This window comes from Lacerta agilis, chromosome 13, assembly GCF_009819535.1.
Source record: "Lacerta agilis isolate rLacAgi1 chromosome 13, rLacAgi1.pri, whole genome shotgun sequence".
Taxonomy (NCBI): domain Eukaryota; kingdom Metazoa; phylum Chordata; class Lepidosauria; order Squamata; family Lacertidae; genus Lacerta; species Lacerta agilis.
In genome coordinates this window covers 22,682,308-22,748,480 of record NC_046324.1, presented here as the reverse complement: position 1 = coordinate 22,748,480, position 66,173 = coordinate 22,682,308, and the positions used below count along the sequence as shown (strand labels likewise).

The 66,173-nt window shown below is 46.2% G+C and overlaps 1 protein-coding gene across 2 annotated transcripts; it reads right to left on the bottom strand.

The window, feature by feature from the left end:
• Window positions 1-7,899: 7,899 nt before the first annotated feature.
• On the bottom strand, window positions 7,900-39,373 carry LOC117056597 (repulsive guidance molecule A-like). Of its 2 annotated transcripts, XM_033167096.1 has the most exons (4): window positions 39,208-39,373; window positions 30,170-30,285; window positions 9,836-10,347; window positions 7,900-8,642 (listed from the first exon to the last, which is right to left on the bottom strand). In XM_033167096.1, exons 1-4 carry the CDS (start codon window positions 39,219-39,221, stop codon window positions 7,932-7,934), a joined length of 1,353 nt encoding a protein of 450 aa, XP_033022987.1. In that variant the 5' UTR covers window positions 39,222-39,373; the 3' UTR covers window positions 7,900-7,931. The 2 variants fall into 2 exon arrangements, with proteins under 2 accessions (XP_033022987.1, XP_033022988.1); XM_033167097.1 differs by lacking the exon at window positions 30,170-30,285.
• Window positions 39,374-66,173: the final 26,800 nt, after the last annotated feature.

Sequence of the window (66,173 nt, the reverse complement as noted above, 5' to 3'; positions counted from 1 at the left end):
TTATTGATGGATTTGGGAATGGGGGAGGAATATTATTTCTGGGGTCCATTCCCAACATCTGCACGGCAGTATTGTCCCCCACCCATCTTCTCCCAATATCTACAGGCTGGAAGGACTAAGCTGTGGATTCTGAGGGGGAGGGAGAAACAGAACATTAACCCACCGGGTAAAAGAAAAACAACAACAACCACCAGTTATTGATAATTAATTTATATTTGTGACGACAAGAATCGCCACTGTCCTAGTGATTTCTGATGTAAATATATTTGTTTATAGAGTATGTATTAAAAAAATTCCTACATTGTAGGCTGTACTTTGGATTCTTGTATATTAAAATGTGACATGGACATTTTCAGAAATCGGACTGACTACTTGTTTTCTGTTTGCTACCCTTGAAAAAGAAGAGAGGGATTCTGCCGCTGCGCGATGAGTTCCTTGTGTCAGTTAGTTGGACGGTTTTGAGGTTTGGCTTATCTGGACTGATTCCAGGCTACAGCGGACATGCCCAAACACACTCTCACATGCAGTCCTGCATGCGTGCGCACACGTTCTCGCACACATACATTCTCTCACCCATGAAGCACTCGGCGAGGGAGAGAATGCTCTGTTTCCTCGAGTTCCTTGGAGGAAAGGCAGGATGTAAATCTTGGTCTTCCTTGCTACTTCCTGTACAGAAAATGCAGGACAACATTTTTCTGGATGAACCCACCGTGTAGGTGCACGTTTTCCAAAATGAGGCTCGCCACTTCATTGAAAACCTCATTTTGTGTGCACATGTAACAGCGGGATGATGAGCAAGGGGTATCCTGTCTGCCAGAATCTTAAAAAAAAATGGTCCTTAAATCATTTGTCAGATGCTCAAGCTCCAAGTTGCAGAATACTGTATTCTTGAATCTGACCTTTTCATCAGATCCTGCACCGACTCACCATCTGTGTTGCAAGCACTACGTCTGTATAAAGCTTGCCTGACAAATGACCTTGCATGGGTGTTGTCTCCTGGCTAGTATCTGAGCAAACTGATTCAGTTCCCAGATGCTGAAGAGGCCTGTACATAAATACGTTGCAATTCAATAGATCAGGAAGGAGAACCTCGTTGGAATGGGCAACTTTAAGCTCTAAGTGTGGCCTCCAAGTCCATCTCTATATGGCCCTCAGAACTCTCTGAAGCACATGCACAGGTGTGCGCACACAAAATCACCCTGCTATGCACTTTCCTGGGTTTTTGGTTTGTTTGTTTTTGGCCTGGCTGCCCTGTGTGCTTGAATTCTAACACTGCTTTTTGCCTGCCAGGATTGAGGCTAGAGAATTGCGGCCCTCAGACTGAAAAACAGCTCGGATGACTTCATTGGGTCAGCCAAAAATGTGATAAATCAATCCGTTGACATAGAATACGACAGTTACAACATGATGGCATGTTGTATGTCTACTTATGGCAGTGTTTTAGAATCTTAACTTGTTTGGCATGTCCCAATTCAGAGTTTTAGTTTCCATATTTTTGGGCATTGCCTACCAGGCTTCCATTAAACTGGAAGGTAGTGGACTCTCACTGGAGGTTTTCAAGCAGAGGTTGGATAGCCTTCTGTCAGGGATCCTTGAGTTGTGATTCCTGCATTGCAGGGGGTTGGACTCCATGACCCTTGAGGTCCCTTCCAACTCTACAATTCTGTGATTCTATGGCATTAGCTTTCATGCATCAATCATTTCTTCAGATAACATGGAATGTCACCCTGCATTGACAAGTATATGTAGGTTTAGAGAGGGGCAGACATGAACAGCTTGGAGGGGAGGGGAAGGGAATGCTTTAGGAGTTGGTTCTTTCTGGCTAGAACTGTCTTTCCACATCACTTTTTGTAACAGAGACTTAAAGGTTTAGTGACAGGATGTTGGACTAGATGGGTCTTTGGCCTGATCCAACAGGACTCATTCTTAAGTGACAGTGGAGCAGCGCTCAGCAGGGGACTAGGATGCCTTGAGTACATCTTGGCAGCCCTGGTCTTTAATCCTCTGCCTTACTTAGCCTCTCCAGGCCAGTGCATTTTACAGAACACACACCTCTGACTTCTGTCCCTTGGGCAGTTGTACATAGGACACTCTGCACAACAGATGGGGGAACTCCACCCCCAACTAACTGGCTTTCTGCCTTCAGAAAGAGTTTTGTTTGGTTGTTGGTTGGGCTTGTTTTCTTGGAAACCTGGCTTTGTCGAGACCAAAAGGGATTTACTGGCCTTGCCCTGTTGCTCAACTCACACAGGTGCTTAACTTGCCTGGCTGCTTCCCATCTTCCGTGAAGCTTCCTCCGCTGGGGCTCTGCCTTACACCCTGGGATTCCTCAGAGTTGAGTAAGAGCAGAAACAAAAGCATTTTCACGCAGCAGGTCATTCATGGCGAGAGGACAGGAGAGCCTAACAAAGGATTTTCCACACCTGTAAGCACTGGAACCAGGAGTGAAATTTCACAGCTGAGACGTGTTCCCCATAGAGACAGATTTTATAATGGAAACACTGACTCAGCCATTTATTCCAAGAGTCTTGGCAAGGGTGAGCAGTCTGGTTTCGCAAGGAGGCCCAGAACTGTAAGAGAAGGGGGGCTATTCAAGGAGGGAGAGTTCATCTGAAATTTGTTGGGTCTGTGGGAGGTATTAAACCCCTGCGTGTTCTTTTGTCATCCCAGTAGTTATTATTAGTCTGGATCGCACCCTTTTAGTTCTGTAAATGCTCTCTCTAGAAGTTTGGTCATCTTATTCTTGTGATAAATCTCCAGAGGTATACAATGGACATATTTCTCTAGAAACCCAGCATATACATAAGGCCCGTTAAGAAGTTTTCTGGAAGTTTGTGAACATTTATTGGAGGTGGTGGGCACACTAGTTGCCAGGAATTGCAAGTGGGCAGAGTGCTGTTGTGTTCATGTCTTCCTTCAGGGATTCCCAGAAGCATCTGGGGCTGGTCACTGTGAGAAGATGATGGACTGAAGGGGCTGCTGGCTTGAGCCAACAGGGGCGTTTGTATTCTTACAGTTCTTAGATCACACTTCAGCTGAAAAATACTTGGCAAAAGTTCTGGAAATTTTACGGCCGGAACTCTAAAAATTCACTTACCCAAAAGGAATGGCTATGGGGTGTTTTTGTTTTGTACAAAGGGGGATGGAATCAATGCTCCTTATATTTTAGCTGGAAGTTTCAGTAAGCCAATTCACACAGAACACAGGTACAAGATGCCTCTACACATAAACGTTTGTGGGGAAGTGTATGTTTGTTGATCTGCAGACCAGCTAGCAAGTACACAGGTACACAAACTGTACACATGTGAGCATCCCTAGGGTTAGGACAGATTGGGAAGATGTTTCTGTTCTTTGAGAGACCTCACACATCTACACTGCCTGGAGCTGATGGAAGCAGTAGCCCAAAACATCCAGAGACCACTGGGTGGGGGAAGGCAGGCTAAGCAGTTAACAAAAAGACAGGGAAGGCACATGGTTTGCGACATTTCTCACTCCTACAAAAGATTGCATCACAAGAAAGTAATTCACTGTCCATATGGTTGGGAAGAAAATGTTTTACTTGCACTTTTCATCAATAAATAATTTACAGTATTTACAGACAAAATTCTACACACAAACACACAAAAGAAGCTGGGAAGGAAAAGGGTCGGTGAGGCTGGAATTGTGTTCCCCCCTCTTGTGTTTTTTGTTTTAAATCCATTGGGTTTTTATCAGCTTCACTTCACTTGCAAGCCAGAATGAGCCCTATAATGTAAACCAAAATAAAGTGCTTTAAAAATATTTTTTAACATTAAAGTAGAGATATTCCTATAGTTGGAAAACCTTGTTGAACTTTTTGGACTGTGAGGTCAACTGGAGAGGAGGAGGAGCAGCTATGAAGGGCCATTACTACCTAATTTGAAGACCTTACAAAGGCCACATACATTTAAAGCCCTATGGTACAAATTTGGTCAGTCATTGCTTAACCCTAAGAATCTGGGGAACTGTGGTCTGTTAAGAGGGGTGAGAGGTGTGAGGAGACACCCTAATTCCCTACCAGAGCTACCATTCTCAGATTGTTAAACCAATCACCCCTCTTCCCAAGGAACTCTGGAAATTGTAGCTCTGTGAGGGAATGTGTGTTGAGGTCTCCTAACAACTCTGAGAACCCTTAACAAAATATGGCTTCCAAGATTCTTTGCGGGAAGCCACAACTGTTTTAACATGGCCATCACAGTGCTTTAAATGTATGGTGTGAACGCGGTCCACGTTTTTCCAAGGAAGACAATTTTGAACTAAATATGGTGAAATGAAGCTCATGAGCCTCATCTCCAATATTGCTCCTACTCAGAGTATGCCTGTTGAAATTAATGGACATGGCTAACTTTGGTCTATGAATTTCATTGAATCTACTCTGAGTAGCACCCACAATTCTGAAACACAAGCAGCCCTAGCTGTTGCGAGTTGCCGGTGGATTAGAACGAACCACCAAGGTGGTGAGCTCAACTTGCACACCAAGGACAGAGAAGCTGTGGCCGTCCAGAGATTGTTGGGAGGACTCCAAGTCCAGCAACACCTGGAGGGTCAAAATTCTGTAGCCCTTCTGGCTATAGTGAGCGCTTCTAGAGTACATGAAGGCCCAGTCCCAGTTTGCAGCCTCAGCATCTCCCAATCTCCTCGTTCCTCCAACGTGACTCGTGAGTTTGCACACTTCACAGCTCAAGTTGAGAGCTCCCTATTTCAAGAACAATGATGAGAGGAGGAGGAAAGGGCGATCGGTGAACAAACCATAGAATGAAACAGTCAACATGTATTTTTCTTTAAACCGTTCAGGAAGGAAAAGAAAACTACACCGCTGCAGAGTCACCAATGTGAGGGCACTCTATATATTAGAAGACACAATCCTATACATCAAATGGCTACTAAATTGTATTTCTCTGCTGCTTTTTCAGTGTGGGTGGCAGAGATGCTGGTGGGTGGAAGTTTGGCTACCGGGCAAATTTCAATCGATAGCCGAGTATTAAGGGGGTAGCACCTTCCATGTGAGCTGGTTCCTCAAAGATGCTGCTCTTTGATAGCTTAGTCCTCTGGGTTCTCCTTGGGGCAGAGGAGATGATGGAATATACAGCAGCAAACAAATGAAAGAACTTGGGGTTATGAGCTCCATCTCTTTCCCACAGAGAAAGCGCTTCTGTATAGGAAACAGCACAACACCCACACGAAGGTTGCCACATGTGACATTTTGCATATATGCAAGTCACTGCGTGTACAAATAATGAAATATACAGGTGTGCAGTCACTGTGGAGCAATGTCGATGGCTGTGTTTTATGGGTGTGCATCTTCTGGGCTTTGGGATGGTCCAAGGAGCACCTCAAGCTTGTCCTCCGTGGTTGACCTGCTGGCTGGACACATCTGGGAACTTCCACTACAAAACTGGCACGGCTGGTGCACAGATTGCGTTTGACAAGTACAACGTGGCCCTAAGTGAGGATGGGAAAAGTGGAAGAGGCTTGAAATGTCACACCGTGAGTTGCCAAAGTGAGTGAGGGGCCAGGGGATCCAAGCTGAAGATGCCAATTGCCTGGAATCTCTATCCAGGGTCAGTAAGAGTTTTCCTAGACACTCCCTGGCTTGGAAGCTTCTATGGTGGAAGACAAGGTGATGAGACACAAAGGAGAACAGGCACGCCAAACTGTTTAAGACTTTTCCAAAATACTGAGGCTTACTTCCCCTGCGACCCCCCCCCCAATATTTTTTTTTAAAATAGAGGTATGGTTTGCTCCCAAACCTGAAAATGTCATTATTTTGAATAGTGCTGTGCAGAAAAAAAAGCATTCCTGCATTTTATTTGACTTTTTTCTACCAATTAATGAGAAAGGGGGGGGGGGAATCAAAAATTATCACAGGGAAGAAATACTTCTGATTAAATTCTCTTGAGTTGGGTGCAGGGGTTTTTGTTGAGCTTCCCTTATTTTGGAGGTGGTTAAGGGTGCTTGTAAATGACCTTTATTTCATTCCACAAATCATCTCACCGATGGTCTGTGCTCTGCAGCCTTCCTGGATGCCTGCATGTCAATCAAAGCCCAGGGGAAGATATCACGAGACAACTCCTCCCTTGGGCTTTTTTTTCAGATCAGGAAGCCCAGGCAGCTGGGGAGGCTGCAGAAAGGCTGGAGAATATTACTGGAAATAAAACATAAAGACTACTCTTGGCCACTTTGCAACCAGAAGTCCCAAACCTTGCACACATGCACTACTGAAACACCCTGAGAATGAGGTATAAAAACTGAAGCATCTTTAGCAGGGGAAGAAAACAAAGAAAGCAAACTGGAGGACTGATATCAGCGCAGCACTAGTTTAAAGTGAGCAACGGTAAGACTTTACCCATTTCCTAAGGAATCTACTTCCTGAAATTTCTGCAAACCCAGAGCAGGAATGCAGAGATTCAGCAGGTAGCCTCCTCAGAGGGCTTCTCTTCAGCAGGAAGAATGGATCATCTGATCACCACACCTGTGGCTCATGCAGCAAGAGGATTTCAGGGGGCAAATGCAATCTGCAAGCAAGGGCTTGGGAATCAAACTGGAGTGTTGGAAAAAACAAGCAAGCCTTTTTGGAACTCTGAAGCTTCTCCCCAGGGCTCCCGGTGGCTTGGTGTGATTTGTTCTCTACAGCACAAAAAAACCCCAAGGAGGATTTTGGGTCACCTAAGCAAAGGACTTTGAGAGGAAGCAAGTTCTTGATGCCCATTTCTTGGACACCATGGTAGCCTTGGTTGTACCAAAAAAAGAAGTGGCACTTTAGGCCACTGAAATACTGGCCTTGTTTTACCCCTCTGAAAGCACCAGAGGAGGATAGGAGGAAAGAGGAATTTGCAAATAGACAGCAATCCTTGAAGAAAAACAAAGATCCAAGCTGTAGCGAAGGCCTTCTACAAAGGTAATGCTGGATCCACATCAAAAAGCACAGCATCGTCCCACAATGCCTTCCCTATTGGAATTCTGTTCTTTCCGTTAAAAGGGACTACCATCCCCTTAGGGTTCTCCCATTGCTGAATACCGAGAAGATGGGAAGAAGCACATTCTTAGAGACTGGGTCTCCTGTACACCGTCCCTCTGAGGCCAAAGGAGGCAAAGGCCTAATGCTCATCCTTTTCTCCACCCACCTGTGCAAAGGCAGCTGCCAGCAGCTGCACACAAACAAGATCACAGAAACTGGGTGTGCACCCACAGCTGTTTGCACGTGCAAAGGCAAGTCTCACATGTGTGAGGGTGTGAGCACACGAGAGCCAGTTTGCCAAGAGCGTTCGGCACACCCCAGGAAAAGCAGGTGCATTGAACTAGAAGCCAGCTGTGGACGAGAGAACACGACTCTTCTGCTGCCCATGCCTGACTAAGCTCTGCTTGCACACAACCCTTTGAACGGATCTTTCTTTCTTTCTTTCTTTCTTTCTTTCTTTCTTTCTTTCTTTCTTTCTTTCTTTCTTTCTTTCTTTCTTTCTTTCTCTTTCACCTCTGTTCAGTCATGATCCTGCAGTTCATTTCTGGAACTGGCAACTTGCCACTGCCTGTCTAAAAAGAAGAAGCCTACTTTGACTTTTACACAAACGCCAATGTCACAATCACCACAACCATTTGTAGTACAACAAACATGGAGGGATCGGGGTGGGGGGAGAGTGAGAAGCCTCCAATTATCCTTTCCAATCAGAGGAGGAAGGGAACAAGAGCAGGGGCCAACCACAAGTTCAGAACTCTTTAACATAAAAGGAGGCCTTCACTTGGAAAGAAGGTTCAAACCTATTCGATCAATTGCTTTTTCTGGGGATTCCTCCCCCCCCCCATCGGAGAAAAAGCAGTCACTAAAACTGTTCGCTCTCAGCTGGCTCAGCCTTAGTTACCCAGTACAACTGTTCTCTTGTTTCCCCCGACTCAGGAGGTCTGCCACACATGACAGCCTATAGGAAAACAGCTGTCCACTGGCTCAAGCATGCCAACACCCCCAGAAAAAGGAGAAGTGTGGGAGGCTCCAAGGGGGCCGTATTGCCTGTCTCCAAGTCTCGTGTCCGTTCGTAGAGGTGCAATTTGTCTTTGTTGGAGTGCAGCATTTTGACGTCTTCAAAGGCATAGTAAGCAGCAAGGGTAAAGTTGACGTCGCCCGTCGTCAAGAGGTCGAAGACACAGGACTGGAAGTATAAGTCCTCCACCGGAAGCTTCTCCCGGCACTTTGCTGTGGCTGTCTCATAGGTGAAATGCTCTGGCGGAGACGGAGAGCTGGCACCTTTCTGGCGAGCCCGGTTCTCTGTGGTCTGCGCGGTCGAACGGAAGGCCTGGAAGTCTATCTGCTGGTTGAGCGGGCAACCCCAGAGACAGAGGTAGAGGCCCTGGTTGTCTCCGTCTTCAACCGCTTTCACCACCTCTTCGGGCATCCTCACAGCAAAGGTGAGGTAGCGGCCGACTTGCCTCACCACAATGGTGGTGCCAATGTACTTGGCCTGGATCTCGATGTGTTGGCCGGACACCTTCTCGGTGATCTTCAGGCTGTTGGCGCCATGCTTGTCGCCACCGTTCTTGGAGCCATCGGCAAAGGCTGCTGGGAGTTCGTCCGTTTCGGCCTGGTAGACTTTCTGCTCTACGCATTCTTGGAAGCTCTTGAAAATTATGGTGAGCTAAACAGGGAAGAAAGGTAGGGGGGTGGGAGAGAGATGGTATGAAAAGGGAGAGTTACTGAGATTGGTAAAAGTTCATTGACCCAACCATAGCCACTCATACACCTGTGATGCCTCGCCTTCTCCCTTCAGTGGACGGGTGGCTAACTTGCCTCCCAGTCCCAGCCAGCATGGCCAATGGCTGGGGATGACAGGACTTGTAGTCCCAGAACTCCCTGGGGAAAGGAGATTGATTGTTAATCCACTCTAGGAATTGTAGCTCAGTGGGGGAGGGGAGAGAACAGCTCTCAGCACCCTTAACAAGCCACAGCTCCCAGAATCCCTTGCAGGGATGAAGTGATACCCTAGTGCTTTAAATACATGTGTGACCAGCGTTAGAAAGTCAGATACATAAGCTAATTGCCAAATGGCACCTTAAATCTAGGTTGAAGTGGCACAATGGAATGCCTAGGCACCATTCCCCCCCCCCCCGTGGAATTTTTAAAAAATTACTATTATTATTCATTTCATTTCTAAACTGCTTTATGTTTTAAAGAAAAAAAAATTCCAAGTGGTTTACAATATATTAAAACATTGAATACAACAATCCAGAATAAATCAAATTCAAGGGAAATATTTGGGATCCTTCTCTAAGTGACATTTTGCTTTCCCCGTATTTTTTTTACCTACTTAATTTATATAGCTGCCGCATAGCAGAAGTACTCTAGGAAGCCAGTGTGGTGTAGTGGTTAGAGTGTCTGACTAGGGCCCTGGGAGATCAGGGTTCAAATCCCCACTCAGTAAGGAAGCTCACTGGGTGACCTTGGGTCAGTCACAGCCTCTTAACCTACCTCATAAGGCTGTTGTAGGGATTAACTGGGGAGGGGGTAAACCATCTACTCCATGTAGAAAAAGGTGGGATATCAATGCAAGAAATAAGCTCTTCTGCTTAAAAGAGCTGGAGAGGCCAACCAGACGGAGATGACAGCTGGCAACCTGGCATCCAGAGACCTCCATGAGGTTGCAATTGGACCCATGCCAGTTGCAAAATGCACCTGACACCTGGGGAAATTTCAAACACATGGTGAACGTGGACCTAGAGATGTGGCCACTTTATTCAGCTACGTGAGACACAGAAGTGGGGATTCTCAGCAAAGCCGCCGCGAGGCGTCGTCATATTGAAATAACAGGCACTGAACAGGCCGTGCCTTTACCTTGCTAGTAGCTGTTGCTGTGGAACCGGGTAAGACAGGTGTGTTGGTGACCTGCACATTCAGGTAGTTGTTGTTTATGAGCGGCCATGCCCCTTGGACTATGCAAGTCTGGAAACTGTCAGAGAAAGTCCTCAGGTGGGGGTCTCCAAACAGCCCACAGTGCGTATAGTTGGGAGGAGGAGAGTGTTTGTGGAAGCTCTTCTCATAATGGCAGATTTCCGGGCTGTCTGAGCGCTCCTGGCTGTCGCCTCGGGGCAGAGGGCGGACCCGCGGTTGGGAAGTGGGGCCGTCTTTGGAGCAGTTGTGCTGGGCCATCAGGTCGTCGATACCGTGGACGGCGGAGTGGTAAGCCAGGTCTCCTCGGCAGGTGCGGGCTGTGCGGTGAGTGCAGTGAGCATAGGCCCGGAGGGCCGTGCAGAACTCGGGGGTGTCCTCCGCCCCCACGTGGTGGGGCCCCGACGTGGCCGCCAGGAACTCAGAATTGCACTTCATGATTTTGCACTGAGACGTCACTGTTGGGGGAAAAGGAAATAAAGCAGACATCTTTAAAACACGGAGAGATTTTGAGAAGTATTATGGGGGGGGGGGGGAAGAGAGGGAAGAAACTGTTCAAATCCGGTAGGGGGAGATGTCTTCCTAAAGGTTTTATGTAGTTTTGAAGTTCTGGGAAAAACAGCTCGATGTGTTGTTTCACATACACGTCTCCATATAAGGCTAAATTTCCAAAGCCAGGTGTCATACATAAACTTTCGATAAGACGTGTGTGTATTTGAGAGAGAAGGGGGGGAAAAACAAATGCAAAAGCCATACTTTCCCCCAACCTCCCAGACTGTCACTATTTTGCAGTACAGATTCAAACGCAGACTAGAACTTTAGGTTTGTGCTTTTAAAGTGAATTGAAGCACTCGTGTCAACTAGGGGAAGGCTCCGAAAAGTGTGGAATGAGAAAAGGCAACAGGACAACGCATTGGAAAAGTGTGGGGTGACCCTTGCTTTGATGCAAAGTTGTCTAACCTCTCCACAAGCAGATCAGGATGTGTGCTCACTGAACAGCCAGTGTCATCTAACCTCCCTACGAACCAGGATGAAGACTCAATAAGCAGGTCATCTTAGAAGCACCCCCTTCAGCTGCAGAAGGGAATAGCGGCATCTTCTCCTGTGACTGACAGGCAGCATGAAGTTGCCTGATTGGCCAAGCCTGGTATAAATTCCAGGAGTGAGCCCTGTGTGCTCTTTCCTCCTCAAGAGAACCTTCTCCCTGGAGCATCAGGAGCTGTCTAAAATACTGAATCAAGTCATTGGTCCAGCTAGTTCAGTTCTGTGTCTACATTGACCAGCCGTGGCTCCACTGATCAGCAGTGGCTCTCCAGGATATTGGATGGGTCTGTGTCATCAAACCCACCCCCGCCCCCCAAACTCTGAACGATCCCTCATTAATGCACCTGATCTGAGAGCCGGAAGCAGCCCCTCCTAACTCATCTCCTCCCTCCTGCCTGAAGGAGATAAAGACTTTTACTGAGAGCTGGGCATCGCTGGGCCACTCAAGCTCTGCTGCAGCTGGTTGGCCACCCTAATTGGTTGATAAAGGGCCTTCAGCACCTCTGCTCAGTACCAATGCCTTCAGATTGCAAAACACCAACATGACTCAACCCCCTTGGCTCACTGGTGCAGAGGAGCCAACATCCCTCAGTTTGCTCTGTGTGTGTGTGTTGTGTGTGTGCAGAGGGAGGGAGACATGTGGAACGAGTAGCACAAAACAGCAGAGGAGAAATCTATTACAGCAACTATGCTGACATCCCACAATACCACAAGGGAAATCCAGGCTGGATAGTGGTGTGAGAGGTGGCGATATTTATCTTAGCCGAGAGCCTGAGGTGCAAATCCAGAATTCTCTGCTCTGAAATCCCCAGGTGGGCAGGATTGTAGGTGTACAAAGCACACAGCTCACATTATCTCAATCATCCTTGCAGCAGAATTTAAGGACCTGTGTAGGACATACATAGTATAAGAGGGGAGGTCCCTGCCCCCAACCAGCTTACAGTCCAAGGATTGTTGTAAGGATTACTGTAGGAGTGAGGAACCTCAGCCTTGTGACATAACTACCTCCTCCCAGGCCGACCCTTGGGAGTCTCCACAACTGACATCTCCACCATCTAGCGGTGAGTGCCTGGGATTCATGAATACCACACCCTGTAGAATTCTATCAGTTGTATTTTATCTGCGCAATCAGAATGAATTTCAGGAACCCAAATACTTTTTCTGAGCAGGATCAGTGAACAATGTTATAGTGAATTGTTGTCACATGTCTTCACTTACCCACCTGCCCTGCTCACAGTTGTGAAAAATTATTACATTTTATGAATGGCCCATGTCACCATTAAGAAAGAGGTAGGAATAGGCCTATATAGATGTGGACTGTCCCTGGATCAAGTGACTTTTCTTCTTTTACGTTCTCAACGTTCTTAACCTAGCTCAATGCTGTCATCTGAACAGAATCTATCATAGTCATTCCATCGTTTGAAAAACAAGACTTTCAGGCAGCCTTGCCCCAAAATAGCAACTAGACATTCAGTTTGGGCGACTGTAACCTTGGTTGAAGGAGCTATTTGGCGCCAGGCTTAAATATCTGAGTTTCTAACACTGGCCACTGCAGCTGCCCCCAATTGCTCTGAGTCAAGAACCCTGCTGGATCTGGCCAATGGCCTATCTAGTGTAGCATCCTGTTCTCACTGTGGCCAACCAGATGCCTATGGGAACCACACACGCAGGACCAGAGCACTCTCCCTGCCTGTGGCTTCCAGCAACTGGTATTCAGAAGCATTTACTGTCTCTGGCTGTGGAGGCAGATCCTAGCCATCATGGCTAGTGAATCGGTGCAGCCTAGATTGTGGGGATCCTGTCTTTCTTGTCTTCCCACCGCTCCCCCCCCCCCAGTCCCCAATCTGGAATCTGGACAGAGGCAATGCCTGCTTGTCATAACTCCATCTCCTCCCCACCCACCCTCAGGGCAACACGCTCTGCACAGCCAGCAGCCTTGGCGCAGCTCTGGACAAACGGATTTGATCCGAAGCCAAGAAAACCCTGTTTGTTCAATTTCACATAATCCATTTTCCATCGACTCACAATACATCTGCGTTTCGGCCGCGGATGACTTAGCACAGGAGCAGGCCTCGCTGGCTCCAAGTGCTCAGAGAGAAGGAAAAACTGAACCACAGGACCTGGGGGTGCAGTGGGGGGCGGTGGCGGGTGAGCGAAATGAGAGGCTGCCCAGTGCCACAGTCTGCGCAAAAGCAAATCCAGTAATATCTGGCTGTGTGTACGATTTGAGTCCACATGGGCATGGAGAATAAATAAATGCAGGACGTTGCTGCAGGCTTTAATCCCAGGATGTTTGTGTTTGCTTTTCAAATGGCCACGTAACCATTACATACATCGAAGATAGGCTTCCCCAATCTGGTGCCCCACAGATAGAATCATATAATTGTACAGCATAACAAAATTAAGTGAAGAGAGGATAAAAGAGGTAGAGATGTGTAATTTGAAGTTTTATTTGATAAAAATAAGATTTAAGATTTGAGATAGGTTGATAAGAAGATTTAAGGTTTAAGATATATTGATTATAATTGTAAGATTAAGATTAGATGCAAGGAAGTAGATTTTACAATGTTACAAAGTTACTAAAGAAGATTAGAAATGAACGCAAAACAGAGGATGTGAGGAAGTCCCAAGCCTAGGATTTTAAAGAAGATAAGGATGAGGAATTAATTGTTTTGTTTGTGTGTATTTTGTGTAGTTTGTGTAGTGTTTGTATTTTTATTTTGAAAATCCAATAAATTCTTATTAAAAAAAAAGAACCATATAATTATAGAGTTGGAGAGGACCATAAACGATCATCTACTACTCCAACCCTCTGCAATGCAAGAATCTTTCACCCGTGGGGCTTGAACCCATGACCCTGAGGGTCTTATGCTCTGCCGATGGAACTATGCTGCCTAACGCTTGGGGGAGTTGTAGTCCAAAACATCTGACGTGCAGCAGGTTGGGGAAGGCAGCTCTAAGCTTTAGCATGGTAGTCTGCACATTTCTCTTGCATTTCATTTCCCTCTGCTTGCCCTGCGCAAGATAAACCCATGTGCTAATCTGCCAGTGAGGTGAACTTTAGTCTATGACAGTATCTGCCATAATGCATTAGTTAGTACAAAATACATACATCAGCTCCAAGACTGGCACATATTTTTCCAAGTTTGGGGGTGTGAATACCAGTTGCTGAGAATCACAAGTGGGGAGAGGGGCTGTTGCACCCAGGACATCCCAGAGACTACGAGAACAGGATGCGAAGCATACAAAAGGCAGATAATATCAGGCCTTCCACAGCATACATTTAAAGCACTACCATTTTTAAGCAGCCGTGGCTTCCCTTAAAGAATTCATAGAATTGGAAGGGAGCCCAAGAGTCATCTAGTCCAACCCCCTGCAATGCAAGAACCTTTTGCCCAAGATGGGGCTCAAACTCACAACCCTGCGGTTAAGAGCCTCATGCTCTACCGACTGAGCTGTTCCAACTGCCGCGTATTATGAGAGAGGGAGACGACCTCTTCTATGCACTTTACAGGTAGGTAGCCGTGTTGGTCTGCCATAGTCAAAACAAAAAAAATAAAAAAATAAATCCTTCCAGTAGCACCTTAGAGACCAACTAAGTTTGCTCTTGGTATGAGCTTTCGTGTGCATGCACACTTCTTCAGATACACTTTAGCCACTGTTGCCCGGAGCCTCCCTTGTCCAGCCCTCCTGCCCTGGTGGAGGCGTGATTGATGCCTGCTTTCAACAGTGCTCCTCCATAGGCATGGCAGGGCTGAAAGGGACCCACAGGAGGGAGGCCGGGTCCTGCCAATGACCAGAGCAGGAATGAAAGGGGTTTGTGGGCCGGCCCTGACAGGCCATTAAGCTTCTGAGCCTTTGAACTGCTAATCATTGAGCTGAAGACCTTTGCCGAAGAATAGGGCGATTATCACAGGCTTGTTTGCATGACAAAAAAAATCAAGGAGCAGGGGGAAAGGGTCCCATAAAACTGATTTGAATGGGGGAAAGGGACTGGGGGAAGGGTGGGAAGACCCCCAGAGAACCTAGCTAAGGGCTTGGCTGAAGGAAGAGAGACAATGAAATCTGCGAAATCTTTTGGGTGAAAAAGGAACAGAGGACTCCAATTACAGGCCAATAAATTTACCACCACGCGCAAAGGAATGGGTCGGATTTCAAGAGCAGAGGGAGAGGCGTGAAAGGAGAGGAGGGGGTGAAAACAGAGCCAACATTCCTTACATGGCAATTTTTATTGTGTAATGGAGCAGAGGTTGCAGGGTGCAGAGAGGAAAGAATCTTTTTCAGAGGCAGGGGAGGGGGGGCACCTGGAAGATTTTGCGGCTGGGATTCCGCGATGTTCTTCACATTTGCAGCGCCTTCCCGCTGGGCTGGTTTTCCGAGCCCGAGTGGCACATTCCCATGTGGACAACTGAGCATCATGGACCAGAAGCAAAAGTGGGCAGAGGGCTAGTAAGGAATATGGCCTGAGGAGAGTCCCAAGGCCTGGATACAGAGAGGCCTAGGCCTGCAGTGCCTCACCAGAGCTCTGAGGAGCTGAATATCCCTCCTCCAGGGGCTCAATTCTCCACTTTAACCCAAGTTAGATTTTTAAAAATTTCCTTTAAAAACTAAAGAGATGTTCCAGAAGGATGTGCTCTACGGGGAGCCGGCTTTGGGGACCAGGCCCGTTAACAGACCCACAGTCTGCAAATGTGACAGAAAGGTTGGCAACATCAACCTCGCCCTGTGGTTGCAGACGAGAGAGACGGTCAAGTTGTGCATCCATAGCAGTGACCAGAGAAGGGATGACGGTTGGGTGGAGCGCAGAGAGAGAAAAATGTTGTGGTGCATCTGTAGCAGCACAACCGGACGCCTTCGTCTGCCCCAGCTGCAACAAAACATGCCTCTCCTGCATCGGTCTCCACAGCGCTGTAAACTTCGAACAGTCTGACTTTACCCCCAAAGGCCCAACCCCCTCAAATACTTTATTGTGGGGTGTGAAGCCCCCACGGCCCCTAGGAGTTGGCTCCTAAGGACCAGAACATGGTTCCTCTAGAACACAGCATCTCATTTCCAACTTAGGCTAGGATGATGCATCTGGGAAGACCAGGAGGAAAATAGGACTCCCTTCAACTTTATCCCAAGAATCTTGGCTTGCAGAGGTACCGGTACTGTCTCTGGAGCTGGAGGATTGTCTTTAAGCCAATGAACAGACTTTTCTGCCATAAGATAGAGACCCTCAGCAGTGAATCCAGTCAGTGCATGCACATTCTTTGCCTCAAAGAATTCTGGGCACTGCAGTTTATAAAGGGTTGCTGAGACTTGTAACTCCGCGAGGGGTAAACTGCAGTGTCTGGAATTCTTTAAGGTGGTAGGGAATGTGCTTTAAAGGGTGAACAAATCCTGAACCTACACAGGAAGTTGCTTTATGCTGAATCAGGGCATTGGTCCATCATGGTAAGCCTAGGAGAGACTTCTTAGCAAACCCCTGGAAAGCTACTGCTGGCCAATGCAGTCAATACTGAGTTAGATAGACCAATGGCCTGGCTCAGTTTAAGGAAGTTTGCTATGTTCCAGTGCCAGAGCATTTGCACTGCATGCAGAAGTTTATCCCTAGCATCTCTGTCTAGGGCTGGGAATGTCCCTTGCCTGAAACCCTAAAGAGCTGCTGCCAGTCAGTGTAGACAACACTGAGCTAGATGGACCACTGGCCCAACTCGGTGTAAGGCAGCTTCCTATGTTCCTGGTCTTTGATTGAGGAGGCCTGGCTTTTCCTCACTCTGTTTTTGGACTACAATTCCTATCATCCCTGACCACTGGTCCTGCTTGCTAGGGATGATGGGAGTTGCAGTCCAAAGTTTGAAGCTGCAGTCCAAAGTCTGGAGATCCAAGTTTGAGAAACCCTGGCATAAACAGAGAGCCAACAATCAAAGCCAGGCACCCTCATAGGCAAGGAGGAATACCCCTCCCCCCCAAAAAAAACTGCAAACGGTAAACTTCAAAGCCTTTGGGAAAAGAGTGTTTATAGGAAGTGAAATCATAAACCTGGGCTTGAAAAGTGATCTTTCCCTTTTTTACATTACAGACCTGAACGGCACCCACGTGCCCATGGTTGATATAGTAAAACATTTTAAAAGATGGTCCCTCCCTCCCATACAAAATCTTCCCTTAGCAACTAGAAAGCAACAAGGGGCACTTCAAGACAGTCCCAATTTTCAGGCAAGATTCAATCACATACCAGCAACTTCAGGTTGCACAATTACAGCTGAATGGAAGGTCTTGCACAATGAATTTGCATCCCTCCAAAGACTGGATTTTTTTGCGATAAGGAAAGTTACCGGAAAGTGTGGGGCGACACCTTCATTGATGCAATGTCATCAAACCTCTGTGCAAACAAATCAGGATGTGTGCTTGCTAAATAGCCATTGTTATCTATTCTCCCCGAAAACAAATCAGAGCAGATAAAAAGGTCACATGGAAATGCCCCAGGCCTGCCAAAGATTGGTGTGCTGCCTGGGGCTGATCGGAGCTCTAGTCCAAAACATCTAGAGGGCACCAGGTTGGCAAAACCTGGGGAAATAGCTGCTGTGACGGCAAAACCTTTCACAGTAAGGCCCCCTTTTTCTCACAGCGGTGCCCACCCAGTGCCAACCCAGGTATATCAGGAGGACCCACCAATACAGTATTTTAGGCAACTGGTAAAGGCAAGGGTTTTTCATTTTCTGTTTCTATGTTTTAATCCTGATTGCCCTTTTTGGAAATGCTACTGTAGTTTTGGCTTTGTTTCTTAAAGTTGATTCTTTGATGTTATGACAGGGTTTGGAAGCAGGGACTGCAATATATATTTTAATATTGTTATGATGTCTGGATTTGTTAAGATGCCTTGAGTTTCTTCTGAAAATCAGGTGGGATGCAAGTTAAAATAAAACATTTTTTTTAAAAAAAAAACCTCTGGGTGCCCCCATGTGTAGACACACAGTGCAGATTCTATTGGATTTTTGCAGTAAGCAAGCCCTGCACCCCAAATCTTGCATTATGGTGGGGATTTTGCATATAAATAACACCTGCATATTTCACTCCAGCTCCAGGGACTTCAAGAGGCTTCAGCTTGCCACCAACATGAAATTATTGGCAGGAAGATGCTTCATTGTGGGAACTCATGCTTTTGAATTGTTCAGCTCAACTCAATGCACACACACACACACACACACACACGTTTGCTCTGCCTTGCACACATGCAATCCCAAAGGAATACAGGAAAAGGGCCCCAGGCACATAACTCTCAACAAAAACAAATGCATACAACAGATCCCTGCCAAAACATTGCAGCATTCTCAGGTGGAGGTGTTGATTCCAGTGAAGGGTGGGGTATAGAGGATCAACAGCCGAGATTAAAAAAAGAGGAATAAAAAAATGAGTGTCTGGCAGAGCCCAACAACTTGGGCTTCTCAGCAAAATCAAGAGGCAAATCGTTTGCGGAAAATGGTTTCTGCTGATGTCCTCGCTCTGCAAAACTCCCTTCCTGTCCCTGCTCCTTTAGAAACTCACTGGAACATCTTTCAGAAGTGCTGAAGTATTATTGCAAGATCTAGCTGTCTAAACAGGAGCTCATCTGGAAGCAGGGAGGCTGGTGTGGGGAAAAGTGCAGTTTTAAGGAGGGCTTCGTGCGTTAGAGGATTTGTCAGCAGCATTAATCAGCCAGATATCCTCGCCCATAACCTATGCAAGTTACTAGGCCACAGTTTCTACCTGATCATCACACCTGCCCAGATGACTGAGAAAGGAGAACTGGACCCCTTCAAAGTTGATTCTTAAATAGCCACAGCAACTGGCGATTTACAACTTTGATTTAAAGATGGTTTTCCTTTCAAGTGCACATCCAAAGCTTGCAGGTAGGACCATGCCTGGGTTCCCCCTCTGTCCCCCTGTTCCTCTCATAGCCCTCCCCTTCTCCTCCTCTCCTGACACCCCATATTAGTCAAGATGGCTACGTTCTACCTCCACTGTTGGAGGCATAATCGCCTCCGAATGCTGGTTGCTGGGAATCCCAGGTGGGCAGAGGGCAGAGGGCGGTTGCCCGTGGGTTTAACCACAGGCATCAGGTCAGCCACCAGGAGAACAGGATGCTGAGCTAGATGGGTCATCGGCCTAATCCTGCAAGGCTTGTCTCGTGTTCTTATCTGCGGCTACCACTGACAGGGAACCATGAGTAGGAGGACAGCAAGCCAGGCAGCTGTTACTACATCAGATCAGATCATCCAGCATCGCCCAGCGTCCTGTTCTCACACAAAGCCCTTCTTAGGGAAAAATCTATCCATGTTGGTTTCTCTTGCGTTCTCATTTTTCCCATTCACCTCTTCTTCATCAATTTGTAACTATTTTTTTTAAATGAAAAGGCATATGTTTCCCTCTGCATTCCCAATGCACACATTTTTCCTCCCCTAATATCATGCATTTTATAGTGCATTCGTTGGGCAAGATTCCTGCATTGCAGGGAGTCGGACTAGATGTGATCCCTTCCAACTCTACGATTCTATGATTTTAAGACTCTACGATATGTTTTCACAAACATGCATATTCTCCAGTGCACACCTTCCCATAACATGTGCTTTTTCACATCCCCCTTTTTCGCTTGAAAGTGGCATTGCAATATTTAGAGAAGCAGAAATTTCCAAGGATAGCTGCGTTTCAGTTTTATGTTGATTCGGGTTTTGATTTGGCAGTTGAATGCAAACCTATCTACCCAGCCATCCAGGGCCATCCTCACTCCTGAGGCATCTCGCTGGTGCACAAAGTAAGCCCATAGTTTTGGGAACAACAACAACAATAATTTATTATTTACTGGTATACCCTGTCCATCTGACTGGGTTTCCCCAGCCACTCTAGGCAGCTTCCAACAGAATATTAAAATGCAATAATCTATTAAACATTAAAAGCTTCCATAAACAGGGCTGCCTTCAGATGCCTTCTAAAAGTCTGGTAGTTGTTTTTCTCTTTGACATCTGGTGGGAGGGCATTCCACAGGGCGGGTGCCACTACTGAGAAGGCCCTCTGCCTGGTTCCCTGTAACTTGGCTTCTCTTAGTGAGGGAACCGCCAGAAGGCCCTCGGCACTAGCGCTGCCTGCTTGCCTCCTGTACCTGCGGAGGTTCACGTTCCCCTGGCAGAGAAGGCTCCATCCTTTAGACTCCCGCTCTCCAGTTGGTGGAGAACAATGAGAATGGCAACCGGGGTTGCTGAGGCAGAGCAAGGGAGCTTCTCCATCCAGCCACTCCTTCCAGGCTGGCTTAACACACTGGACTGCAACAAGCCAGACCACAGTGCTCCATGCACTGGTAACCTCAAGACTTGATGGCTGTAACCCACATTATCTGGGGATGACCTTGTATCTGGCCCGGAAGCTGCAGCTAGAGCAGAAGGCAGGGGCCAGGCTGCTCACAGGAGCAGGTTACTGGCAGTCACGTCATTCCTCTGCTGCATTGCTTGCGTATTTGCTACCAGGCTGGTCCTTGGGTTCATTCACAAAGGCCTGAACAACTTGGGCCCAAAGCACCTTAAAGACCATCTGATCCCTTAAGCTCCACCTTGATCACTGAGATTCTCCAATGGACAGCTCACTTGGATAGAGTGTGGTGCTGGTAACTCCTAGGTTGCAGGTTTGATCCCCTTATGGGACAACTGCATATTCCTGCATTGCAGGGCATTGGACTTGATTCTCAGGGTCACTTCAAACTCTATGATTGTAGGATATCTATGATAACTTCTGGAGATCCCCATGAGGCCCCTGAGGTTTGGTTGACCTTGGGAGTGAGTTTTTATTGTGGCAAGCACTGCCCTGTGCAGACCCTCAGCAGCTTTCCCCTGCCTTCTTTTAGATGTCTTCTGAAAACGGTATTGTTTAGACCAGTGTTTTTCAACCTTTTTTGGGCAAAGGCACACTTGTTTCATGAAAAAAATCACGAGGCACACCACCATTAGAAAATGTTAAAAAATTTAACTCTGTGCCTATATTGACTATATATAAAGTAATTCTCTTGAATAGGAATCAAATAAACACAATTTTTCCCATGGCACACCAGGCAACATCTCGCGGCACACTAGTGTGCCGCGGAACAGTGGTTGAAAAACACTGGTTTAGACAGGCCTTCACTGTGCTTTCTTCCTTTCCTTTTCATCTAACCAGTGTTCACTGGTGTTTTACTGACGTTTAACTGATTTTATTATAGGTGGGTAGCCGTGTTGGTCTGCCATAGTCAAAACAAAATCAAAAATTCTTTCCAGTAGCACCTTAGAGACCAACTGAGTTTGTTCCTGCTATGAGCTTTCGTGTGCATGCACACTTCTTCAGATACCACGAAAGCTCATACCAGGAACAAACTCAGTTGGTCTCTAAGGTGCTACTGGAAAGAATTTTGATTTTGTTTTGATTTTATTATAATTCTGCATGTTGTTTACCACCTTGCTGTGCCTTTATGAAAATGTGGGTTATAAACACACACAAGCAGCATGTCCCGAAGAGGGCACGGGTGCTTCTATGAAGCCTAAAAACAGATGAAGACAAAGATCCTCTTCCATGTGGTTTCCAGGGGTATACTGCACCTGAAACTGGAGGTTTGACTAATAGTCACTGATAGGTCAAGTCTTCTCCCTCCATTTGAGAATCCCCTACCAAAGCCATCTCAGCCAGTGGCCATCATCAAAACTCCTGGAAGTGACTTCCATAAGTACTGTTTTCTCCACCTTAAATTTATTTTTATACTTCCCCTTGTTGGGGTGGAGGACCTTGACCCAGGACCCCCGTTTTGCTGGCAGCCCAGGGTTTCTTACACTATATCCTTGCACCCGTATACCGCATCAGAGAGCACACTGCCCAGAAGGAGCCATTTCTCTGGGACGGAAGCAGAACCTTTTTGGTGGTGGCTCCCATGCCTTAGAAGTGCTCTCCCCAAGGAGACTTCCTTGCTACCACTTTAGGTCAGTGGTGAGGAACTGGAATACACCCTTGAACTCTGACAATGCCCCTCGCTTGCCCGGATGAGGGGTGTGTGGAAAATAGCCCTACTGTACAAAGGTAAGATTCGTGTTTGTGACTCCACCCACCGCCGGCACGTGACACCCACCCACCCCCAAGATTGCCCCAGAGGACAATACAGCCCTTGGGCTGAGAAATGTAAGCTCCTCCACACCTAACTGAGGAGCCAGGCAAAAAACACTTCCGTTTTCCCAGGCTTATAAGAACAGCCAACGTAAGCATTTAATTATTTTTTAACTCCTCAGAGCAATTCGATTTTGCCATCCATTTGAATGGGCTGTTGTTGCTTTAGCTTAGTTTAGTTTTCTTCGTTGGCTGTGTTAAGTCTGAATGCATCCAACTGTATCAGCATCACTGTATTACAGTGTTAGTTTCGATGAACCCTGTTCTTGGGATTGTGGTTGGTTTGAGCTCAGTGGCTCTCAAACGACGGACCACTCGAAAATCACTGAGGGTCTTTGGTGGACCACTTAATAATTTGCCTGCCTGTTGTAGCAACTGTTATGTGCTGTGTTAGATACTGTACGCTTTTTAATTGTGTTTTTTACAGACACATACACCACAGACCACATGAATAAAAAACTAATTGTGAACCACAACTTGTTTTAGACCTTTGTTTTAGACTGCATCAGTATTGCATCTTAAATTGCTGTAACCCACATTGGGACCTTACGGCAAAGGGTGGGTAACAAACTGAATAAATCACCATCATCATGGTATGTTATTTGTTTGTTTGTTGTTGTTGTTAAATAACAATAAATTATTATTATTATTATTATTTCTTACTGCTCTGTTAGGTGCTCTGGGAGCATAACTGTAATTTGAAGGTTGGGGTATAAATTATATACAGGTGAAACTCGAAAAATTAGAATATTGGGGGAAAGGTTCATTTCTTTCAGTACCGTAATTCAACTTAAAAGGTGAAACTAATATATGAGATAGACTCATGACATGCAAAGTGAGATATGTCAAGCCTTTATTTGTTATAACTGTGATGATTATGGGTACAGCTGATGAGAACCTCCCTATTAACAATTTCAACTTTGGGGTTTTCATCAGCTGCACGCCATAATCATCACAATTATAACAAGCAAAGGCTCGACATATCTCGCTTTGCATGTCATGAGTCTATCTCATATATTAAACTCCAGTAGCTAATGAAAACAATTGCTTATATAAATGGACTTTTCCACGATATTCTAATTTTTCAAGTTTCACCTGTAAGTAAACACATAAAATAAGTGTGTGAACTAATGGTTAACAAGGGACAAGGGAGGCTATTATGGCTGTCTTTATGCACAACTTTGTCACCGTCATATGCCAGGCTTTTTTGTTGGAAACCACAGTGGGCATAAGGTACTGTATAATAGGATCACAGAAGTGTAGAGTTGGAAGGGACCCTGAGGATCATCTAGTCCAACCCCTCTGCAAGGCAGGAATATAAAGCTGTCCCTTTTCCTTTGATCTCATTCAGCATGGCAGCCCTTATCGCTATTATTACTAGCAGCGATTGTTAAATGGAAGCTCAGTTACTCGAGAGGCACAAGCCCTCAGCTACCGGTACCTGCTCTGGCTTGCAAGCTTTCAAAAAGGCTAGAAACACTAGGAGACAGAACAGGTAGGGAGGTCCTTTGGCATATTCCACCTATGCAATCCTGAGGTTCACTCCCCACTGCCAAATTACCCCCATCAAGTTTTACTGCCTGGCAGTACGGAAGGGCCATACCTCAGTAGAAGGTCCCAGGTTTAATCCCCAGGGAGGGCTGGGAGACAACCTAGTTTGAAACCCTGAAGAGCTGCTGAGCTCGAAGGACCAATTGTTTGACTCCCTACATCAGTGTTTTTCAACCACTGTTCCGCGGCACACTAGTGTGCCGCGGGATGTTGCCTGGTGTGCCGTGGGAAAAATTGAAAAATTCAAGAGAATTACTTTATATATAGTCAATATAGGCACAGAGTTAATTTTTTTAACATTTTCTAATGGTGGTGTGCCTCGTGATTTTTTTCATGAAACAAGTGTGCCTTTGCCCAAAAAAGGTTGAAAAACACTGCCCTACATCATATAGCTCCCATGCTTGTGGTTGCGAGGAGAGAGTCAGTCCCACACGCAACTTCCTCCCCATTGCAATCACACCTGCGAATGAGCCTGTGTAGTTATGTAGCCGTCTAGCAAGCGGCCCCTGACTTCCCAACCATTGCTGCATGTGGCCCTCGGGGACATAAAGGTCGCTTGTCCCCTGCTCTATAAGAATAGCCAACTAGCATTTTCTGTGCTAACAACCCTGTGATGTCACCCAAGAAAACACATCTGCCTTGAAATTCAATTCCACTGCAATGACACCAACATGCCCTGTGGAAGCCCTGGTTAAACAGACAGCACCTTCCTGGATGCGATCATAGGAAGCTGGATTCTACCAAGACAGATCATTGGTCCATCTAGCTCAGTACTGTCTACACTGACTGGCAGCGGCATGCCAAGGATTCATGCAGGGGGTCTCTTCCAGTCCTACCTGAAGATGTCAAGGACCATCTATAGTTCTCATCTGTCCTTTTCTGTTCGAAATGGATGCAAAGCAGTGCTAACATTTACTCTAGGCTGGGTTGTTCTTTTTTATTATCTTTTTTTTTTAAAAAATGGCACTGTTACGGGATTTCCATTCTTAATTACGATATTTGACAATTGCAGGTTGCAGAGCCTTTAAAACTATTTTACGAGCAAATCTGAGTCCCAGTGAAAGGAGCAGAGGCTCGGGGCTCATTAAGCTGACGAGTGAAAGCAAATCCAGCTCCTCCGAGCCAAGCGAGCTGCGCCAGGGCCTCGGTCCCGCTTCCAGCCTCTCGCCTTCATGTACCACAACCCCAATTTTGCAGCACCCTCCTGCGGCTTTTGGCTCCTACGTCTCCCCTCCCAAAACCCTGCCCACGCAGCTCATCCAAAGCAACAGATGCTCTCCCGGTTCCTGCCACCTCTCCTCCACAACCTGTCCGTCATCCAGGCCAGTAATTCCAGTCTCAGTGACATAGTTATGCACATACACACACCCCTCATGCTCAAGGATAAAGACCTCCCCAGGATCACATCACTGAGAAAAGGTTTGCATTCCATGGGTTGCAGTTTTCCTGCCAGGCCAGGCTCAATATTCTTTTGTAAATTCACAAAGCTCTAAACAGAACAGGCTCAAGGTGCCCTAATGATTGCCTGGTTTTTTATCCTTCACCTCCATCACTGAGGTCTTCTGACAGGGCACTTCCAGTGGTAAAATCTTTATTTCTTATTCCTTGGATTTACATCTTGCCCTTTCTCCCAAAGGAGCCCTGGACGGCAAACGGATACATGATTTATAAACAAGCCCCCTTCAAAAACAGCTTAAACCTTCCAAAAACAATGACCACTAAAAACATCTAAGAGCGGTTACGATTTGAAACATTCTAGAGCCAGTTAAAAACATTATTTCATCCAATCTTAGGGTTGCCAAGAACGGTATTCTTCAGTCACCTGGGTAAACAGGAATGTTTTCAAATTCCTTCTGAAAGTTACTAATGATGGAGACAGGTGCAACTCAGAAGGGAGGGCATTCCGCAACCAGGGAACCACCACCAAAAAGGCCCTGCCACAGGTCAGCGCCAACTTAACAGCCCCTAGTGGTGGCACCACCAACATGACCTGCCAATCACAGCGTTGATATTGAAGAAGGTGCTCTTTTAGGTACTTGGATCCCAAACTATGTAGGGCTTTCTATGACACCGCTAACATCTTGAACTGGGCCCAGTAGTTTGCCCGCAGTTTATAGTGTGGCAAGTACTGCCCTGTGGAACTCCTGACCAATACAAGTTTGAAAGGAGCCACCCCTGTTCACTTTTAGACATCTTCTAAAGACAGGTAACTCGCAACTTACATGCATTTAACAAGCACAATTTCAGGTTTATGCATTTGGTGGGTGGCCGGCTGAAATCACACAAATTAAACACACACACAGCGGACAGCTTAAAAGCTCTTCACTTTGCACTGGAAAGCTAGGGATGGTTGCACCAGGGCGGGGAGAGATAGCCGTTCTGGTGTTGTTCTGGCTATACGTGATTTCAGCTTTTATGCACAGTACCCGGAATATAACCCCCATGCAATCTGTGAGTCATTTGTAGAAGCGTCTGACATTTTTAATGAAATACCGTTATCTGCATAACTGCCTGGTGGCATTGTACAGGGAAGCATGATTTGTAAATGTTCAAATAAATTAACAAAAAACCAATCAACAAATAAGGGCTGTGCGTCATGCACTGGCCAAGTCGGATTGCGGATCCATAAAGGCCACCGCTCACACTCTATGGACCAGCCTTCCCCAACTTGCTGACCTCCCATCATCCTCAGCCCAGCACAGTCAAATCATCAGGAGAGTCCTTGGTAGCAGAAGGGCTCAGTATGGCCACATTCACACCATACATATAGATGTGGACAGGAACCTAAAGAATAAAGAACCCATTTCACACCTGTTAACATCAGCAGGAGGAACTGTGGCAAAACCCTGGAAGACATTTGATTCAGGTAACTTACGATTACCAGTATTCAAAAGTCTGGCAAAGTGCTCTTCCATAAAACTTCTACCCAAAAGCTGAAAGTAGCTAGAGCATATGCTGTAAGAGACTGGTGTGTTTTTTTGGTCATAGGACATGACTTTTAATTTCATCTACCAATGAAGAAGTCTGTAGCCATATGGCCTCTCTTGCTTATTCCAAGGGGTGGATTTTGTGAAAATATGTTCAGGTACATTTCTGTTGGACTACTACTAATTGGGAACGAAAGGAAATAATGATGTTAACTCTTCGTTCCTTCATCCCCCCCCCCCCCAATTTGGCAAGTCTGTATGCGAACTCCTTAGTTTAAGGAAGTGCCAACTTGCACAGAAAACATTGTACTTGTTTTGTCTTCTGCAGGATCTTATATTACATATGATTTTGGCACTTTGTTTTCTTGTTATATCTTTTATGTAAAAGTTTCCCCTTTTTGCAGTAATTTACAAAATTTTAAAGGGAAGTATGCCCACATTCACAGCATACATTATACACATGGTGGTGCTACTTTATACAACCGTGGCTTCCCCCAAAGAATTCTGGGAGCTGTAGCTTAAGAGTGCCAGGAGTCCCTATTCCCCCTCACAGAACTACCATTTCCCTGTGAAAAGGGACCGACTGTTAAAACTGCTCTAGGAATTGTAGCTCTATGAGAGGAATAGCGACTTTCTAACAACTCTCAGCACCCTTAGCAAACTACAACTCCCATAATTCTTGGAGGTGTGTTAGGAGCCATGAAGGGTTATCATAGCTTTTTTAATATATGGCATGAACGCTTCACAAAAGTGCTTTACAATTCTTTGTTGTGCCCAACAGACTCCTTTGAGAAATGATTTTAGGGTCACCGAGAAAATCTTTCTCTCTGTGCGTGTGTGTTTAAAAGCTTTCTTCTTTCTGATGTGCTGTCAAAGCAGGAGCAGAGCAGGGGCAGAACTCCACTCTCATTCTTTTAGAGATGTGACAGAACTGGGCCAACAACACTCCCCACTTTCCTTTCTCCTTTTATATCTTCTGAGAAGGGAGGCACAGCAGAGGCGGTTTCTACCAAAAGGCCTGCATAAAACTTCCCCCACTAAACAGCCATGCACAAGCTGGGAATGGAGCCTGAACTTCTAACTGATCAGGATTTGAACCCAGACCAGCCACTGCCAAGCCCAAGACTCTGTCAGCTAGGAATATAAGGAGAGTCTGGCTGCTGGATCAGGCGGGCAGCCCATCTAGTCCAGCGTCCTGTTCTTACAGTGGCCAGCCAGACACCCCATAGGGAAGACTGCAAGCAGGACACAGCGTGCAACAGCAATGCTCCTCACTTACGATTCCATGGTTAGAACATAGCCATGATGGCTAGAAGCCTTTTCCTCCGTGAATTTGGCTAATTCTCTTTTGAAGCCAGCCACCACCGAAATGCAATGCAATTTTGCAGTGTATTATCTCAGAACTATTAAGAAGCTTTGAGTATGTGTCAGTCACTAGGAGCAAGGCAACTCAATCCTACACCATCCTTGTAGGGTAACGCAACCCCCCTATTTGTCATTCCCACCCCAACTCCCAACCAACACAGAGTACTGACAAAGGGAGGCCCCAGAGCCAATCGTGATTAATACAGCTTAATTGCCGCAGGGGTGAATAATAACGAATCGCACACAATCTGCTGCACATCCCAGATCGAAGATCAAGTTCCTTCTTGCAAGGTGATCTCCGGCTCCAGCACGTTTCTCAGGAAAAGAATTCAATAATATCTCAGATCAGATAGCACCTTCCCAGCAAATCTGCATGAAGGGGAGGGTTGGCTTGTGCACACACTTGGAAAGGCAATTCCAAGGCTGCGGAATTGAGCTCTCTCGAGTTTTTCCAAAGCATTTCATCGGAATTGCTTCAATGTGTGAAGGCTTGGAATGGATTTGAAGTGGGGGGGGGGGAAGAGAGAGGAGAGATTTTTTGCTACAAGACAAACACAAAATAGTCAGGGTGTTGCTTGTGTGTGTGTTTTAAAGGATATTTCTCCCCCCCCATTCAATCATTTCACACTTTGCAAAGAAGAGTTTTGCAATAAATCAATATACGCACAAATGGCAGTTATATCAGCAGCTCCAAGCCCTGGAGCAATTAATAATTCCTTCTGCTCTCTGCCCCCCCCACTTGCCTCAACTAAAGGGGGGGAACCTTGGAGGTAAAGAAACTGGAGAGTTTTTGGAAGGGAACAACTCTCCCTGTGTGAAGTTACTTTCCCCTCCCCCAACAAAAACAAGCCCTCATAGCTTGAAGGAATTTGCAAGCAAGAATCCGGCAGAAACACGGTGGAAAAGCCAATGGGGGGATTCATTGGAAACAGATGGCGTTTTCAGCTGTGATTCTGAAAACCCGCTCCTTTTTCTGACACCGTAAAAACAAACCATGGGATTAAACGAGGGGGGGGGGACGATGGAGAGGAGGGGAGTGAAGGAGGTAGACCCAAATGTTAGCAGAGAAAAGCTTAACTCTGGCTACTAGAGAAAACAAGCAAATTTGCAAACAGCAAATAAGGCAGGCTACATGTCAATAATAATAAAGAGGCAATTAAAAAAAAACCTGCCAGTGTATCCCCCTCACAGCAAGCAGCCCCCTCTCTTTCCCCCCTTGCTTTGAAATATTGAGTAGATATTTGCATTCAGCAAAGGCTTCCAACTTAGCAACAAGTGGCAGGTTTGAGCAGGATAAATGCATCTGCCAACATGTCCCAGAAAGAAAGAAAGAAAAATAAATGTGTCAAGAGGTTCATTCCTTGCCTATCTGGGACCCCTGTCTTGGATCTGGTTTATTCTACATCACAGGTATAACACAGCTGAGCAACACCATCAAACCCAAATTTAGGTACACAGATATATTCCAGACACGCACATGTAAACATTTGGTTCAATAACTTTCCCAACCAAAATCACCTGAAAATATCCTTCTCATCATCCCCCTGGCTCTTAAAAGTCTAGAAGTCAACATTTGCAAAAATAAAAATAAAAAAGCAACGAAATACAGTAAAACCATTTCCCTTCCCAGCCAATAAACAAGGTGCCAAATGGTGTGTTTTTTGATCTTTCACTAATGAGGAATAGTAGCTACAAATGCTTCCTCTCGATCTCACTGCCATCGCCAAAGCCTTTAACGGAAGAGTAAGGTAGCAGTCTGGGATCCCCTCCTGCTTCTCTGTCGCAGAGACGCGCAATTCTCATATGGGCACACAAGCAAAATGCTCTGGGGACGGAGAACCTATGGGACGGGGAAACTTTCTTTGGTGCCTTTTGTTAGCTCTTGAAGCCCAGCTGCAAACCACCCTGAACCATCTGCCCTCTCAGTTATGCTGAGCAAAAAAGGCATATTGATGTGGCGGACAAAAGTCTCTAGAGTCTAGGCTAACCGATGCGAAGCAAAAGAAATTTGCAAAGAGGTGGGTCTGGTGTGCCTCTGATCGATTCAGGCTGGGTGCCTGAACACCACCAGGTTTTCCAACATGTGGCTAAGTGCTGTGAAATGAGAGCAAATGGGAGGCCCACAGATTGGGGGCTTGAGGGAGGGTGGGAGAGAAACCGAAAAGGCAGTTCTTGGAAAGCTGGTCCCCCCCCCTCCCGGCCCCCCAAAGATTTTTTTTAAAGCAAAAAAGAAAAAACCGGGGGAGCTGGTGCTCCTTACCTGTTGGGAAGACGCAGAGAGAGAGAAAGAGGGTCTGGATCAGTCCAAGGGCTTGGCCGCTTGCCCCTTTCCCCATACCCATCCATCCAGCTTCAGCTCTAACCACTAGCCTCTCCCTAGAAGAAGAGTTTTGGTTTGCAAAAGGAGAGAGGGAAAAAGAAAGAGAAAGGTAAGAAGGAGGGAGGAGCGGGGAAAGAACTTAACTGAACAGGAGAGGAGGCATGGAGGAGAAAATAAAAAATTAAAACACAAGCACCAGCACCAGCAGGACACAGAGGGGAAGGGGAAACCGGAGCCTGGCTCTGAGCGGGGAACTCCAAGAGCCCGGGCAAAAAGTGAGCAGCGCGCACCGAATTCCACCCGCCTCGTTCTCGCTGGAAAACAGCCCCAGCCATCAATCACCGCGCGCTCCCTTCCAATGCGTAAAGCCTTGCTCCTTGCTGGCAGGGCCTGGCCACTCAGAGGCCTGGTCCCGCCCGCGTAGTCAAGGCACGTATCCGGTTACAGAGCCAACGTGAAGAAGGGGGGTTGGGAGAGAGGAAAGATGTGTTACAGCTGGATTCCAGCACTCCATCTAGAGACAGAGAAGGCTCCCCCCTCTCTCTCCAACACCCCTTCCAAAGGAAGCAAGAGGAGAAGGAGGGCAGCTCTGGGGAAGGGCTGTGGCGCAGCAGGGGTAGAGCATCTGCTTTGCATGCAGGTTGGATCCCCAGCGTCTCTCTGGGTAGGGCTGTGAGTGGCCCCTGGCTGGCTGGAGATCTGCTGCCAATCTGTGCAGACAGTACTGAGCTAGATAGACCAATGGTCTGATTCAGTCCAAGGCAGATTAATTGGCAAGGAGTTGCAGCAGATAGGGAGAGCATCTGCTTTGTATGCAGAAGGCCCCAGATTCCATCCCTGGCATCTCCAGGTAGACCTAGGAATGCCCCCAGCCTGAAGCCCTGGAGAGCAGCTGCCAGTCAGTGTAGGTGGCATTGACCTAGCTGGACTAAGTCACCAGTGGGGAAACCTTTGGCCCTACAGGTATTGCTAAACTACAATTCCCATCAGCTTTAGCAAGCATGGCTAATGATCAGGGGTGATGGGGAGTTGTAGTTCGATGACATCTGGAGGGTCAAAGGTTTCCCCCAGAGTTGGGCTGAGTAGAAGGCAGCTTCCTAGGTTCCTTATGCAGAGGCCTCCGAGCCAAATCTGGCCCTGGCTGTTTGGTTTCATCAACATCGCCGGCACACACACCCAGGACCAAGAGGGAAGAGATGGCTGCAAGATTTGCCAGAAGTCTGCTTTCCCCAGAAGTCCGCTTCAGTCAAACTAGTTGCTGAGAGGGGACATGTTAATATGTCAACATGGGGAAAAGAGCTATTGGGGGATCAGACTACCGTAAATGTCCACCCAGCCCTCTGCTTCCAACAGAGGACAGCTGTGTGCCTCTGAGAAACTCTTTTAAGGCAGGGCACGGAAGTGTCAGTCATCTCTAGGAGTTTATACTTAGCATTTGATATTCAGGAGGGTGCACTGCCTCAGCTGGGTGGATCATAACAGCCTAATGCCTTTAAAAAGGGGGCAGAAGAAAGTTTGGTCACCAACGCCTTACTTTTATCATCCTTGTGTTGGAAAACAAATGCAAGGGTCGAGGTGTCATTAACAGCCATGGGGCCCATGGGGCCTGTTTTACAGTGAGAAGTCCTCTGTTTGAAAGGCTGTCAGAGGACAGTCCTCTATCTGAAGGCGTCTGTCCAAGTCCAGTTTATAGATAAGGAATAATGAAGAGTGAAGGGGGAGCAAACAGGGGCTGTGCAGTTGTCCATCAACAGCCTGTGCCTGGATAGTAAGCCAAGCTGGGAGATCCAGGTCACCCAACCATAGCCTTCCCTACTGTATTGCTTTGCCATGCTTTTTAAAATCACAGTAATTGAGTGGTATTAATGTGGCACAAGATACAGACTGGCAACTCTTGGGGGCAACAATGCCTTTACAAAGAAGGTTGAAACAAGCTCATGGAGGATAAGGCTGCCAGTGGCTACTAGCCACGATGGCTAGGCCATAACTCTGTGTGGTTGAAGGCAGTACAGTGGAACCCCGGGTTGCGCACATTCGAGTTAAGAACGGCTGCAACCCAGAAGCGTTTCCGGAGCACGCACAGAAGCACGCGCAGAAGCACTCAAATAGCACTACTTCCGGGTTTTTTCCTTTGGGGGGGGGCGTTCGCATTACGCACACCTGTGTTACGTAGCGCGATCCGGAACGGATCACGTGCATAACACGGGGCACCACTGTATGCCTCTGAATATCAGTTGGTGGGAATCACCGGGGGAGAGACTTGTTGTTGCTCTCAGATTCTGCTTGGAGGCTTCCCATAGGCATCTATCTGACTGGCCACTGCAAGGACACCATGTTTGGCTGGATCAAACAGGTCTCCAGCTGTTGTTGGACTACAACTCCCATCATCCCTAGCTAGCAGGACCCAGTGGTCAGGGATTATGGGAATTGTAGTCCAAAATCAGCTGGAAACCCAAGTTAGATGGACCATTGGTCTGATCCATCAAGGCTCCTTTTAAGCCTTTCCTTGCCCACACCTCCTCGGCAAGACCCAACCACACATAAAAGGGCACGAGGAGAGCCTGTTGGATCAGGCCAAAGGCCCATCTAGTCCAGCAATGCCTTTGGAGAGACAGTAAGCAGGACAACAGCAAGCAGCAAGCAACAGCGACTCTCCCCTCCTGCTACTCCCAGGCAAATGTTATGCTGATCATAGAGGCAGAGCATGCTGTCCTGGCCAGTAGCCGAAGGACAGTGGCCCCTTCACCAACCTCCTCCCTGACAGGGCAGAGAGATACTTGCAACAGAACAAAGCCCTCCTTGTCAACACAGCTTGGCGGAGGGCACTGCACTTGCCTCCTGCGGGAGACCCGCCCTTACAAAACGAGGTATAAACTTCACACATCGCAGGCTTTATTCTAAACCGTTCATCAGAGGGTTGGCTGGGATTCTCCCTCTGTATATTTTGTTCTCTGTAGGGAGCAGTCTGCCGTGCACCCTCCCTCTCCACCATTCCCCCCCTCAGAGCCAGTCCTAAACAATACCCTCCCATTTGCACACATTTCACATCCCAGCAAACCTCTAATAAACAACTGGGCATCATCGGTGCATGGAACCGGAAGGGGAGGCTATGAAGAAAATCTATCCCGCTGTGTTACAAACCTGAAGGATATTTGAGCTCTAAAACAACCCAGAAAACCCAAAGGTTTAAAATGTGGCAGTTGAAAAATCCTCTTCTTACAGAATTGATCGTATGGGTGGAATGATGAGAAATGAACGCTGCTCCCCAGGGCCAAATGGTTTCCCAAAACTCCCCCAGAAAAATGGCAAAGGCTCTCTCACAAAGAGGAAAGGCAGGATAATTTCATGGGACAAACATTCTCCAAGGATTTTAAATGACAACTCAAAGATATGCATGTTCCCTTAAGCCACACAGAGCTTGACACTACAATCAAAGTGTATTTAGGATCTGGGTGTCGAGGCAACGAGGTTTGGAAGTAGGAACTCTCGTTCAAAATTCTTATTTATTTATTCGATCTTCGTCCAAAGGTCTCAGGGTGGTTCACAAAATAAAATTTATGGTTCTCAACTGACTAGAAAAAAATGAAGCCTGGCCTGCTCCCGTGCCTTTAGCATCAACTTTGATTTGCTGAAATCAACCAGCGAACTTTTTTCATGGCGTAGAGATAAGCATCGCCACTGGCTAATTCATTCATGCTTAGCTGCTGGCAACAGCACAGGAACCAAGGTCCAGTAAGAAGCTGGCAATCTAATGCAAAGTTGCTTTAACTCAGAGGTGGGGAACCTGCCTCATTCCCTAGGTTCTTGGACTCCAGCTGCCCCCATCCCTCACCATTGGCCATGCTGGTTGGGGCTGAGGAAATTTAGAGCACAACAACATCTGGAAGGCCACAGTTCACCATCCCTTCTTTAAATGAATGCCAAAGATTATCGAGTTAGCCACGGTCTAACAAAAAGCTAGTTGCATTCATCATTACATTGATATCCCATGTTCCTTCCAAGGAGCTTAGGAAACATACATGGTCTTTCCTTTTATCCTCACAACAACCCTGTGAGGTAGGTTAGGCTAAGAGACAGTGGTTGGCCAAAGGTCACCCAGTGATTTTCATGGCTGGCTGGGGATTTGAACCCGGGCTTCCCAGGTCCCCATCAGACACTCTAATGGTTAGATTTTGTCTGGTTTGTATTTTTTTCTGAACAAAGAGTTGATGTGACTTCTGGTCAAACACAGTCATCACCGCACAATAAAAGCACCAGCATGTTGAATACATTTGAAGAGAAGTCAAATCAATTATGTGGCTTGTTCGCTCTTTTTAAAATTACAAGTGGTTGCTTTCTTCCTAAGCTTAAATACAGTTTGAGGTTCACCGGTTTCCAGTAGATGGCACTGCTCTCCCTGGTCTGCTTGCGGGGGTGGGGGTTGGGGGGCAAGAAAAAGACCTGTGCCTTGAATAAATGCAACCCTAAGCCTCCTTAAACCACATGACATAACAGCCGTTTGTGAGCTTCCCATTAAAATCTCAATTTGGGGAAATTGATTCCACCTCGAAGCAATTGCAATGCAATTACTCCTACAGGCAGCAATCAAGAATCACATCTAAACAACACCAAACTTTCATCTCCTCTTGCCTGAGTAACACAAGCAAGAACATCATACTCTCCCAGACACATGCCTTTGCAAGCACAAAATAATGCAGATTTATTTAAGAAACTAATAAACATTGCAATCTGCTATAAAAGGAAGGGGGTGGAGATCACTGCCACTGTGACTTCTTATTAAATGTCTCCCTGAGAATTCTTATTAAATGCCACTAACATCTGACATGATAGAGTGTGTGACGGTTGTATCAGCTCCAATTACCTGTGACAGCTACACTGAACCTCCATAGATAGGTGCAATATATCTTTAAGTACCAGGTGCAGGAGGTAGTTAATGTGTTTCTTCTTCACCTCCATGTGCTGTTTGTGAGCTTCAGCAGATCATAGTTGGAACCATAATGTTCACCAACCTGGTGCCCTCCAGATGTTTTGAATGGAGGACAACAGATTGGAAAGCTGCTCGAGGTGGATCTTTGGCCAAGAACTTATAAATTTTTCAAGTGGCCCATAGAATTATACAATTGTAGAGTTGGAAGGGACCCTGACGATCATCCATAGCTGTCAACTTTTCCCTTTTCTTGCGAGGAATCCTATTTGGAATAAGGGAATTTCCCTTTAAAAAAAAGGAAAAAGTTGACAGCTATGTGATCATCTAGTGTCTAGTCCAACCCTCTTGCAATGCAGGAATATGCAGCTGTCCCATACAGGGATCAAACCTGCAACCTTGGCATTATCAGCACCATGCTCTAATCAACTGAGCTATCCATCTTATACTGTCCTTAATGCTTTGCTCTTACAAGCCACTTGACCTGCATATATTTGTAAAGAGCTGCCAGCTTCTGCACATCAGGTTGCCATTAATGGCAGAAAACCATGTCAGGCTGCTTGCCCTCCATAAGTTGGCAACCCTATTTGACATCTGGACTTCCTGCAACCAGCGGGCAGCTAGCATGCATTTATCAGTTAATAACTCTCTGGGAAATTGAGCTTTACTCATCTGACTTCCACCCTTCTACCACCCGGGACTGTCCATCATGCTATTTAACTTTGCACTTCATTTAACACCCCCTCCCCTTACAATTAGTCATATACCGGTAAATCAGGAACAATGTACCTGACAGTAACTGTATTCTGCCTCTTGCCCAGTGCCATTTGTAAATGTACATATGTCTATATATTTTTGTATGTTGCTGCTTCTTTTAATGTGAAAGCACAACCATATTTGTTTGGGGGGAGGCAAGTCTTTCCTGCAGGGGCAGCTAACCTGTGGCTCTCCAAATGTTGTTAAGACTGCAGTCGGGATTTCCAAAACTTGGGTTGAAGGCTGTTTTGGACTATCATCCCTGACCACTGGCCCTGCTAGTGAGGGGTGATGGGAGTTGTAGTCCAAAAAACAGCTGCAGTCCCAAGTTTGGGAAACCCTGGACTACAGTTCTGATCCTCCCTGACCATTGGCCAAATTGGCTGAGGCTCAGTCAAAAAACATCTGGATGGCACCAGGTGCCCCAAAGAGTATTCATTAATGGTTCCTTGTCATCCTGGGAAAAAGTGACAAGTGGGGTCCCTCAGGGTTCTTTCCTAGGCCCATTGTTGTTCAACGTCTTTATAAATGACTTGATTTAAGGAATTGAGGGGGGTGCTCATCAAATTTGCAGATGACACCAAACTGAGAAGGGTAACTAATGCCGCAGAAGGGAGAATCAGAATTCAAAATGACCTTAATGGATTAGAGAACTGGGCCTAAGCTAACAAAATGAATTTCAACAGGGACAAATGTAAGGTTCTGCACTTAGGCCAGAAGAACCAGATGCACAAATTTAAGATGGGGGACATCTGCCTTACCAGCAGCACATGTGAAAGGATCTTTGGGTCATAGTGCACCACAAGCTTAACATAAGTCAACAGTGTGACGCAGTGGCAAAAAAGGCTACTGCCATTCTAGGCTGCATCAGAGGCACACAGCTGTCCTCTGTTGGAAGCAGATGGCTAGGCTAGGTGGACATTTAACCTGATCCCTCAATATATCTTTTCCCCTCTCTGCCACTAGTTTGACTTCGGGGGGGGGGTGGTCACATGGAAGAGGAAACAAACTTGTTTTCTCCTGCTCTGGAGGGTAGGACTCGAACCAATGGCTTCAAGTTACAAGAAAGGAGATTCTGATTAAGCATACAGAAAAACTTTCTGACAGTAAGAGCTGTTCAACAGTGGAAAGGTCTTCCTTGTGAGGTTGTGGACAGTCCTTCCTTGGAAGTTTTAAAGCAGGCATTAGATAGCCATCTGTCATGGATACTTCAGTTGAGATTCCTGCATTGCAGGGGGTTGGACTAGATGACCCTTGGGGTCCCTTCCAACTCTACAATTCTGTTGCACCTGGGAAGGCCTTTTCCAGTCTGCACCCCCCCCCCAAGGTTCCAAGCTAATCTCATGGCTACAACACCAGCCTAATTTCTGGATTTGCCCACCCCCTCACTTTCATCCCAATCTCCCCCTGCTTCCTGTAACATCTTGTCTGGTTAAAAGTCCCAGAGAATTCAAATGCTTGCCCCACCGCTGTGATATTGTGGTTTGTCCCAATGGAGCAGGGGTGGCTAACCAGACTGCAACATCATCCTTGACCAGTGGGTTGATGGGAGTTGGAGTACCACAACACCTGGAGGGCCAGAAGATATCCTATCCCTGCTATAAGGGCAGCCCACTGTGAATTTGTGAGGGGGGGGCAAGTCTTTCCTGCAGGGGCAGCTGTTCTACTCAAGGGGTGCCAACTTGAATAAAATATTGAGGGGGGCAGGTAAGCCCAGTCCCACATAATCAATCACATGATGTGGTGCACACACCCCATTTGAGTGGCAAAGTTGCACAGGCCTGCAAGTTTTAGAATGTCCTCCGTCCCCAATTTGGGGCCCTCCAGATGTGGTTGGACTACAACTCCCATCAGCCCTGACCATGGCCATGCTGGCTGGAGGGAGCGGGACTTCGACAACCTCTGGAATACCTCCGGTTTGGAAGCTGAGAGCAATTCTCCCCTAATGCTGCTAAATCTTACACTTTCAGCGTAGCAAGCAAGTATCAAAGAGGGAATGGGGAACAATACTTGGGGAGGAGGACTTAATATTTTGCAAATAGGTATTATGTTATTGCAGATGAATCAATGGCAACGCGTTGTTGTTTTTAAACACCACTTGTGAGATCCCCCTTCCCGCCCCCAAAGGGCAAGTCCAGAGGGGAATCTGTTTTAAATTCTAAATCGGTGATTGCACAGCCAATCAGGACTCGCGTGGAAAATGGCAGTGGAGCAATGCATGCCTAGCGTGCCCCTAAAAGACATGCCTGCAGTAAAATGTCATCAATGTCAATGGGGCAGGTTTGCTTGGAAATAGGAGTAGGATGGAAGATTTGAGATGTGTATGAGAGAGATGCATTTAGTATAGCAACACAGGCAGCGTCAATTTAGGGGTGGTGGTGGTGGAATGGAGAGTGGAAGATCAAGGAAGACATGGGGGGGGGGAAATACCTGTCTTTTTCTCCTCTATTCTTAGGAAAAGAGAGTTGCATAGTTTGCAGTTTGCATGCAGGCTCCTGCATGACTAAATCTGAAAATGGTAGAGGGCATTGGGAAATAGGGGAAAAGATATTTCCAACAAGAATAACGTTTCAACAAGAATCACCGCCCTGACATTTCCTTAGGAGCAAGCTGCGCAGAAATCGATGGGAGCAAAAAAAAGTGGGGGGGGGGGGGCGCGGCGGCTGGGATACGGAGTTTTAAAGCGCGGATCTGTGCCTGGAGAGAGCGGGGCAAAAGGTAAGTGTGGATCAGCTCCAACAAGGAAGGTGTCCAGCTAACTGCGCAATCCTATGTCTACTCATAAGTCAGGTCCTATCGCATTCAACGGGACCTAGTCCCAGACACATCTGTTCATATATATCACTGCCATAACTGACTATATATACTGTGTGTGTGCGTGTGTGTATTAAATTAATATATTAATTGTTAATATATATATATTAAAAAGAGTGAAACTCGATTCCAGAGGAATGCAAACACCAGAGTGATCCTCAGCAGGTTCCGCGTGCAAATCGGATTAGGGGAGAGGGAGGAGGTTTTGCATCGGAGAGATCAAGTGTCGAAAAGGGAGTTGGAAAACGGAAAGTATGCAATTCAGCATGAGAAGCAGGAAGCAATGGAAAAGGGAATTTTCCTTGGGGGTGGTGGTGGTGGTGGAGAGAGATGCAATTAGAAAAGGTGCAAAGAGGACCTTACTTCTCCCCCCCTCTTTTTTTTTGGTTTTCCCTTCATACCCCCCATTAGACCTTGCATGCCGGAAATTCCCCAGTCCCCCCTCCCGCACGCCCCTCATTATCACCCACCCACCGCCGCTTACCTTAGCCGCTGCATGAGCCTTGCACCTGGAAGGGAGGAGAGGGCTGGAGCCAGCTGCAAACGCCCCTCGGATGCACGAGACCTGGAGAAGGAGGGGGCAGATGTGCACGATGGTCCACAAGAGAGCGACCCCTCCTCCTCTGCAGAACCTGCTGCGCCCCTCTCTCTTCCCTGTAGAGATTGCTACGCGGTGCCCCTCTTCACCCCACCCCACCCCTTTAGCAACCGCAGGAGAGAGCAAGGAGGTCTGGCATCTTCTGTTGTTGCACCAGCTGCATCTCTCTGCAAAAAAAGAGAGAGCCGGAGGAGAGGAAAGGGAATCGCAGAGCGATTCTCAATGCAGATCACTCGCTGAGGCTGGGAGCCCAGATTAGGCAGGCAGGCAAGCGAGGAAGATGCGTCTCTCTTGTGGCTCTCCGTGGGTTAGGGTGAGGAGGGGAGCTATTAGCAGAACAGGCAGCAGAGGGGAGGGCAGGGGGCTGCAAGGGAGAGAAAGGTGGGGAGGGGGTCACGGCCTCCAATTTAGATGGCTTTAAAAGAGGACGTGGCGACTCCATTGGGGGGATAAGGCTAAGAGTGGAGTGGCTAGTACTAGCCACTATGGCTGTGTTCCGCATCCACAAATGGATGTAGGATCAGGGTGCTGGGAATCGCAGGTGGGCAGAGTGCTGTTGTTGTGCTCAGGTCGTGTTTCTGGTTGGGTGCCTGGTTGGCTGAGTTCGGCACGCCCCTGGCCTGATCCAGATGTAGGGGGTCTTTATTGCGCTCTTAGGAGAGAGCGTCCAACCTCCACATTTCACAGGCTGAAAATGGAGATCCCTCTCATAGAATCATAGAGTTGGAAGAGACCACAAGGGCCATCCAGTCCAACCCCCTGCCAAGCAGGAAACACCATCAAAGCATTTCTGACAGATGGCTGTCAAGCCTCCGCTTAAAGACCTCCAAAGAAGGAGACTCCACCACACTCCTTGGTAGCAAATTCCACTGCCGAACAGCTCTCACTGTCAGGAAGTTCTTCCTAATGTTTAGGTGGAATCTTCTTTCTTGTAGTTTGAATTCATTGCCCCGTGTCTGCTTCTCTGGAGCAGCAGAAAACAACCTTTCACCCTCCTCTATATGACATCCTTTTATATATTTGAACATGGCTATCATATCACCCCTTAACCTTCTCTTCTCACCCTTGCCTACATAAGAACGTAGGAAAGATCTGGCCAATGGTCCATTTAGACGAGCATCCCTGTTCAATGGCTGACCAAATGCCCTGCTAGGAAGCCTGCAAGCTGAGGTGCCAACAGGAATAAAATATTGGGGTGGGGGCAGGTAAGCCCCACCCTGCATAATCAATCACAGGATGCAGTGCATGCACACCATTTGAATGGCAATACCCATCACCTTGGGGGGTGGAGAGTGGGTCCCAGCCCCCTCAAATATTTTAGGGGGGGGGAGCTGAAGGGACCTTGGCCCTTAGGAGTTGGCTCCTTTGACTGCAAGCTCTCCCCACTTAAGTCTCGTGCACAATTCCGCTTGTCCCGCTTCTAGAAAGCTCAGGTCCAAGCAGTTTTCTGTTTGTCTCTGCTTTCTAGTTCTGGATCTAAGCGCTCTTGCCAGGCAGGGAGTAGCAGCAAGACGTTGGAGGACAGAGCTCAAAGTGCCACATGGATGGCCCCCTATGCCCCCCTAAACTACCATACTTCCCTTAGGGTGCCATGGAGGACTCTGGCCTATTGGCCTGCTTATTAATATATCCCACTTTTCTCTTACATTGGGGTTCAAGGCAATTTACAACGTTGAAAAGCAGCATTACAAAGTAATATGAACAAACTGGTTAGCGACAATAATTTTAAAAACATTTAGAACACATTTAGCGCCGGCAATTAAAATATAGTCTGCCCTGCTCAAAACATGTTGGCACCTGAGGCGGATCCCAAAATAGTGTCCCCCCTCCCTGCCAGGGAAGAAGGGGTGAGGGAAGATCTATATCAGGAATTGGGGGGGGGGAGTTTACCACTGAGATCTGCTGCCTTACTCTGCCTCATGCATGGGCCGGCCCTTATAAAGATCTGCATTGGGACCTGCTGCCTGAGGCAGTGCCCTCCCCTTGCCACATGGGTGGGCTGGTCCTGGCCCTGACAGTAATCCAGTGATCAGCATCACCTGCACCTTAGTTTTCAAAGGCCTTTCTGAAGAGGAAGGCCTTAACCTGCCAGCAGAAGAGGGATAACAGAGAGGGAGGCAGTCTGACCTTTTTCAGGGAGTAAACTCAACCACATGGGAGCAACCACAGAAGAGGCTTCTTTTTGTCTTGCTTCTGATGCTGGGAATGAGAGAATGTGCTCATCAGAGGATTCTAGCACCTGGGCAGATTCATCAGATATGATCTTTCTGATAACTTGGACCCAAGCCATTTAGCATTGTTGGCATCAAACACCCTCCGCAAATTTAATCTTAATTTACTGGGGTTTTGTGCAGGGGGGGGGGAGTTGCAGGAATTCGACGAAGGAAAACAAAAGTCCTGCTGCCAGCTACCCGTTTTTCATATCTTAACAACCCATTTACAATTGTAAGACCCTACTGGGACATGCCCAGAGAGAGAGAGAGAGAGACCAAGATTGTAAAGGTTTCCCTTCACTTTCAAATCAACAAAAGCCAATCTGTTTCTAACAACAGGTAGTTTACTTAACCTGTGCTAATATTCTGAATGCGTGGAGGCAAACACGCATTATTACTATTGCTATATTTATTTATATCTTGCCTTTCCCCCACATAAAGGCAGTCGGTACACACCCTTATCTATAGACACCCAACAGGGTTCTTTTTTGGCAAGAGCTATGAATGATCCCAAATGCTCTCATTGTGATTAGGTATGCACATACTGCAAACAGCTCACTAGCTAAAGCACATAGATTGAACATGTTCAGACACGTCGTTTTTCTGTTTTTCTCAGTGCAGGAAACTAAAACCTTAAGCAAGCCAAGCCACACAAATGAATTATTTTGGGGGAGGCAGGGTGGGAGGGAGAAGATACTGGGAGCGCCTGTTTTCTCACATAAGATTCCCCCCCCCCCCTAGTTGATTCAATCCTTAAAAGAGAAAAGAGAGCGAGCTTTCTGGCCTCTCCAGACTGGTGTTTCTATTGTGGGTGTTTTCTCTGGGTGTATTCAGATGTGGCAAATCTTGATGAGTTTTTCTGATTATAATACTAGTGCTTCTGTCACATTTTCCAGTGTTATTTTCACACTGCTCTGAACAGCTTTTTTGACTGAGAATGAAACCACCATGTTATGCTAAATTTCATTCACACCAGTGGGGCAAGGTGTGACTCAACAACAAACACCCCTGTCCCCCTACCTTTTCTGCAAATGCATGCTTCTGTTTCCTCATGAGTCAGGCGTCAAAAAGGCAGGGATGCCACCCCAGATTTCATTACTTTACTCCCATGATTTCCTGGGTTAATGGGGTTGCAAGTGGATTATTTATGGAACTGATTCACATGGATACGAGCACTAAATTTCTCCGATACTGTGTGCTAGAATGCCAAACTGGCTTTTACGTCACGTGAAAGCTCAAATATAATGCAGAAATTAACGGGAAATGGGATAAACTGCTGCAGCTATGCAGCCTCTCACATGTCATTGTTTATCCCCAATCATCATCCCACTTGATCAGTTGTTAGTTCCATCATTCCACTTGATTAGTAGTGCTTCCCCAACATCATTGCATATCAACATGATATGGAGGAGCACTCTTGTGCTATAGTGCAACACTGGTGTGCTTTCGAACTGCTAGGTTGGCAGGAGCTAGGACAGGGCAATGGGAGCTCACTCCGTTTACCTTTATAGTGCGACAAAAGTGGGATAAAAATAATAATAAAGCAACACATTTGTGGTATAAAATGTTTCAGGGTTTTGGCAGGAAGTTACAGGACAAGCACTGATTGGAAATGAAACACAATGTCCACCCTGAAACCTTTGCAGGCACAAAGGGTATAGAAAGCGGAATCATGTATGGCCGGCATACGAGGGGTGTTCATTAAAGATTTCCCCTGATGTACCTCCCATGGACTGAGACAAATGAAATTGGGCACAGTGAACAGCTATTTTGGTGGAGGAGGGTCAAGATATTAACCGATATGCATGAAATTTCATATATAGCTATATAATCCCATGTATAGTAAGATAAGACCTTCGGAGCAGGCATTTTCAAGAAAAATTCAAAAAAAAAAATCTCCCCCCCCCCAAAAAAAATTGTTCCTTGATCATTTGTCACTCCGTCCATTATGGAACCCGGGGCGCCCCCCCCCCCGCCCCCTTGCTACGCCCTGGGTCTGTAGAAGTTGGCAGGTTGTGTCAGAAGCCACAAATTGACCTCAGAAATCAGCATTTCATAATCTGGAAAAAAGCTTGCCCTTCAAAAATAACTTCATGGTTGGAAAGAGGTGGAAGCTGTTGGTGCAAGGTTGGGAGAATAAGGGGGGTGAGGAAGGATTCCATAGCCACAGAACCGTGCTTCCGTCTGAGCAACATGCGAGTTGTGAACTGGGGCATTATCCTGCAGGAGGCGGACACCTTTGGTCAGCATACCACACCTCTTGATTTTGATGGCCTTCCTCAATTTCTGCAGCAGTGAAGCATAGTATGTCCCAGTAATTGTGGTACCCTTTGCCAGGAAATCCATCATCACTACTCTTTTGGGACCAGCGCAGACTGTAGCATGACCTTGTCTGCTGACAGTTGGACACGTGCCTACTTTGGAGGTGGTGAGGCAGAGTGCTTCCATTGTTTGGACTGGGATTTAGTCTCTAGGTCAGGGGTCCCCAAACTTATCTAGTCTCCGGCCAGTTCCTCCTGCGCCGATCGCATGGCGGGCCAGAGGGCCGGGGAGTGCACAAGCTATCTCCGGTGCCGCGCTGACCTGGAGATGGTTATGTGGTGATCCTCCAAAATGGCGGCCTCCACTTGCCGGATGGTGTCTTCATCAATGGCAGACTGTGGTCGCCCAGGAATGGGAGCTGTTCCACTGAATCCGACCACACTTGAACTGTTGACACCAGTGCTTGACTGTGTCATACATTGGGGCATCCTCCCTATAAGTCTGTTTCATCTCATCAAATGTCTCCTGTGGTGTGCTCCCTTTCAATTACAGGAACCTGATGATCACTCTGCATTCAACTGGTTCCATTATCAGACATTACTCCATGCTAGCACCTGTAGCAGAGAAACTGTTAGGAGTTCAGAGCTACAAATTACCACATTACCTATGGAGAGATGTATCATTATACATGTGCAATTTCATCCTCCTATGATAACCGGAAGTGAGTCAGGGGAAATCTTTAATGAGTGACCCTCATACCTCTGAATCAGTTGCAGAAAATCACAGGTTCTTTTTTTGGGCTTCCCATTAGCATCTGGTTGACCACTGTAAGAACAGGACATTGGACTCAATGAACCACTGATCCAGCCAGGCTTATCTTATGCTTTTATGCTAACCACCCCAGTACCATCATGAGCAAAAATGATCATGAATTCACAATAAAAAAGGATGTCTGTAGAACCCCTTTGCAACCTCTCAAACAAAAGGCAAAGGAGAATGCAAGCTACCAGTAAGTGATAAGTTAAAATGAATAAGAAAGACAGATTTAATATTCTCCTAACAGGTTCTCTGGCAATCTGGCTCCTCCCATTCTCAGGTGAGTAAATGTCCTATGTATTAAATCAAGTTAATATGAACTGAATGTGGAGCCCAGCCCCACGAAGACACATCAAACCATTTAGTGTGGACAAGATTATCAAGAGTTCAGTCCTACACCTCTTCACTTAGCAGACAAGGTACCCTTTAAATGGTAAACCACTGCAACAGGAGGGATCTTCCTATGTTTGTCCAGCTGTGCAGGTGTGATGTTTAAAGGTCCCAGAACACAATGAGTGGTGCTCCCCCCATGGCTATTGCCCACATAACCAGCCTCTAGAGCCATATTATTAAACTTTGGGTGCCTATATGTTTTCGGAATACAACTCCTGTCATCCCTGAACATTGGCTAAGCTCATTGGGGATGAAGGATGAAGATCCCTGCTCTAAATCCAGATTGCCAGAAGAATATTGTCTATGAGACGGCACTGAAACACATCCAACCGAATGTTTGGTTTGAAGCCAATATGGAATTGGGAACTGGCAGCCAACTTCAGCAACCAACCATCTTCCTTTGGTCAATATTCTTGACCAAACCTGCATTAGGCAATTTTCATCACCATAGGTCAGTTCTTAATGAGCCATCTCCCCATCCTTTTGTTTTGTTTTGTTTTTGCTGTTAATGAACTGTACTGATGAAAGACTGGGAATGTTTTCAGCCCTAGAAACCAGCGGATTAATGAAGGAAAACCTCAAATCCTATTATCAACATGGTGCTGTTTTAAGAGAGCTAAAGAGTAATGGCAACACTTGGCAGATTTGTGTGGCCAGCCGCTAATTAATTGCAACATTCCTAGATCTTGTCATATACTCTAATGATGCAGCTGCTTCTCCAAAAGCAGACTTGGGTGGTAACAGCTTAGATTGTGTTTGGATTTTTTTTTTAAATAATAATTGTGGAAAGAGGAAGTGTTACACCCCCCCACCCCCCCACCCCTATCTCTGCAGCTAGGCTTTGAATAAAACATAATACCAAGCATGTGTTAGGTGCCAGTTGGAAAACAGATGTGAATTAATAGTGCAAATCTAAACATTCCAGAGGGCATGGCAGACCAACATCAGGGTTAAGACTTTGCCTTTGCCCAGGGACTGTTAATAAGGGCTTACACTTGATCACAATATGTAATGCAATTTCACCTACTTTTTTTTACCATTCTTCATCAATTAATGAGAAAAGAAATAGTGTATGAAAATTATTAATGGGAGGAGAAACTTTCATTAAAATTCTCATGGGCAGGATGCAGATGTTGTGTGCTAGTTTTTATTCTGCAAATTATCCCACAAGTGGTCTGAATGCTGTATGTAGCCTCCCCTTCTTCCAGTACTTCAATCAGTGGTGAAGTGGTCTGGGTTGCAGGGGGTCGAAGACCTGCTTCTATTTCTGCAGGAGGGTCCCTATTGCCAGGGTCTTAGACCCTCTCAACCAACATGAAAAGGAAGGTTTTTAGCCACTGAGAAGATGTCTTCTTACCCTTTGAGAGTGAGGGGAGGTGAGTCAGCCAATGAGGATTGTTACTCTGGAGAAGGTGCATGGGAAAAACACTGAGGAGGAGTTGTTGTGCATGCTCCAAAACTAAGCATTTAGGAACACTTTTCGAAGAGATAATGGTGTGCAAGATCTGTTACATACAATGGAACTTCATGGAAAACAGGAGATCCACTCAAAATCATTTGTACATGCACAGAAAATAGTAGATCTGTCATGGAGGTCTGCACTGATCATTGTAATGGATCCCTAACTATAGTGTATAATTATTGTTAGAATTATTATTAGAAAGAGATGTGGCTGTGAAGGAGCTTGGCTGTCTATCATGAAGGGACTCTGAACTTCTGAATTCGCTGCTACCCTACTGCCTTCCTCTGAAGTTGGCATTTTCAGATCAGGAAGTCAGGGCACTAATACAAACCTGTTGCTTTTAGATGGTATTCAAAACACGCTAAAAACCATCTCTTCCAAGTCAGAGAGCTATCTACCCAGGCTTGGGACATTTTGCTGTCTGAGGGGAGGACAAGATGGTGCCTCTCTCCTACTCCATGTCAAAGGGACAGCAGCGGTGTCTTACTTCAGCACTGGTGATCGGACAGCATCCTTGACCATACCTGAAGAACATAGACAAGCTTTGTTGTTGTTTAGTCCTTCTTGTTTGACTCTTTGTGACCCCATGGATCAGAGCATGCCAGGCAGGCCCTTGCAGAGCCAGGCAGAGGCCCGGCCCAGGTAGATAATGTGCCCCCCCTTTTTTACCCTGGGGATCTCTGAAGTCTTATAAATATGTAAGTATATAAATAATTTTCACATTTTCATATACAATAGTGCTTTTTAAAAATACATAGGGAAAATGATTGTTTTAAGTATTTACACTTAAATAATGGTGAGTGATTGTGAATATGCTGATCGAGGCCCCCTTTGGAATTGGAGGCCCGGGTCAAGTGGCCCATATGACCCCCCCCCCTCTGTTTGGGCCCTGACGCCAGGCACTCCTGTCTTCCACTGCCTCCCGGAGTTTCATCAAATTCATGTTGGTAGTTTTGAGAAAACTGTCCAACCATCTTGTCCTCTGTCGTCTCCCTCTCCTTGTGCCCTCAATCTTTCCCAACATCAGGGTCTTTTCCAGGGAGTCTTCTTTTCTCATGATGTAGCCAAAGTATTGGAGCCTCAGCTTCAGGATCTGTCCTTCCAATGAGCACTCAGGGCTGATTTCCTTAAGAATGGATAAGTTTGATCTTTTTGCAGTCCATGGGACTCTCAAGAGTCTCATCCAGCACCACAATTCAAAAGGATCAATTCTTCAGCGATCAGCCTTTTTTATGGTCCAGCTCTCACTTCCATACATCACTACTTAGAAAACCATAGCTTTAACTATATGGATTTTCAAGCTTAGGGTACAGGAAAGGCTGCGTAGAACATACAGCAGAAAGGATTGCAGCTCAAGATTGCATGCAGAAGGGAGGCTCAGATGTGACGGATTGGCCCTAAGGTGGAGGAGGTATTACATCCCAGCGCAGAAGGAGTTAATCCACCTTCATCTTGACGGACAGTTCATCCTTGGCAGTTGAGAAGAGGGAGGGTGTGTGTGGAGACAGGGAAGAAGAGGGGTGTGGGGCCAGGATAGTGGTGGTTAGGCTAGGATAAGATGAAGATCAGTCGGTTATACTGAAAGAGTTTATAATTTAGATGTAACTAAGCTGATGAACTGTTGAAGTATGTGAAACATGATGTTCTGAAATAAATAAAGACTTGTTTTTGTTGAGCCAAGAGAAAAGAGGTGTTTATTTGGTCCAGCGATATATGGATGCTCATGTGGAGGTGAACTCTGTGAAAAGACAAAACTGACCTGCAGGGTGATAGTTTGTGTCTTGGAGTTTCACTCAGGAGGGGCAGAAGGGCAGAAACCTTGGTAAAGCTACACAGTTGCTAAAAGGGTTTAGCTAACTGATGCAGTGGGGGATCTAATGAGAGAAAGACCAGGAGCTGACAGCTGAGAGGTATTCTTAACCCAGGAGCCCAGAGCAATATATACATATAACAGTTATAATAAAAGGGGATTATCCACACAGACGGACCTCAAGGATCGAGGTGGGGTGAATAGAAAAAGTGACTTGGAACACCTCAGAAATAATACACTTAGTAACAGAGGGGTAGTTAGCAGGGAGGTTCGTCGCACCTGGCAACTCCAGGTACATAGGTCTGGGACAGATTCCTGCATGAAACTTTGGAGAACTGCTGCCTGTCAGTGTACCCAAAACAGAGTCAGATGCACTAGGGGTCTTGCTTGGTGTCAAGCAGCTTTATGTATACACCTCCAGGCTAAGGACCATAGATCAGTGGTAGCTTTGCATGTGGAAAGTCCCAGGTTCATTTCTGGGCATCTCCTGATAGGGCTGGGGAAACACATCCATTGTGTTTAAATTTCACCCAACCACCATGCAAATACTTGTGTGTCCCAGCAGTGTATTATTGATGTGTAATAACATCCATTCATGTCTATCAAGTGCTTTGGAGCTCCCTGGCACCCATAATTCAGCTGTTGTTTTTTTTTAAATGAATTGTGCGGGGACTTTTTGGCCTTTTGGGTCAAGGCATCAAAGATTGGTGTTACTCGGTGTTGCTAGGATGGGTGCATGGACACCTGGAATGGCACATGGAACAATTCACAAGAAACAGTTATAGATAGCTCAGATATCCTAGCATTGGTCAGATAATTAGCACACGTTGATTAATTAGCACATGTAAGAAAATTATAAGCTCACTCTGCTTCACCCTCTGAGAAATGATGCCACCACCGCTCCAGCATTTTCCGCTCCAGCATTTTCCACACTATTAATACACAAATTAGGAACCATTGAGGCATATGAGCTGGCCCAGCTGTCCTGTATTATCCAGACTCAGCCACTGGCACAACAGCTTTTCAAAAGCTTCAGAGCCCTGCTACCAATTGCTGCTGAATGACAAAGGAGCTTCTCGCCCATCACAAAGACCCATTATTAGCATCGTTATTGGAATCAGCCACATAATTTCTTGGGCCAGAGGAGAAGGCTTCCTTGAAGGGGGGGTGGGGGAAGAAAACTTGATTTCCAATTAAGTGGCTCTCTATCCATTTTATTGCAGCGCTTGTAAGGGTGGAGAAGATGGGTGTGGAGGGTCTTATGCATAATTTGTGGCCTGTTCATTTCTGGAAGAAGCCAGTGTTCATGATTGTATTTTTTTTAAAAAAAATAAATTTTTATTATTTTTCCAAATACATCAAATTACAGCCAATTCAACATCTAACATAAAATACATTCACCATTGCTCTGCCGAGCTACGACTCCCCCCCTCTCGTCAGCAGGTTTTCTAGTCCATTCTCAACACGCAGTTTTTATCTCTCATATTAAGCTATGTCAAAGGTCTATTCCAGTCCTACAAGTGTTTTTAAACTTCCACGGTTCAATCTTAAGTATTCCACAAATTTACTCCAATCTCTTCGAAACCTCGAGTCATCCTGGTTTCTGACCCTACCGGTCAGTTTTGCAAGTTCTGCATATTCCACCATCTTCGTCTGCCACTCATCAATTGTTGGTAATTCCTGTAATTTCCACTTTTGGGCAAGCAATGTTCTTGCTGCAGTTGCAGTGTTCATGATTGTAAATGGGATAAGTTCACCTGCCAATATGAGGCTGCTTCCACATGACCTGTTCATTGAGCATTCATTCTGACTTGCTTGCAGGAGGATTATATGATATTGGCTATTTAATTCATACTGATTTGTTTGTGCGGTGTGTGTGTGCATTATCCAATGAAGCTGGATTCCAACACGCTCTGATTCAGGACAGGGTGGCGGGGAGGCATTCATACAGCTCATCGTTAAACTATGGAACTCACTACCAAAGGAGGCGGTGATGGCGACCAACTTGGATGGTTTTAAAAGAGGATTAGACAAATGCATGGAGGAGAAGGCTAGATTTACCAGCACCACAATGCCAAATCACAACACCACCGTTTTTGGAACACCTGAGAATGGGAGGTAGGCATATAACATCTCTGGTCCACCTGGTACCTCCTGTATCTGTCATCAGCGCTGGGGCTGTGGGAGGTGTCAGTAGCACCCACCAGGTGAGGACACCCTGGCCTATGTGGGACTGGCAACCAGGCTCTCCAATAGCCAGGAGACTCAGCTGCAGAATGGCATTTGCTGGGTTGTTCAAGAAGAGGAGGAATGGGGATGCATACAGTACATCGTGCCTCTGCTGTAGTGACTACAGTATTGCTTCATTGTCTGTTTCAGTTTATATTTGAATATATACTGTAGGCTGCCTCAGGAACTTCAGTTAGTAGTGGGGTATAAATACACCTAATTAAAAAAAAATGAAATGAAATACATGGTTACCAGCCACAATGGCTATGCACTGCCTCCATGGTCAGCAGTAGAAATGCTTCTGAATACCATTTGCTGGAAACCACAGGAGGGGAAAGGGTTCTTGGGCTCAGGTCCTGCTTGCTGCCATCCCATGGGCATCTTGCTGGCCACCGTGACAACAGGATGCTGGACTAGATGGGTCATGTTAGGGCGCCAACAAGTTGGCATGCTGAAGTGCAGCAGTCAGTCAGATAAGCCGAGGTCGAACAGTCCGAGTCAGAAGCCAGCTGAAGTCAGGTATCAGCACGGGGTCAGGAGAAGCCGAAGTCAGGAACAGTCCAAGTCAGGAACCAGCCAAGTCAGTCAGGAACAAGCCAGGAGCCAGGAACAAGCCAAGGGTCAGGAACAAGCCAGGAGTCAGGAGCAAGCCAGGAGTCAGGAGCAAGCCAGGAGTCAGGAACAGAATGAGCAAGAGCAACCACGCACTCAGCGTTGCAGGTGCTAGCGAAGGGAGCAGCCAGCCTTTCTTATGTAGCTGGCCTGTAACCACGTCTCTTACGAGTTGCAGCTGCCTCCAATTGTTCCCTGCGTCTCTCAGCTCTATGCTCTACAGCTGAGAAGGGAGGAGGGGAGGGGCCCTGCCGGTTTCTCTCCTCACAAGGGCCTGATTCTGGCTCGACTTCCTCCTCCTCCTGTTCTGGTCTTTCCCCCTCTCCATCTGACTCTTCCTCTTCTGAGGAGTGCCGCCACCAGTCTTTGCCAGGTACGAACTCCTCCATTTCCCCAGGTTCTTCTGTGGGTGCAGCCTCGCCAGGGCGGGCTTGCCACCACTCCTCCTCATCTGGCTCAACCCTGACAGGTCATTTGCCTGATCCAGCTGGGCTCTTCTTATTTCCTTTTGAATTCCCCAGCCTAGGGGCTGCCACATAGAGTGCCCTTTCCCAAGATGCCACTCCTCCACTCCGAGCATCCAATTTTGATGTGGAGGTTCTCCGGAGCAAATTCAATCTCACCCTTAGATCCTACATCTCAGTTGTGTTCATCTGCTGTTGGGCTTTCCAAGTTCCAGTAGTAGCCCGATTACCTGTGTCAGATTTGCGGGGATCCCAACCTAGGAAACAGACCATGCAATTTGAGCATTCTGCTCCTAACGACTTCGAATGCTCACTGCAAAGTGAAAATGATTGCCTTGGTTGTGTGCCCACTTAGAGCCCCTGCAGGTACCCGACACAGCCACTTTCAGAGAGCTCATCCTACTGACTGCACAAGTAGCAAAAGGACTAGCTGCTTGAAGTCACGGCAAAGAATCCATCACTTGTGCCTCGCTGTAAGAATCAGTGAGCCCCCTGTGCTTTGTTAAGAGAGTGTGCATGCCGCTTTTGTGAAATGAACGGCTGAAGGCTGTAAATGATGCATGAAATGAGAAATCCAAGCTTAATGCCCAGGGAGAATGAGGGTCGCTCGGAAGCAGAGCTGTTGCATAATCCTCTGCCCAACATACTTGAGCAAAACCCTAAACAACAGAGCAGGAAAATCATCAAGAAGCCCAAAGCTGTCTAAGCTCAATTAAGTCCTGGGATCTTAAGTCATCACTGCTTTTCTTCCCCTCCCCTCTCTTCTTTTCTTCTCTCAGTCAATTTTCACCCTCCAGCAAAACTTGCCTCTTCAGAAAGGTCTTTTACAAACGACTAAAGGGCACTGCATGGTGGTATTAACCTCGCAGAAAGGAGGTTTAAGATGTTGAAAGCCCCATGCATCCCAGAAAGCTTTTGATCAGGTTATGTTCTGGGTGCTGCAATGGAATGGGAAAGCTCTGGCCATAGAGGGAATGAGGGGTAGAGCCCCCAAAGATTGCCTTGAAATCACAGATTGTGATGCTAGGTATGAAATGGATGAGAACCTCCTCGCTTTTAACAACCAGGCTTGAATTGGTTGCTGCTACCAGCTCCAAGTTTCGAGGATCCCTTGTGTGAGGTGCCCCACCTCTATAGCTCCACTCCTCTCCAAGGCACCACTGTCAAATTGATTTGACCTCTCCCTCTGTGGAACATAGGGAGTCAGACCACTGACCTATCCATCTACCTCAGTGCTGTCTACACTGACAGGCAGCAGTGCTCCAGGGTTTTCGGACAGGAGTCTTTCCAAGCCTTCCCTGGAGATGGTGGGGGTTGAACCAGGGACCTTCCACATGCAAGCAGATGCTCTGCAGCTGAGCTATGCCCATCCCCACTGGCAAACCTGCCCAGGCGGGAAGTGCGAGGGAAGCTTCCTCTGCACACCTGGCATTCCTTGCATCCTCAGAGAGGGCAGGTGGAGAGGCAGGGGCAGCAAGAAGGAAGAGGAGAGTGGCAGTGTGCCCCAAAGGGGATGGAAGTCTTGGTAGGTGCCCACAGGTGCCTGCTTCTGGCATGGGTTGCAATATTTAGTAGTTTGATCAGCTAGATTAATTGGTTTTAAATCCTTTTATCACTTTTTAAAAAATGTGGTACTGAATAATTCTGACAGCAGACTCTCTGCCCCTCTGAAATTTTAATAACGTTGAATACGAGGAGTCACAAAAATCTGTAGCTGCTGGCACTGGCTTAGAAAAGGAAGAAGGAGTCCCCCCCATAAATGAATGAATGAAGCTCCAATAGTTTATATACACGAGCTGCCAATGTGGTGCTGTCCAGATGTTGTTGGACTACAACTCCCATCCACCCTGGCCAGCATAGCCTGGGAGTTGTAGTCCAGTGACATCTGGAGGAACCATGAGTGTTAGAAGGCATTCTAGAGTGCCCTCCCCTCCCACTCAGGGCCCTATGGCTTCCTGAACTCCCATTTGGCTTTCTAAACTTGCTCCCAAGTTCGTTTTCTTCTCAGGCTGAATCAGTCTGGGCTTATTGGGAGGCAAAGGGTGAAATGGAAAGCCAGTAGCAAGTGAGGAAGAGGGAGGGTTGGTGTGTGTGTTTGTGTGATTGGTGAAAGCTAATTTGAAGCCTGCAAAGCCCTAGAGAGTCAGGATCATTAATGCCTAATTATCAACTCCTCTAAAAGGCGATAAAGAGTGTGGTGCTGAATATTCATGTGTTAGGCAATGAGTTGGGTCTTAACCTTGTCATTCCAAAGATAAGCCTCAGCATCGTCTGTCTGGGAGCTGGGAAGAGACATTTGGCTCATGTAGCATGCAACTGCTGAGTCAAAGGCAGCAAATAACCGTTGGTGTGGACTGAGATCAGCCTTGGAGAATCCTACAGCCTGCAGCATTTCCCAGATTAAAATTGAGACATTTGAGTATACTTGTGACATCCTTGTTCTCACACCAAGGATGTCACACGCCCCAATTACACTGTTTGCTGTATGTTTGGCTTTATTTACCTTGGAACAATAGCTTCCCCTGCCCTGGTTTTGAATCAATTTTCAAAATGCAAGCACTCCAAAATACAGTATAGGAGGGTGTTCTCTCTTGTACTTTTTAATGTGATACCTTCCATTTTCTTTGATGGGAGATTTAGCGGACCTATTTAAATAGGTTTTTTGTCTCTGGGGTTCGGAAGAAATTGAAACTGTAAGTCATGTCTTATTACTTTTATTGAGATCTCCAGAAGGAGCTGATTAGTTCATTAATCACTTTTTATCCGGGAAGATTGTCTGAATATTGCATTTCTTCTCTCTCTAATAAAAAACAAGCTTATTACAGAAGCTGTAGCTACATTCATGTTGAGAGCAATGAGAATACTAGTTGCTGGAAGACCACTCCCCTTCCCGGGGGTGGGGGGGGGTGGAGTTGCAGGCGGGCACCTAGGAGCTCCCTGTGACCTGGAAGGAGGCAGAGTGATGCCACCCGCGTCATCGGGACTCCCAGCTGCGTCATGCTCCTGGCTGACCAATCAGGTTAGCTGGGGGTGTGGCCACTGCAGTTTAAATCACGATGCGTCTGGGAGGCAGCCTCCTTTTGACCTCCTTCACTGGATCACCCAGCCCACCCACCCTCTTTTTATGCGTTGTTGACTTTGGCCTTGCAATGGACAAATGTCGGTCGCTTTATTGTTGGGGCCAAATAGGAATTTTTCCACTTGGCAAATTGGCACCAGCCATTGGGTTTTTGCCAACCTTTTTGCAATCATCACAACTTTGTAAGGTTAGGCGGTTAGGCATTGGGTAAGCCTGGTTCCTGGGATGGGGGGGTTGGTGCCTCCGCCTGCTTCTCCTCGTTAAGGGTATCCCGTTAAAGGGATCTGGGTGTGTGGATTCTGTCAGAAGCCTGGGCGTGAGCCAGGGCCATGACACAACCCCATTGGGGACCCTAGGGGTGCCCCAATTTGATGTATAACACAGGGCTCCCCCTACTGGTGGTTGACCCTTAAGAGACTTCCTGCGGGCATCCAGGAGTCAGGATATAGTTGGTTTCACCCAATGCCTAAGCCAAACATCTGTAACCAATAAAACTGTGGCCTTATTTATCCCATTAACTCAAAATATTTATGTCTGTGTGTTTATTATCTAAGGGGAACGGTGGGCCCCGGGGACTCATCACACAAACCACAGGAGAGGAGAGTGCTCTCGCCCTCAGGTCCTGCTTGTGGGCTTCTCACAGGCATCTGGTTGCTAATCCGAGGTGCCAACTTGATAAAATATTGGGGGGGGGGCAGGCATGCCCCACCATGCATAATTGACCACAAGATACAACACACCCACACCATTTGAATGGCAGTGCCTGTCAACTTGGGGTTGTGGTGGCCCCTTCAAACATTTTATTGAAAGGAGCTTGGCCCCTAGGAGTTGGCTCCTATGTTGGTCATTGTGAGACCAGAATGCTGCACTTAAGATGGGCCATTGGCCTGATCCAACAGGCTCTTCTTTTTACATGAGTAAACATTTCATCCAAATGAATGTAATCATATTTCCCCAAAGTATTAATGGAGACAATTGACAATATTGTGTTCCTATTTGGTACGTTAATTCGCATATATACATAGCAAGACTTGTCAACTGCATTGATAAATTGATGGAGTTCAAAGTAAAGATGGTCTCTTGGTAAAAAGGTATTCCAGGAAAGCACCACTGTCTTACACAGCCATTCAAAACAAATCACATCAGGGTGCAACTTGTGAACTTGCAGGCTGCATTTTACATGATACCGTAGCACTCGAGAGTGTAGGTTTAATACATTTGCAATGAAGGTCAGATGTGTCTGCTCCTCACGCGTGAGTCTAATTCCTTGAGTCTAGAATTTAGACAGAGACCCTGGAACTATCTAGAGTTATGACCTAGAGCAGGGCTTCCCAAACTATGGCCTGCGGTGAGCTTCATGCAGGTGATCCATGACAGAAACTCTACAGAATGATGTAGATGAGCATTTGTGAAGAACTGGGTTGTGTGCGTGTGTGTGTGTGTGTGTGTGTGTGTGTGCAGTGACTGCTCCACCATTTTTTTTTAGAGCCTGGCGGTCTAAGCAATTAAAATGGATTAAAGCATTCTGTTAACACTAGTGCAACAAATCCGTTTTTTAAATAAATAAATAAACATTTTGTAGCTGGGAAAGTGATGGGGAAACACAACGGAAAGTGTGGGATAAATGAATGATTAAAGGGAAGATGTAGAAACACAATAAGCAAATGAAGACAAATGCTTATTGCCATATAACGACCCCCACAAACGCATCAGCACAGCTGCATAAGCTTTGTACAAGCAAATCAGGATGAATGCTCAATCCACAGCCCATCTGGAGGGGAGCCTAGTTAGGGATGAATATTGCATTGTTTTTGGATGGTTCGTTTTGTTTCTTTATTTAGTCCTGTAATGTAATAATAATAATAATAATAATAATAATAATAATAATAATAATGTTATTGTACCCTGCCCATCTGACTGAGTTGCCCCAGCCACTCTGCGCAGCTTCCAACTGATATAAAACCGCAATAAAATATCAAACATTAAGAACTTCCCTAAACAGGGCTGCCTTCAGATGTAATTGTTTTACTGTTGCAGCCATAGGTTTCATCTGCACTACAGTGTCACACCACTTTAAACAGTCATGACTCCCCCCTCCAAATCCTGGGAGCTGTAGTTTTTAAAGAAGTGTTTTTTTTAAGGAGCTCCCCTATTCCCTTCACATCGCTGCAATTCCCAGACTACAATTCCCAGCCAATCCCTTTCCCCAGGGAACTCTGGGAATTGTAGCTCTGGGAGGAGAATGGGTGTCCCCAAGCCACTCTCATCATCCTTAACAAACTGCAGCTCCCAGAATTATTTGGAGAAAACCATGACTGCTTCAAGTGGCATGATACTGCTTTAAATGTAGAGTGCAGATGGGGACCGTGTCTCTTCTGGATTTATTGCAGGAAAGGCCTGCAGTAAATGAACCTGACCGTGATGATGCAGGTCACCCTTGGGTGCACATCCACACAAAATTGCACTGAAATTGGTTGATGCAGGGAAGTCTACAACGCAGTAGTCCAGTTTGGAAGAGTCACTGGTCAAAGAGGGATGGATTTCCTCCTTCCTTAAGCAGCTGGTGGGGAAAATAGCAGTAATTAGTTGGGTCCTTCAATCAACATTCCTTTGCAAAGAATCTCCCTGGTATGCAATAAAAGGGAGTTTCTTGGAACAATAAAAAACACCCATTGCCCCAAGGAGGGCACTTTCTGTGCTGATTGTGGAGCAGAATTTTTATGCTGGAGATGACAGGATGGTGGTGCTGTGCAGAGGAAAGCTAAAAGTCTTTTATTCTGATTATTATTATTTTTTTGCATTTTATTTGTAAAAGTGAAATAGCTGCTTGGAGCTATTCATTTCCCACAGGCAACAGAGAAGATGCTTTGAATAAACACAGTTGACAGTTCATAGAGGAGGAGGTAGCTAGTCTCCAGAACGGCAACTTTTGCCAAGCTGCTGTCTTCCAGATGTTTTGGACTACAAATTCCTTCAGCTCCAGCAATGGGGCTGATGGGAATTACAGTCCAAAACATCTGGAAGGCCCCAGCTTGGGGAAGGTTGTAAAAACAAGAGAGTTCTCAAGTTCATTTGAGAAAAGTTGCCTAATTTGTCGCTTCTGGAGGAGATTGAGCTTGATCCATTAAGCCTTACAGCACTATCTTGGGGGCTGGATCTGATGTATACCACAATTTCATAAAGAAAATGAAAGCAATTTACAGCAATTATAGATGTGTAATAAAAATCCCTGGAAAAAGACCCTGATGTTGGGAAAGATTGAGGGCACAAGGAGAAGGGGACGACAGAGGACAAGATGGTTGGACAGTGTTTTTGAAGCTACCAACATGAGTCTGACCAAACTGCGGGAGGCAGTGGAAGACAGGGGTGCCTGGCGTGCAGAGTTGGACATGACTAAACGACTAAACAACAACAACAACAACAAAAATCAGGTGGAAGTTTTAAATGACATATTATCCAGTATGGGGTGATAAGGGTGTTGAACTAGGAGTTGGGAGACCAGGATTTGAGTCCTCCCTTGGCCATGAAGTTCACTGGATGTGACCTTGGACCAGTTACTGCCTCTCAGTCTAACTTACCTCACAGGGTTGTTGAGGGGATTAAATGATGAGGGGAAGAACAATGGACGCTGCCTTGGAGAAGAGGTTTGGTATAAATAAAATATAATAAAATTATCAGCTAACCATTACAAAAATGTTTTTATTAATTTGTCTGCGCAAATATAGCATAGCTGTGAATTTTTTTCCTTTTTTTAAGGGAAATTCCCTTATTCTGAATAGGATTCCTCACAAGAAAAGGGAAAAGTTGACAGATATGAAATATAGTGGTACAGAAAAATCTCCAGCCAACATTTGAAGGTTAATATATACACAATGGCTGCTGAATCTCTGGGCCAAATAGCCGGCCGCTCAGGGCTTTGCATTAATATGATGACCTTTAACCTTTTGTTCCACTCTTCACTTGGAACATTTAGAATTTTTTGGGATGGACTGTGGCAATACACACTCTTACTCAACAAAAATCAGGAAATGAAAAGGCCTTTATGGCTGAAAGGGAAAACTGATCCTCCTAAGAGTCATGAAGAAATCAAATTGGAAAACAAGGCCTTTTGCTCTGGATTGAAGAGTAAAAGAAAAATGGCGAGCCTTGGATATGTATCATCAGCCTGGAAGTAATATTGTAACAGAACAAGATGTGCGCGTACATATTTATTTTTTAAAAAAAATCATCTCTTGGATTCCTAATTCAATCTGTACTACGAATTTTGGAATGGAATCTGGTTCTGGGGTGGAGCAGCAAAAGGACTTCCTTGTCTGGTCAAAGCGTGAACAGAATTCCTTGTGGGCTAGTAATACTGGGAAATTTAAGCAGGGCAAACTTTAACTTGGAGTTTGACCAGTGATGTGGTGTTGGGTAGTGAAGTTTGCCTCAGAAGGATACTGTTTCAGCTGCTACGAAAGTGCTGATTTCCTTTTGGAGGGCTCAATGTTTTGGGGCGGAACTCTTTGATTTAATGGGAAGTGTTCAAGTTAAATCCCCATTCCATTAAGATGGAAGGCTGTTGAAATATGTTTGGCTGACCTGAAAGTCCCGGGGAGGAGCTTAATGTGTCAGCCCAGGTCTGTTAACTCTCTCTCCTCACCTTGGTCAAAGCTCTTATTCCTGTAATAGCAAGTGGAATAATTCAGTGGGGTGAAGTTTTCTCTATCACATCTCCATGTGACAGACCCGGTCTGCGTACATGTCACACTCCTAAGGCACCCTCCACCCTGGGAACTGTAGTTAACCCCAAGAGCTACAATTCCTAGCACCCTTAACATATTACAGTTCCCATGATTCTTTGGGGAAGTGTTTTAAAAATATGGCAGGCATGCAGCCATGGAGAATCCTGAGAGATGTAGTTTGTTAAGGGTGTTGAGCTACAATTCCCAGGATTTTTTTTGGGGGGGGGAACATGGCTGTTAAAAGGGAGTATACGAGTGCTTTAAATATTCTGCCGCTCTCCCCCCTCAGGATTTTTGCCTCGAGCATTTCTTTTGGTAATAATAGGGACAGAGGTCCCCAAAAAGTTGGTTAAATTGTTTATGCTACCATCGCAGCCAGAATTCTGTATGCGCAGAAACGGAAAGAAGAAGAAGTTGCAACAAAAGAGGAGTGGAGACTTTAAAACTATAGGACTATATGGAGATGGTGAAATTGACTGGGAATATAAGCAAAAGAATGAGAATGATAAAGGAATGTAATGCAGGATATATGTTATAGAGAAAGGTATTACGTTTAAGGTAGCGGATAAAAGATTTGAACAGAAACGTCATGGAAGTAAGGATGGGATGTCAAAATGTTACGGGGATAGTGTATGGAAATGGACTTGAATTTGTTATATTGTATGAAAATTGATAAAATTTATTGGGGGGGGGGAATGTTCTTCCTCCACAGCTGGAGGTAGAAGAAGAAGAAGAGTTTGGATTTGATATCCCGCTTTTCACTACCCGAAGGAGTCTCAAAGTGGCTAACATTCTCCTTTCCCTTCCTCCCCCACAACAAACACTCTGTGAGGTGAGTGGGGCTGAGAGACTTCAGAGAAGTGTGACTAGCCCAAGGTCACCCAGCAGCTGCATGTGGAGGAGTGGAGACACGAACCCGGTTCCCCAGATTACGAGTCTACCACTCTTAACCACTACACCACACTGGCTCAGGACTTCCCACAAGCATCTTGTTGGCCACTGTGAGAGCAGGATGCTGAATTAGATGGGCCATTGGCCTCACCCAGCAGGAGACTTTACATTCTTCTTATGGTGTTGATGTGGCCTGGGCCTAAGGTTCCCCACTGCGGGGTTGCATAGTGTGAGGAAGTCAGCTTTTAGTACCTCCTGAGCTAATCTTGCGACGCTTTTGCATCCCTATGAATCCCAAGCTCACACTCCTAACAACCTTTTCTTTCTTTCTTCTTTTTTTTGGCCGTTCTCATTCATTTCCTCTGGGGCCTAATAAGGGCGTGCACCCAGCACTCAGAATAAAAAACCAACTGCAACAAACATCCCTTTGCACCTGTGCTGCCCTCAGGAAGCACGGAAAAAGAAAGCTGGAGAACAAAGTGAAGCGCTCTTTAGCCTTTGAAAATGCCCTGTGCATAGAGAAAGGGAGAGAGAGGAGGGGCTCAGCTTGACCAAGGCTTAGTGAAAAGAATGGGGGTGGTGGTGGAGGGGAGAAAGTCTCAGAATAAGGAAAAAGGAGAGAAGGACCAGGGCGGGAGGGGAATGTAATGGGGGCAAGCAATTGTGCAGAGGAAGTGACCGGGTCTTCCAGGTCGCCCAGTTTACTGGAGCAGCTTGTTTACAACCCCTAAACTTTTTGCCGAAACCAAAGCAGTGGCTTAACAAGGCCTGTTGCAGGTCAAGCAAGAGAAAGGGAGAATACTTTTGAACCTCTTCTAAGAAAGCAAAGCCTGTGTTCTAAAAATTTCCACAAAAGGACTCTTTTTAGAGGGTGCAGATAGTGGCAGAGCAGCACCTCCCTCCCCTCCACCTTAGGCACCCCACCCCCCAATTTTCCATAATCTGCTTTTGGTGCTTTCTCACAACAGTGGCCCAGAAATTATTATTTTTTTAAATATATATACAAAAAGGAAAAGGAATATCTATTGAAACTGTGGTTAGCTAGTGCTTTGGGTTCCTTGATTAATGTGGGCCTGTTTGAATTGCAGAGGCTGAGAATTAAGGACATGTTTATTAATGTTTCAATGACATTTTAGGTGTGGGGTTTTTTTGTAACAGGGAATGAACTGAGGGGAGGTGTGTGTAATCAAATATTATCTTTTCTTCTTACCGTGAATGACAGCTTTTGTATATTCATTTTTAAATTCTCTGACACGTTCGTCAAAGTCTCAGAATAGCTCCGATGTTGAGATTTGGGTAAGAGACAACCTTATTTAAATGTCACGACTTGATTGACTGATCAATTCATTTAGAGGCCAATGATTAATCAGTGAATAACTCTTAATTGGTTGGATCCAAGCGGCTTCCTTAAAGGGATATCCAACTTGCTGGATATAAAAAAATGTACACTTATTTTCACTTTTGAGTAAACGAAACAAAAAACGATTCTTGACGACTTTGAATTGCTTGAGAACACCTGTGCCTAAACTGTGGGTGTACCTTTGTAACAGCTCAAGAAAGCAAGGCTCACAGCATCCAGGAATAACAGTTGAAGCCCAAAAGGTTAATTATTTCCCTCAGACCCTCGGGGAATACTCCAGTGCTGTTAAAAAGACGCTGACCATCACCCCCCCCCGATGTACGGTAAAATTGGTCTGTGTGGGACAGCACAGCCAACATCTGTGAATGATTTTCCATGCTATGAGGCTACAGGCTGAAGGCCATGCCTGCACCTGTGGATTTGCACAAAAACAAACTTGATTTTATCCACAGCCTGGGGTGGGTGGGGATGGGAGAAGGAACCATCCATAAGCATAATTCTCCTACTTTAGATTTCCTTGCAAAACCTCAGATTGCCTCTCTTTTGCAAAAAAAAAATACAATTCTCTCCTTGAATTCTTACACTGGTTTAATGCAAATTATTCAGCTTGTAACTTGAGTAATGACCAAAATGTGTGTGCTTTGAGGGCAAGTCGAATGCTTGGATAAACCCCAGCACTGAAACTAGTCAGCTTAAATGGTTTGGCAGCCTCAGAGCTCTACAGCTCTCCCTTCCTGGGAACTGGTACGCAGGAAAGTGAAATTCCAAGTTCTCCCTGTTTGATAGACTGTTCCCGCCCAGAAGATGTTTCACAAACTAGGGCCCCATCAGGACTAGACTTTAAACAGTCATCAAAGCATCCTGCAAATTGTAGTTTGTTAAGGGCACTGAGAGCTCCTAGGAGACCCCTATTCCCTTCACAGAGCTACATTTCTCATAATAGTTCAACAATCAATTCCTCTTCCCAGGGAACTCTGGCTTTCCTCACTCCCCTTGTACCAGTGGTGTAAAATAGGAAAAATGGGCTGCATTGGATTAAGCTGCAGGCACAGGGAGATTGAGAAAATGAAATGGTTTCACTCTAGTTTAGCCTGCTGCGTGGACTAAACATTTGAACTTGAACTTTGAACTTCTTTGCACTTGGAACTTTTTAAAACTTCGAACTAATTTGAACTTCTAACTTTGAACAAGGCTGGAGGGGGGCAGGAATTGAGGATTCCAGTTCAATTCTAACTCAGGGAACTGAGACTGAACCATTAAAAATATGCAGCATTTGCTTTCATTGAAAGGCCTCATAGTATAGGCTAAGACATGGTGCCCTGAGACCTCCGTTGGTTTGGGATATATAAAGTCTGACATGTCACCCTGCTTCTCCTCCCTCCAGAAATAAAATTATTAAGTAGGCATTGCCATTGAGCCAATGGGGAAGGGGGGGATAAGTGCAGGTAAGGTCTGAAACAAGAACAGGGTTTTGGGGGGTATGGAGATCTTTATGACTGCTATATGACCTAGCCAGCTTAAGTTTAGGTCTCCACCAATTTTGGCAGCAGTGGCAAAATGAAAGAGAAAACCCATATAAAGGAGAAGTGGCACAGGGAAAGGCAGAGATGTTTAAGACTCTCCATCAGGCCAAATTACCCCTTCTGTGGTCTTCAGAGCAGTCATCTGAGGAGCAGAGCGTGGGTGACAACTCCCCTCCTCAACTAATCTTCACCGAAAAACCAATTTGCCCACCGTGTGTCCTGCTCGCCATGGGTGTAGCCGGGGGGTGGGTGGGTCAGAGGGACAGCTGCCCCCCTGATCAAGTAATTCAGTAAAAATACTTAATTGAGGTTCTGCCCCCCCCCCGGCTATGTCCATGCTGCTCACTCCCTTGTGTGTTGGTCTCCATCCTGCTCTTAAGAATCTGCAGGATCAGGACAAAGGCCCATCTCCTCCAGAATCCTATTTTCAACAGTGACGAGCCAGATGCCTGTGGGAAATTGCCTGTCATCAGGGGCGTAGCTAGCTGCTCTGGCACCCAGAGCAGCGGGGGCAGGGCGAGCCACCCACAGGGGCGGGGTGGCGATCTGTACACGCAGGGGCAATCCACACACAGGGGTGCCGGGGCGATACGCCTAGGGGGGTGGCATTGCGATCCACCTAGGGGGCGGCGCAGCGAGCTGCCCATGGAGCCGGCCTGGGGGACGCAAGCCCCACATTGCCGTTTTGGGCAGCGTGGGGCTCCGAGCCACCGCATCAGTCCCAGGAGAGATGCATGGCTCAGGTGCGCTGCAGGCCAGGCCCCATGGTAAGTGCCGCCCCCCACAGTGTGCCATTTTGTCACCCCCTCAGGGATGACACCCGGGGCGGACCGCTCCCCCTTCCTACGCCCCTGCCTGTCATGCAGGACCATGCAAGAGCCTTCTCCCCTCCTGTGGCATCCAGAAACTGGTCTTCAGAAGCATTAGTGTCTCTGACGGTTGAGGCAGAGTATAGCCATTGTGGTCGCTGGTAGCCTTATCCTCCCCTTCATCTGTGCCTTCCGAGTTGTTGTTCCTTGTTGGTGGGTATCAGTCTTCCACACACACCCTGGACAATTTTTCCTCTGTTCTCTGCTACCTTGATTTTGACAGGCCCGGTCAACAGCAAGCCTTAAGCATTTTTATTTTAGCTCTATGAGTCACAAGGCATTGCAAACAAATGGATTTCCATTTCTATTTTGGGCACCCAAATGCCTCAGACATTCTTGCTTCGTCTGAAGCAAATGAAACAAAATTACAGTTAATTGCTTCTCGGAGGGCAGTGAAATGTAATCTAGCACGACAGTCTTTCTCCTCTTCCTTGTCAGGTGAATGAGTTTGGAGCTCTGACGTCACATGTTGAAAGAGACTTGGGGATTGCAAGTGTGTTCTATTCTGAGCATCCCTAGAACTGCGTTATTACGGTTGAAGACATACAACCTGAGGACCAAAAATGAGCTGACAGCATCACATGGGATAGAATGCATCACGCAATGTACAGTATGATTATTACACAACAAAGAAGGATTACCAGACGTTATCTCTGAAAACATCAGTTAGGTAAAATAAGCAGTCAGGTGTCTTCCTGGGATGAATCACCTCAGGAGGAAATAGGTTAGCTGATATGACAGGACATATCTTGGCCTCAGTATTTGTATTGCCTCCCATGATTCCCTGAATTCCAGCTGGAGAACAAATTCAAAGATACTACTGAACAGAACAATGTTTCATATCAATACAAACCATGTCAGATTTTCAGTGTGTGTGTCTAGATCAGGAATGGAGAACCTGTAGCTCTCTGGATGTTGTTGGACTCCAACTCTCACCATCCCTAGTCAGCATGGCCAGTGGTCAGGGATGATGGGAGTTGTAGTCCCACAATGTATTGAAGGCCACAGGTTTTCCCATCCCTGGTCCAGAGTGGTTTGAAAGACCCACACTTGAATATATTCAATTAATAAAATACTGTAACTCTTTCAGATTGACATGCTGTTTTCTGTGTTCACTCAACCTCCCAAATCACAGCTCTTAAGAGCTACACCCTTAGCAGATGCATTATTTAGGAAATGTGGACATGGCCTGGTTTTCTATCTTGCGATTAGTTCCAGTTTCACCACTGCCTTGGAGCTGGATACCTGTTTTTCACAATGGAAATATATGTAAATCACTACTGGCTCAAGTTATTTTTTGAAGTTGCAAGATTTGAGGATAGACAATGGCTTCAAAAGAGATTAGAGGGCTAAAAATGGAGCTCCAATGTTCACCAGTTGTGCCTGGATGAGACGGATCTGTGGTCTGATCCAGCAGGGATAGCTGTACAATATATTTCTAATTTCACTTATAGACTAATGGTGGTGACTGACCAGGAGAGGGACCTTGGGGTTGCAGACCTGCCAGGTGTCCCTATTTTCCAGGGACCACCACGGATTTACCATCCTGGGTTCAGGACATCCTCGGAATTTCCTGCTTTTCCTTAGGATGTTCCTATTCTCATTGGAGAAATGTTGGAGGGTATGGTGTTATGAAACCCCCGAGTCAAGGAGATAAGTAACTATACAATCATTAGAAGACATCTGAAGGCAACCATGTATAAGGAAGTTTTAAAAAAAGATTAATGTTTTATTATGTTTTTATTTATGTCAGAAGCTGCCCAGAGTGGCTGAGGCAACCCAGTCAGATGGGCAGGGTATAAATAAAACAAGTATTATTATTATTATTATTATTATTGAATAGGATGTCCCTATTTTCATCAGAGAAATGCTTGAAGATATGGGGTTGTAACAGGTAGCTTGTTGAAGATGTAAAATTTGTGCGCAGCAGCAGTGAAGAAGGCAACTCTCATGCTGGGGATCATTAGGAGAGGGCTTGCAGATTAAACTGCTGTGATCACAATCCCGTTATACAAATCTATGTTGCAACAGCACTTGCAATGTTGTGTACAATTCTGGTTGCCTCACCTCAGAAATGATATTGTAGAGCTGGGAAACATTCAGGAAAGGGCAACTGAAATGATGAAGGGAATGGAGGAACTCCCC

Bases quoted from the DNA above. Each gene is read 5' to 3' on its own strand.
- LOC117056597 (XM_033167096.1), bottom strand. The intron at 10,348-30,169 runs GTAAGGAGCACC...TTCCCCCAACAG, and splicing joins TCTCTGCGTCTTCCCAACAG to TGACGTCTCAGTGCAAAATC. The intron at 8,643-9,835 runs GTAAAGGCACGG...TTCCCTGTTTAG, and splicing joins CAGCAACAGCTACTAGCAAG to CTCACCATAATTTTCAAGAG.